This window comes from Pogona vitticeps, chromosome 2, assembly GCF_051106095.1.
Source record: "Pogona vitticeps strain Pit_001003342236 chromosome 2, PviZW2.1, whole genome shotgun sequence".
NCBI classification, from domain to species: domain Eukaryota; kingdom Metazoa; phylum Chordata; class Lepidosauria; order Squamata; family Agamidae; genus Pogona; species Pogona vitticeps.
Genome location: NC_135784.1, coordinates 105,588,925 through 105,652,144, shown reverse-complemented (window position 1 = coordinate 105,652,144; position 63,220 = coordinate 105,588,925). Strand labels below are relative to the sequence as shown.

At 41.7% G+C, this 63,220-nt stretch overlaps 2 long non-coding RNA genes across 2 annotated transcripts; one reads left to right on the top strand and one right to left on the bottom strand.

Annotated features, from left to right (window-relative positions):
* Positions 1–33,288: 33,288 nt before the first annotated feature.
* Positions 33,289–40,282, bottom strand: LOC144586842 (uncharacterized). The gene is made up of 3 exons (XR_013541897.1): positions 40,074–40,282; positions 37,258–37,421; positions 33,289–35,528 (listed from the first exon to the last, which is right to left on the bottom strand). It is a non-coding gene; the product is annotated as an uncharacterized LOC144586842 (long non-coding RNA).
* Positions 37,784–51,140, top strand: LOC140704499 (uncharacterized). Its single transcript, XR_012083720.2, has 2 exons — positions 37,784–42,489; positions 42,963–51,140. It is a non-coding gene; the product is annotated as an uncharacterized LOC140704499 (long non-coding RNA).
* Positions 51,141–63,220: the final 12,080 nt, after the last annotated feature.

Here is a 63,220-nt window from a genome sequence, read left to right as displayed (position 1 = left end):
ACTGGCCATGTGACCACGGAAGATTGTCTTCGGACAAAACGCTGGCTCTATGGCTTGGAAACAGGGATGAGCACCGCCCCCTAGAGTCGAACACGACTGGACAAAAATTGTCAAGGGGAACCTTTACCTTTACCTTACTGCCAAGCATTTCCAGAGTTGCTAGGTTTGGTTTGATATGCTTTTTTTTTCCCCCACTGAAAGGTTCTCATACAGTACTCCGGTGGGGGGGGGGCTTAGACCTTTGGAAAGGGTGCCTCCTCCCCACTGCACAAGTCAACAGCAACCCATATTCCAGGCCTTTGTGATATTATTTATTATTTATTTATTTATTTATTTATTTAACTTATATTCCGCCCACACTACCCGAAGGTCTCTGGGCGGCTTACAGCATTTAAAATACAATAAAAAGGCAAAATAGTCAGAGAGAGAGAGGGAACAGATACTGAGAGAGATAGAGCTGGTTAGGAAAATAGGTGAGAAGGTGGTAATGATATAGCAAGAGAAAAGAAGTATGTACTGAGAGGACTGCTGATGATTTGCTTATGTATAATGTATACCTGAGAAACTTCTGTTATTATTCAATCTGCTTTACTTCAATAAATAAGTTCTGTTTCTGTTCACAAGAGAAGTGTTCTGACCTACATCATTCATATTGTGATTGAAGTAATCCACTGGAGGCAGCAAGAAGAAAATGTGACGTGAGGGGGGCAGGCAGTGAGGAAGCCAGCGCTAGCATCCTTTATAGAAGTATCTTTACAGTGGGCCAGTAAGCCCTCCTGTTAGCTAGAAGTGTGTGGAGATAGCTGCCCTGGCTTTAACAACCCCTCACAGACAATTTTTTTTCCCCCTCCAATGACATTTGGCCCGTGATTAAGCTCTTCAGCTATAGACCCAGGGGGAAATGGCAATTCCCTGAAACTTCAGCCTGCGCCCTACAAATTGGCACCCCTTCCAATCTGAACATAAAGGTGGCCTTACTCTGGCTGAGGGGTTGGCCATATTCTTCATTTCAACAGCAAGAGCCTGTGAGTCCTGCCCGCACCCCACCCACCCCCAGCAAAGTGAAGGTTGTCTTCTATGGGCTGCATCAGCGGCAACCACCGGTAAGGCAGAAGACAGATTCACTACAGTACAATTGACCTTGGTGATGAATCTTTAAATATAAGTCTCCCCCTCCTCTAACTAGAAACATCTCAGTTGAGGGAATGTAAAAGTGGAAAAAAAGGAGTTCAGTTTGGAGATCCTTATTGGGCAATACGAATGGATTCAGAATGGGGAGGAGGTGGAATGGGGGGGAATTTAAGCTCTGACATCATCTGTGTTGATCTTGGCAACAGCTTTATCAACCATTGCTTCCTGTTCTGCACTTTATTTGTCGCATGTTTATCTTCCCTACACTTTATTCTGAAGGATGTCGATATGCATTTCTTTCCAAGCACATCCCAAATATATCAACAATCGTTGCATGTTTCTGGCTTTTAAAAAGGAAAATGGACTGGCTCCTTCAATATCTTCAAGAATCCACTTCTAGTGCTTTACCAGCCTTTAGATTTTGCTATTAGCCAAATTCTCCTTCTCAGATTCTCTGTTTATAATTCTTCACTGCAAAAGTAGGCCTCAGTCCATCTAGGTAGTACTTGTTATAAGCCACAGAGCAAATACTTGGAAGGCCAAACTCAATGTGGGTGAGGTTAACTGTGTGCAAGCAATTAACACACATCCTTAAAGAAATTTAAATAGCTGCCACAGGGGAATTAAAAAGTTTGGAAAATTACTTTTGGTACTAGAACCCCAGTCAGCATGCAAGTAGCAGCATGCCTGATTTGCCCTAATTCCATAGGACAAGATGCACATAGATATGCCAATAGCCCATAGTCAGTAATGTTCACAGGTTGCCCAAAGGGAACCTTTTGTGTCATAAATAAGCTTGCTCACCTACCCAAATATTCAGATACAAACAGTGCCTGACCTCAATAATGGACTGGACAAAGGCTAGAAGACTGAAACTGAATTTTGATAAGATGAAGATCATATTGTCGGAGGGAATCTGGACCAGCTAGGGGGTATTCTGCCTGGTCTGAATGGGGTTACACTCCCCTCTAAAGGACCAGGTCCACAACTTGGGGGTTGCTCCTGGACTTGGCATTCTCTATGGAGAACCAAATTTCCACCATGGCCAGGTCTGCCTTTTCCCACCTTCAGCAAATGTCGCAGTTGCAACTGATCACAATTGTCCATGCCTTGGTCATCTCCAGGAGCAATGACTGCAATGCTCTCTATGTGAGGCTGCCCTTGTGAAGGCGATATGGAAGTTGTACCAGGTGCAAAATGCAGCTGCCAGGCTGATTTTGAGAGTTTCCAGATACAGTCATTACCTGCTTTTGAGAAGCTCATGCTGAGTCTCAGAAATGACAGTATTATTTTATGGATAGATGGACACAAACCAACCGTTCACACTGGTTCATCTTTTTGAAGATAGGGATGACATTTCTTTGTGTCCAGTCTTCAGGGGCCTCACCTGTTCTTCAAGCCACAGAAAGCAAGGAAATTGTATCAGGGTTTTTCTGGTAGGCTTCTTTGATCCTATTAAATGGTTTTCTAACTGACCTGCCCTGTTTTATCCTGTTTCTTACTGCTCCAGCTCTGATCCCTATTGGCATCAACAAGACCAATGATTTAATAAATCAAATATAAGCAACCTTATGTGTGATGCTCTAGATCAGTGGTCCCCAACCTTCTTTGATGCTATTAAATGGTTTTATAACTGACCTGCCCTGTTTTATCCTGTTTCTTACTGCTCCAGCTCTGATCCCTATTGGCATCAACAAGACCAATGATTTAATAAATCAAATATAAGCAACCTTATGTGTGATGCTCTAGATCAGTGGTCCCCAACCCTTTTGACACCAGGGACCAGTTTAGTTGCAAACCAATCTCCCAAGGGGGTGGGTGGGTGGGTGTACTTGTTATGCAGTAGTTTGTTGGAGGATAACTTTGAATCAAGCTCATTTCATGCATTGCACCAGGACAGATGAGCAGTGAGCAGGAGCTGGAGGTGAGCTGCAATTGAAGTTCTGCCTCCTGTCAGATCAGCAGCGGCATTAATAGATGCACTCTGACAAGAGGCAGAGATCCGTGAGCCACTCACCTCCTGCTCGCCGCTCATCTGTCCCAGCAGCCTGGTCCTCCCAAGGCCATGGACTGGTACCAGTCCATGGCCTGGGGGTTCGGGACCCTTGCTCTAGCTATTGAACAATAATGTCCATTATCTGTCCCTTTAACTAAGTCAGCTGGAGCTGATGGGAACTGGAGTCCAACATCTTCTGGAGAATCAGAAGCATGATGTATCTGTCCTGTTGAAAATATGAAAGTAAAATATAACAAAATTAAAGGGAAATGGTAGAATGATTTAAAACAACAACACAGTGTTAAATTCTTGCACCGTCGTATAATACCGTTTTGCTCAAAAATAAGACTTACTAAACTTACTGCCAAATAAATGTGTTTAGAATTACAGCTCTGCATTTTCTAGAGTCCTAAGCACAGTTATCAGAAAGTTATTTCTCACTAGCATAGTGGGACTTGGCTTGCATGAAAACACACTCACGGGCAGATTATAAGGCATACCTTGAGACTGACATCAAGCAAGGGATTATTCAGAAATGATGTTAGAAGCTCAAATAGTAAATTCCCTTTAGAAGCCAGCTTATGCAGCACATCCATGGGCTGTATGCTAATCCCCCCTGAAGCCATTCTTCCTTTGGTTTTCCCCTTTGTTGACATTATATCAATACCTCCTCCTGCTTTGGCAGCAGTGACACAGTGTGCTTTGCAGTGCTAATGCATTCTGTGTCCCATTCAACCCAGAGCCTCCCTCCCCCGCTTAAGTTTCACCTAGCCCTACATCTGCATGCAGTCCAGTAAATGTAATACTGGATCTATGGATCCCCAGCAGCACTTCTTACAAGCTAGACGGCTGTTTACTGCTCCTACCCTCCCAAGAAAGTCAAATAGAAATGAGACCTTAGAAAAATTAACTGAACAAAAAAATTAATCTCAAGAGCTTCAAAACCACAGACATAAATGTGGGTTTGGCTACATTCTGTTTCCTTTGGGCTGTTCAGAGCATCACATGTGAAACATGTTTCAAAACCATCTGCATGGCTGGTTCAGCATACAGTATTTGCAAAGACTTGGGGTCCATTAAGCTGTTCAGTAGATACACATGCAGCAGAGCAGGGTATTCTGTCCCACCCCACTCCCACCTAGAAGTGCTTCCAGATTGTTCTTCCAGGAATGCTTTGCACAGCAGAAGTTTTTGTTTTGTTTTGTTTTGTCTCATGTGGTTGTTAAAAGGCTCACATACTGCACGTGTCAGTATTATGCTTACCAAGAGCACTTGGTTGGAAGCCATTGGCGGTAAACTTCACGATGAGGCCAGACTTGACCTTCTTGGTAGTGGCACTCTGCTCCATCTCCCTTGGCTTTTTGACACCAAGCAAAGGTATCACTATTCTAGAAAGCTATTATTGCACACATTTGATGGGAAGAATGGCTCGGTTGGTTTCTGCTGGTTAATAGAGTGTCACTGCTGGGTTTTGTTCATATTAAGTGTTGCAGGCATTAATTATTGCTTATTTTTTACAGTGTTCGAACTGGTACTATGGGTTTATGATGACTGTATTTTTCCACGTATAAGATGATACTTTTCTCCAAAATATTTTGATTAAAAATTTAGGGTCGTCTTATACACAGAAGAAAGGAGGGGGGAGGAATCAAAGCACTTTGATCCCTCCTTTCCCCTTCCACTTTTTGCAAAGAAAGTGGAGGAGGAAAGCACTTTCTTTGGAAGAAAGTGGAGGGGGAAAGCAGGAATCATCAAAGCGATTCATCAAAGCAATTCCTGCTTCCCCCATCCACTTTCTTCTGAAGAAAGAAAGTGCTTTCTTGCGGGGAAATAGACGGGTGAAAGCACTTTCTTATGAGGAAACTGGAGGAGGAAAGCAGGAATCATCAAAGCAATTCATCAAAGTGATTCCTGTTTCCCCCCTCCAGTTTCTTCCGAAGAAATAAATTCTGAGTTAGAAAAGTGGGAGGGTCATCTTATACGTGGGGACATATTATATATGGAAAAATACAGTAATTTCTTAGGAATTGTAACTGCAAGGTGGGAATTCAGTGAATTAATAAATATGTACCAGACCTACTCAGAACAAGAATTTCTTAATACTACTCTTTAATACAGTACTAGCTTCCTAGAAAGGAAATGGTTGCATCTTCCTTGGAAGTTTTCAAGGAATGGCCTGAGAGCAATGCTGGAAATGTTTTAGGGATAAAGTATCCTGCTGCAAAATGGAGAAGCAGAACAAACTGGTTACTGGTCATTTCCACTTTGGAGGAAAATGGGGTTCTCTGATGGAGTAAGAGACTTCTATCAGATAGTTCTCAGCACTCTCTTTAAGCCGGTTCTTCCTCCAAAGACCCCATACCGATAAAACTGATACAAAATTAATCTGCATGACTCTGTGGTGGTATCCAGATGCGTTTTGAGTGACAACACTGTGAGAGGCACCCTATAACTGTGCCCAGTGCTGTCAAGCTCAGACCTGTGCACCCCAGCTGACTGCCCAGAGGTATGGGCAGTAGGGCAGCCTGGTGCAGAAGGCAAGAGCCAAGTCCCCAAAAGAGAATAAGCTGCACCTGGAGGGTGGGACTAAACTGGGATGGTATGGTGGGAGCCAGGTTTAAAGTAAACAGACAAGGAGGAGCTGGATGAGGGCTTATAGCCCTTGATGGACTCAGACTCAGAGTACTCATCTGAGACCCACCTTCTGTTCCCTTGGCAAGGACTAGCCACTACAACTGCAGGATTCTTGGACAGGCGGATTGATGTTATTTGTCCAGCGATAAAGGATGCAGGGTTGGAGTTCCAGTTGTCACCCAATATGGGCCTGACAATGGCAGCACAAACACCTGGCAGAGAGTTCTGATGCACTGTGAAACAGAAGCGGTGCTGAAGGAGGAGACAACATAATGAGCAGCTGTGGCAGATCCTCTGGGAGTGGGACAAACTGCTGGGGATTGCAGACCTTCATCAGTCCAGCATTATGGGCCCTCTCTAAATGGTGTCAGCTGGCTGGAGGCAGTGCTGCGGACTAGCCAGCCTTGGACTGGAAACACTGGAGGCACAGTGAACAGAACTGAATTCAACTGAGACTGTGAGGGAGGTATTGAAGGCAATTACGCCATCCCCATGGACTGTTAGGACAATAGGTGTATGATGGCCAACTGAATATTGTACCACATTCCCTCATCCTAATAGAGAACAGTTCCAACAGTAACAAGAATATAGAGTCTATGAAAATTATGAGCAAGGTGACCCATCCATCCATTCCCACTCTGGGCAAGGATAACAGTGGTCACAAACACCTACTCCATTATAACTGAAAGGATATTGCTATATCGTTCATACTGAGTTGGATCCAGAAACTTAGTAATACATAGGGTTAGACCTGCTAACTTCAGTGGGACTTCAAACCCAGGAAAATTTTGTTTTTTAAAAAATAGCCAAATGTTGTGCCCATGAGATCTACAGTTCAGATCAAGCCAAACTGCAGATCTTAGGGCTTCATCTGGCTAAAGATTTGTTTTTTGGGGGGGAGGGTGCTTTTTCCCACATCTCTACCTTTTCGTACCTCTTATACTGATATACAATTCTGGAGGAATCTGCATACTTTTGTAGCATTTATCCTAGTGATGATATTGCCCAAGAGTACATGTTATTTCCCCCCCCCCCAGTGGATCAGCACAATTAATATCAGAGATACAGGTTCTTGTTTGCTTATGGTGGGAAACATCACTTTGTTCGGAGTGATTTCCTTTACAGCGACCTTTCTGTGCACACAGTAATCACTCCAGCCCAACTCCAGAGAAAAGCAGGCCTGTCACTGGACCACAAGAAGTCCGTATTGGGCACAGAGCAGGGTCAGGCTGCTTTGTGATCTTCTGTACATTGTCTGATGGCTGGAAAAAAAGTTTGCACCAGACAGTGCCACAAGTGGTTTGAAACATTTGGTATATTTCCACCTTACCACACTGTTGGATGGCTTGATTTCCATGTATTTCAATGTCTCTACCCTAAATAGGAATAAGTCTAGTTGCAACTCATTTTCAATCATGACAACACTTGCTTTTTCAAAGACAGTTTCAGGACACATTTTCAGTATTTCTGTAATCATTCTCCATTTGGAAGCTATATGAAAACTATATATGTTTTAAATATGTTTTCAATAGTCTACCACAAAAGAGAAAGCTTTGATATATATATATATATAAAAGAGAAAAGCTGGGTCTTCTTCCTCCCACTCAGACATGATGGCCCGCTAGCCATATGGACTGATAAAGGAGCTCAAGATGATAGCATTTAGGTGATCATCCTTTTGATGGGCTTTTTGTGCTTGCGCCTGTTTTCCTCAAGTCTCCCTCCCTCTACGTTGTTCCAGGGGGATTTCCATCCTTCCCTTGAAGAGGCAGCTGGCTATCCTTTTACAAGGCAGGAAGCAGCAGAGGAGGAAAGGAAGCAGACAAATTACCAAATGACAAGGCAAATTAGGTGCTGTGAATACATGTGGCACTTAAACGTGTCTCTTCTGGCTTCTTTGTGTCTACCTTTCTACTGAGGCAGAGCTTGGGATGACCAATGTATGTCCACTTGTATATAACCCACCACCACAAGAGAGTGGGGGGGGGGGTAGGTAATACTTTCCCAGCCTCTTTCCTAACAAACTACCAGCCTCTTCTCCAAATTCTGTACAGTTCTTCCAGATGATAGAAAAAGCAAAAATCGGTTACCAGTGTACATCTTAGCTGTGTGTGCGAATTATGTGAAACTGGAGTCAGATATTTGGCTGCAAGGCAAGTTTATTGTTGGTTATCTATCTCCTCTTCCCCCATTTAAAGAGAGTAGATGTTAATTCTTAGGGTGTACTCAGGCACTGGAAAGGTGCACTTTGCTGGGAGCTATCTCCCTTAAAGCGACCCTTCCATCCATGCAGGAATCGTTCTAGCCTGCCCCCCAAAAAGGGTAGCCTTGCTGCTGGAAGGTCCAAAAAGGTCCAGGTTGTATATGAATCAGGATCAGGCTACAATCTCCGGTGCATCATGTGATCACTGGGAAACAGCTCACACCAGACCTGCCATAAGCAGTTCAAAATGCAAGCTAATTCTCTATTTGATCATATGCTGTACCTTAAATAGCTAGATTAGTGTAATTACTGGCAAAAGGCAGCCTATATGTTTTTGAGTGGAGGGGGGACTCACTCTGAAATGATGGAGTAAGGACCCTCACACTTGGACCTCAAGCTACCAATGACTGCTCCAGTTAAGTGGCTGGCCCACAAATAAAAAGCAACAACAATTAAAACGATTGCAAATACATGTACTTTTTGTTTTTAAAATATGGCATATTACACACAGAATAAAATTTCCTTGGTTGCAATAGAGAGAGGGAGTTACCAGGATTCTCATCTAAACAGAACTTTTCTAAACATGTCAATGTCATTTAACACCACTTATCTGCATGAAATCACTAAAATATTTGGGAAACATGGTAGAAAACCATCTTCCTTGTAGAAGATTTTTAAGCATCCTTCACCACCTATACCTCTGTGCTAATTGAAGACTTCCTATATACTTGGAAAAGTGCCACAGCAAAAGAAAATAAATCATGTCAGTTGCACCAAAATGGTTTTTAAAACCACAGGAAAAATCACTGCCACTGGACTAGCCTTGGTCTGCATAGTGGAAAACATAACAAAACCATCTGTACGGCTAAGAGATGGCTACTGGCCTCATCCTGGCTAATAAATTTCATTGCCAATTTGTGGGTCATAACTGTCTATATTTTGACGAAGGTTTAGGCTGTTACCTTAACTTTTCTGACACAATACAACTTGCTGTGTTAATCACTTCCCAAATTGCTCTGCAGGACATTACTTAAGAATTAATGACAGGCTCCTATTTCTTTCTTTTTAAACATCTTAGTCAGTTAAGATAATTATAGGACCATCCATTTAACTGCTCAGAAATGTACGATTTCAGCAGAGAGGGCCCTGCTTCACCAGAGTCGTTCAGTAGTCCAACAATATCACATTACTCAGATTGTATAAAGAGTAGGACTGATTTCCGCTCGCAGATATATAATGGAGGTATCTCTTTACAAAGCCCCTACTTCAGGCCAGCTGAATGCCTTAACAGTGCCTCAGAAATCCTGCAGCCCTAATCCCTTTAGCAACAAAGATCTGTTTCTTTGCTTAGCATGAAGTAGGCCTCAGAGGCCTGTGTGTGCCTTGGCCTGTAGGCCAAAAGCCTCCTGTTTACAATTTCCCTATTCCTGTTTTTAATGTTGTTCTGAGAGGAGCCACAAAGGGCTAGTTTTGTCCGTGAGGAACAAGGGAGCTATTAGAGAGGGCCGGAGGAAGGAAGGAAGGGAGATAGATCCGAAAGGAGCAGCCCAAGCAGGATTAGCATACACAGCTGTTCCCTTAGGGAGTGGAGCTGTATGCATTTTATAATTTCCCGCTCATTTACATTTTATTATCTTACTTCCTTGTCTCTGACTCATCCACTTTTACGGTATGCATTTTTAATTCTGTCCATTTTAGAGGATATAGTCACTAGATTTTCAATTAGTAAACCGAGCGTTTTAATGATGATTAGTTAATTCCCAGGTTTTTAAAGCTGCTTTAATTATGAGAATTAAATAGGTTGTGTTTTCTTCTTCTTCTTCTTCTTCACACTTGCACAGTGTTCTCGCAACAATTTTGTGTGTGCAACCCCCTGAAAACTCCCACTCTTCATTTACCAATGTATGTTGCCAATTTACGTACATCAATAGGTATAAAATGCTGATCAGAAAGTTAATGTTCGGCTTGTGTTGTATTTTGGTTTTATCTGTTCCAGTTTTTGTTTTTGTTTTTAAACAGCACCAGTCTGGACTGGTGCATATTACTGGTTAAATAAATACCTGTTAACAACCATGTTTTATTTTGTAATGCTGAATTTTCTAGTACTGTACTCCTATTAAAAGATGTATGAGAAACAGGACTTTTATGCAAAATATTAAAAGCTGCCTTATGATAGCAGGATATTTTTTTTTTAACTTAACATTAGTGATGTTCTTTAACACTCTCTAAAATGCCTTAGAGAGTATTAGGGAATACAGTGTCCTAACATTATTTCGTATTTTAAGTAAATGGTTATTCATATCTGTTGGAATGCTAGAAGAAAATGGAAGGAAAATCTCACCAATTCTTCTATTAAGACGAAAACACATGGATAAAGCCTGTTTCAACTACAGTGCCAAACCGGACATGGTTTGCTGTTAGATGTATGAAGCATGGCGAATCTTAGAATTTTCCTCCTCTTCCGTTCTATTTCATGAGTAAGAAGAAGGCATGAAACAACTTTTTAAAAGGCTGCTTTATCTTACTGTGGCAAGCCCATGTGTTCTCGAACCAGGATATCCAGCCAGGATCAGAATATGGTACAAATCACACTTCCCATACTGCAAGAAAACAAAACAATGACTTTGTGTTGTGTCCAGGCCTGTCTCTGGGGTTCTTCAGCCTGCAAGTTCTTTTCCTTCCTGCATTTTTATTTGAGCTTGCACTATCGGCTGCAAAAAGGCTGTACCTTCATTTCTCATGAAGTATTCCAAACTTTCAGCATTTTTGTATTTTCTCATTTCTTGGTTTTTATTCATTTTCTTTAGTACTTCTTTGCTGGTCACCCTCTCAATTCAATAATTGCTGAGTACCCTATGAGAAATCCATGTTTAGAAGGCCTCTGTTTTTATTATAATTGCCAAGAGCACGTAGCACCCACCATACAGTGTACATTCTGAGGTTTTGTTCTATATGACATTCTTACCATTAAGGAATCTGCTTTCCCCCATCATTATTCTGACTTTATTATTACATGGCTATGATCCCATTTTTCAACCAACCACATTCCTGGTACTTACATTTCTCAACATGTTCCATACTTTCATTCTGAGTGTTTCAGTGCATTTCTTGGACTTTTTCTAAATGATTGCAATAAATGTGGTTTTCCTAACATGCATTTTAGACCATTTTTTTCATTGACATTGTCAGTTAGTAATACTGCTTTGTGTGTATACTGGATATTGTTGATAATGTTGCCATTGACAACAGTAGAGTTATTTGAATCCGGAAGTGATTTCCCAAAGATGTTTATGCAGTACATGCTGGTTTAGACCTTTGGTTCTCAACCAATGGGCGCCTCTGGTGGCAGAGATAGTTTTACTTTCCCTCAGTCCCCACGTCCTCTTGAAAGTGTGCAAACAGAATTATTATTCATTCTACTAATTGAGGTTTTTTACTTGTTTGTATTTATGCTTAACAATACTACTGCATTCTAGTGTCCTTAACATTTACTGCAAACGCTAAAAATAATAATAAAATGTCTATAAATACTTAAGTGCCTTCCTTAGAAAAAAGTGGGGTTTCCTTCCCATCAGGGTAGAGATCACATGTTTTAAAATAAATAAATAGTGATTGGTGGGGTGTGCAAAGTGTAACCAGTGGCTTAGAATATACTGTATGGGAAATTACTGTCCTACTACCATGGGTAACAACTTATCTCAAGGGCATTTCCCTACAAGCTATGATGCTAGTGTCACTTATCTTCAAGCTTTGAAGGGAGTTATACATCCTTTAGCTGATAACAAAACAAACCTGCAGATGGCTCAAGTCCTCAGAATTCATCAGGGAAAACCAGGATGTCTTCAAATTTCAGGACTCTAAATGAGGTAATATCCCAGGACCCAAGCTGTTGTCTGTCCTCCTCAGCAATATTCCCACAGGTCACCCTAGATGATGTAGCTCCAACAAGATTTTTGTTCAGGGAATTGAAGGCACTGGATATATGGCAATGGAGACAAGCCCACATTGTATATTGTATTTATCTGTTTAATTTCCTTTGTAAAAACTGCATAATGACTGCTCAATTACAGTTTTGCTACCACAGAATAACTTCATCATCGGAGAGTTCGCTTAATCTCCTTGTCAGCAAAAACTGTGAAACAGCCGGGAGAGAAAAATCGTCTATCTTTGGGACAGCTGTCTTTCACTACTGAGAACAGTTCAATTTTAAGGGAACTCATAACAGAACATGTTGGCTTTGAATCACTTTCCCTGCCTGTAAAAAGTTTAAATATTCAAAAGCTATTTGAGATTTATAAATGTAGTGTTCTTCTAAAGAAATATTCTTAAACATTCTCATGGAATTTGAGGGTTTCCTATAGGAACCCAGATTGTAAACTGGTTTTGAGTAACAGAGAAATGCCTGTGATTAACATTTTCCTGATTCACTCAGGGACATAGAGTCTAAACCCTTCCTTCCTGCCCAAAGTGGAATTATCATTAACTGCTAACTAGTTTTCAAGAGGAACATTTTTTGTAGTCAGTGGAATCTTTCCAGGTCTGTATTTTTTCAACTTTTATAAATTAAAATAGAGACTTGAAGCCAGATGCCAACAAAAATGCACTTTACTATATACCAGCTAGCCAAGACAGCAAACCACACGTTGAGCAACACAACCTCTAAAATATCCTTTCTAGCACTGGCTGGTAAAACCACTTTCTAAAGCCACACTTGCAGTTACTCTTATTACTCATAATATCCTTTATGGAGAGGAACTTAAATAATGCTTTAGGGAGGGAACATAAGCTTCAACAACCCCCGGCAGACTTTGGCTTTTGGTAGTGCAGTGTGCAGCTTTCTTTTTCTGAGGATTATAGATTACAAATGATCGTTACAGTTATGACAATATTGCCTGCTTTCTAAACCACTATTTGCCCATGTAAAAGAAAGAACAACAAAAGTCCAGTCATGCCTTTCCTGTGTTTGGGAGAATGGCATGGCAGATTTTTCTTCTCCAGATGTATTATTATTATTTAAAAAGCAGTATTTGAGAGGCTTTGAGTGTCAGCTTTGAAAGGGGGGGGGGACAATCAGGGAGGTTGTCATTCTCCTTCTGTCAACACTTTAAATCAGTGGTTCCCTACCTTGGTTCCCCAGATATTCTTGGACTACAACTCCCAGATATATTGGCCAGCATAGCTAGTGTTGAAGGCTTCTGGAGTTTTAGTCAAAGAACATCTGGAAACTCATGGTTAGGAACACTATGATATGGACATAGAAGGGCAATTAAGGAGATATGACAATTTTGACCTTGAGAAATTAAACTTTTTAGAACAAAACTTTAGATGGTTGTTATGGATTTTTCGGGCTCTTTGGCCGTGTTCTGAAGGTTGTTTTTCCTAACGTTTCGCCAGTCTCTGTGGCCGGCATCTTCAGAGGACAGCAACCTGTGCTCTCGTGTAGTTTGCTTGGGAGTGCAGTACTACACCAGAGCACAGGTTGCTGTCCTCTGAAGATGCCAGCCACAGAGACTGGCGAAACGTTAGGAAGAACAACCTTCAGAACACGGCCAAAGAGCCCGAAAAACCCACAACAATCATTAGATCGCGGCCGTGAAAGTCTTTGCGAAAACTGTCAGAGTTAGCCAGTTGGCTAACTACGTAGGCTGTGGGATTTCACAAGTTTTATTCCAAATTTTAACTTTCCCTGACTTGACTGTTCAATAGATTGGACAGAGATAATGGCTGGAGGAAATCACTTAGTGAACTTTATGGTTGAGGAAGAACTTGAATCCAGATCTTCCTGTTCCAACATTATTCCACCACACTGACTCCTTTATTTTCTGGCTTCGTTTAAGAAGATATGTTAATAGAAAGTGATATGAGCATTAGCAGACCTTGAGCTACTGTTAGGCCCACTTCATACATTGCTGTAGCTTTAAACTCAGCGGAGAGATTAGACTAGATAATCCTCAGAAAGTCATTTTACTCAAATATTTTGTCAAATGACCTTATGTTTTTACCTATTTTTTTCCTGAATGGCATTGCTTGGTTGTGTCACAGTAACATGAGCAGCCACCAGGCCCAGAGTTTTAGGCTCTGTCCTATGCTCTGTAACTTTAGAACAGTGGTTCCCAGTCTTGGATAACCCAGGTATTCTTTGACTACAACTCCCAGAAACCCCAGCCAGACTACTGGAAATTGCAGTCTAAGAATAACTGGGTTACCCAAGATTGGGAACCACCACTGCTTTAAAGTAAGGACCATTGAGCTCAACAAGCCTAACATCTGGCTGTAAATATAAGAGCCAGTATGATGCAGTGGATAGAGTGTCAGACTATGGCTTTGGTACCCTTGGCGTAGGAAACTCCCCGGAGGGTGGCAGTTTTAGAACCACTCCCTAAATATCTCACATACTAATCTTGCTCGGTCACTCTACTTTGGGTGCAGCAAGATGGCGCATAACAATAAAGGATTGCTTGCCTTATCGTGCTTTTGAAAACAGCTCTGACTCTGCTGTACTGGATTGATGGGAGTAGTCACACGTAAATATATTTTTAAAAATGTCTCCTGGAACAATACCTCCTTGGGGACTCCCAAAATAAAATAACAAAGAAGAAGTAACAGCAGTCATTGGCAATCTCTGCTTTATTTCTCAAGGCACATGCTTTCCTCCCATGCTGTTGGGCTGCTTGGAAAGGAAACCTATTTACCCCCACCCCCACCCGAAGTCTCCTATTTTGCTGGGTTGCTTTTCTTTTATTCCTCTTGTCACCAGGCACCTCCTGGTTCAGATTTGTCACCTTATAAAGATCTGGCTTTGCAGAGACATTCTAGTCCTTACCAATGAACGGCAGGATATTGAAGGATTTGGACTGCAATCACCAAGCAGCAGCAAACCTGCCTCTTTAATCCTGCTCATTTCCATGCTAGATATAACTCATTCAGCTCTTGATTTCCTAGAGTTAAGACTCTATTTCCGTGAGTTCATGTTGCTAGTCACTAAATCTTTGCAAGCTTTTTTTTAAGTATAATTGAATCTAGTGCTTGTGAATGCTGGCAAAGGTATATTTTAGCCATATAATTTCTAAGTGGTAAAGAGTTTCAGACAGATTGGTATCTCAACACAGGGATTACAGACACCAGAGTACCAAATAGCATGTGCCATCCGTTCTGAATGTTACCCCTGTGTTGATATTGCAGTTCAAACTACACAGAAAATGTGGTTGGGATAGGACTACATCCTGCTGTTAAATACAGCAAACTTAGCGGAGAAAAGCTGCAGTTTGCAAAGAGCAGATGCACCACCCACAAACTGACATGAGGCATGTACATTTTGAGCCATGATGCAATTACCTGTGGTCACATACAAACAGTTTAATATGCAACAGTCCAAATCTCAAGCCAGCTACCTTAACAGGGTGGACAGTTGTTTGGGCACGTTTTGCCCCTTAGCCTTTTTTGTTGTTTGTTGATAAAACAGTCAGATTCTTGGAAGATCACAACAATCAAATGACAATAAATAGATTAACAATGATAACAACATTAGCATGCCATCAAGTTGATTCTGATTTATGGTGACCGTTTCCAGGGTTTTCTAGGTAGAAAATATTCAGAAGTGGTTTACCCTTCCCTTCTTCTGGAGACACTCTGAGACTGTGCAGCTTGCCCAAGACTACACAAGCTGGGTCTTCTCTTAGGAGGCACAGTGAGGAATTGAACTCCCACCTCTGGTTCTGCAGCCAGACACCTAAACCACTGAGCTGTCCTACCAGTAAGGTTAATAAATAGCAACCCAAATACTATAATCAAGCAAACATTATTCCAATGACTGGTGAAAAAGATCAGTCCCATAGCTCTGAAAAGTGTATTCCATGTTTCCCCAAAAATAAGACAGGGTCTTATACAGTATTAATTTTTGCTCCAAAAAACGCATTTCGGCTTATTTTCAGGGGATGTTTTATTTAATTTTTTTTCATGTACAACAATATACATTTATTCAAATACAGTCATGTCATCTTCTTCTGGTTGCTGCACAATGGTGGAGGATGGGTTCCACTTAACTGGGGGTTATTTTGGGGGGTAGGGCTTATATTACAAGCATCCTAAAAATCATACTAGGGCTTATTCTCAGGTTAGGTCTTATTTTCAGAGAAACAGGGTAGTATGGGAGGCCAAATGAAGCTTGGTGGGTAGAGCATCCCATAGGGTGCTACTGCTGAAGCATTTTCGTTAGTTGTAGATATTTTAAAAAATTCTGTCAATGATGGCACATCCTCAGAAAGTCTTCTCTAGATATCAAAGCTTGGGCAGGATTATATACAGAAAGGAGTCCCATCAGCTAATCAGATCCTAAGCCATTTAGGCTTTGTTAGTACTATAAGGAAGTACTAACTTGACTTGGGAGAGGTATCTAACAGAAAGCCAATGCAGATCTTTTAAGAGCTAGTATAAAGTGGTCCTCTGCAAAGAAATCTGCTAATGTGTTGGCCCCTGTGTTCTACACCAGCTGCAATGTCTGACTTGTTTGCAATGGCAACCCTATAAAGACCATGCTATAGTAGCCTAACTGGTAGTTTTGAATACTTGGATACATGAGACCAGGCCATACTTATCCAGGAAAGAGCACAGTTGGGAAAAGGTATTCTTAGCAACAAAGCAGAATCCAGGAAAAGTCCATAGCTATGCACTTGCTTCTTCTGGAGGACTGCAACCCCTATCCAGAACTGGCAGTGATCCTACTTCTTGGGTCTGGAAACTTCCTATTCATCTTTCACAATTCACTTTTAGTTTATTGGTTCTGAGCCAACTTGTTAGTCACTCCGGATGCAAATCCAGCTCCTGCTCGCTTCATCTGATGTACTGTAGACAGTAAGGAGAAACAGGGCTGAGTGTCATCTGCATATGATGACAGTTTCCCTGATCCTCTGAGGATATCTCCCAATTGCTTCATATTGCTGTTTTAAAAAACTGCTATGGAGCCAACCAAGCATTTTCCTGAAGACTGAAGAGTTAAGAGAAGAATTACTGGAGTTTTTTTCTTGGCACAAGTCATCTGTCAGGGCACCCAAAACGATTTTGGTGCAACCAAAGCCATTTTGGCAACTAAGCCTGAAGCCACAGGGATATGAATTAATATAGCCAGATTCCTTTCAGCATGGCTGAAGCTAAATAGCCACAATTCTCTGGAACATTTTGTCCAGGAAGGCTACTGGGAGGTAGTTGTTAAAGTCCTCTGAATCCAGGAACAGCTTCTCAAGAACGGAGCGCACCACTGCCTCTTTTCATGTGGTTGGCATGATATCTCTCCAGCCAAGAAAACAAACAGGAGGCCAACATTTCCAAAGACTTTGTCTGCATTACAGACCAGACTTGATGGTACACTGAATAGATGTTGGTGAGCTGCAGTCAATGAAGTATTGAGGGAGACATAGATATAAGTAATTTTTTTCCCTCAAGGTAATTTTAAAAATGTTTGAGGAGAAGAGCCTCGTGGCGCAGTGGTCAAAACGCTGTACTGCAGCTAAAACTGTGCTCACGACCTGGGGTTCAAATCCCAGGTAGCCGGCTCAAGGTGGACTCAGCCTTCCATCCTTCCGAGGTCGGTAAAATGAGTACCCAGCTTGCTGGGGGGGGGGCAATGTGTAGCCTGTATAATTAAATTGTAAACCGCCCGGAGAGTGCTTGTAGTGCTATGGGGCGGTATATAAGTCCAAAAATAAATAAATAAAAAATAAATTCTGAGTGCACCAAGCATCCCCTTTGAGGATTTACATTGAACTAGTTCCTTCCCCACCAAGAACTGCTCTGCAGGACAGCTCCTTGACAGTGACATAAAGAATGGCAGTAAAGAAAACCTTTCTTTCCATTGCTTCTACATGATAGGGACACTTGTGCCCTGATGCCTGAGCAACAATACTTGTGCTATTTTTGCTCTAGTTGTCTTGCAACCTAGCTCGTCCCCTGATGCTTTCGTTATAACCAATTACTTCCTACCTTTAGCTGGCCCTGCCCAAATGTTATGACTTTCCTGCTGCTCTATTTGTTTCCCTCCGAGATCAAAGGGACTTTGAGATGCCTGTTGCTGTAGCTCACAACTTCTCTTCACAGGATTATCCCATTTATTTCCATTTCCAATTTCAACGGAGTCTTGACATCCAGCAGATAGTCCACTGTTTCTCCCCTTCCTTTCCTTTCTTCCAAGAGCTTTATCCTGTTGGAAAAGTTCCTCCTGGTAGCTGAACAAACCACTTGGCTGAGTCTTCTCCCTCCTGGGTTGGAGTTTAGGCAAGCAGGTCTGGAACAGGAACTTAAAGGAAATTTTCATTAGCCGCAAGAAGTGCCTCACACAAACATTTTCCCCCTCCGAATTAAGAAAAGAAAAGAAAGAAGGCGGGGGTGGGTGGTGCAGAAACCAGTAGCGCTCATGGCTTCTGCATATTTGTCTAAGCAAGTGGTTTTGGCAATGCTGACCTAATTGAAATGCGAGGCGAAATAAAGCACAAGAAGCTTGTGGGCGGTGTGGAACTCTCTCCCAAGGGAGGCCAGGTTGGCCCCTTCCCTGCTGTCCTTCCGCTGGCAGGCAAAGGCTCCTCTGTTCAGGCGGGCATTCAGCAACTGACTGGCTGCCAAGGAAGGAGCTTTAATGGGGAATGTTATACTTTCTTTACTTTTTGAAATGTGCTTTTAAGTTGTTTTGCATTTTTTCTGATTGTTTTGTTGATTTTTACTTTATTAATCAGGAGGTATGCAAATACTAACTGGTTTGATTTGCTGCCGTTTATTTGTCTTACAAGTCACAACCAATCATGCTGAGATTATCGGTAGCCCATCGGATTCAGGATGCACCTGAATATTTCAAAGTATTTGTACATATTTCTATTTGTTAAAATAATGAAGGAAAAGACACATGAACTGGGGGGGGGGGGAAGGGCTCTGATGGAGGAGTAAAACTCCATGCCATGAATTACTGTTCAAACTTCATGCAGGGAAAGCACATATAAATTTTCTTCCTTTGCTCCCTTCCTCTCCTCCCCCCCCCCCAGCAACTGCTATGCATTTAACTCAACTTTACTCAGTTTACTCAACAAAAATGTTTGCTGAAGTGGAAGAAGTACACCGGTTATTAGTTGCATATCCTAGTAGGTAGAGTATCTACTTGTTTTTTTTCATTTGCCATCCATCCCATCTGGAACACAGGCACACACGAAAAAGAAAAGTGCTGCAATGTTAACAGCAGCTATTAGGGGAAAAAAATTAAATACAAAATGAGAAGAGGGATAGCTTAGGTTCTTTTCCTAATGCTGTTGTGACCTACCTCACTCAAATTCACTTGACTGTACAAATTTCACACATGGGCACTGAACTGATTGGATTGAAACCTGTAGCTGTCTGAAAGCAAAGAAGAAAACTCATGAAAATCAAAGCAATGCAAACAGTAAACTCTTTCTGTTCTCTATCATGGCTTTCACTTGCAAGATGGCTGCTGATCACAGGAGCAGGGAATTCTCCCCCAGAGGCTCTGAGATTGGGATTGCCAGGATAAACTGGATTTTTCTTTGGTGCTTTTCAACTATCAATCTCTTTCTGGTTTTGGTTTACTTATTATTTTGTTAGAGCATTATTTTCATTGTCTCAGTGGTTTTTTTTTTTTTTAAGATCAGCTTTTATAAATTACCAATGCACCAAAGCTATATCCAGCTCCTTGGAGAGCCCTGATTCGATTCAAGTGTTCCTTTGCACTTTTTCACTTCCGATGATTTTGAAAACAGAGAAACACTCTCACTTCACTTCACTTTCAGAATCATTTCTGAACCCAAAGTACATCTTTAGTTTTAACATGAAAGTATGCTTAGTTGCTTTTTTTAAGAGCGTAAGAATGTGGACATACGAGCAAAATGGTCTCTAGCTGTCCACCAGTTATATCGTGTGTGTTTTCTGGTCACACAATGGACAGTCAAGATCAAAACATTTTCCCTGCCAGTGGTGTAACTGTGGTTTATTTTCCACTCCCCGAGAGGCTTGTGTTATTTTGTGCTTCTGTTGTACCAGTGCATTTCCTACCTGGTTTGCACGACCCACCCTGTACACTACAGCTGGGGGTGGTCACCATTATTGGCCACACAGAAAGAAAAACGTTTTACAGTCGCTCCTTGATAACTGCCTGAACTGCCTGCTTGTTCATATGTGTAGGTGGAGCCGGCCACCGTTCAGTGCCGAGAGTGTGCCTCTTTTGTATTCGTGGTCCTGTAAATTGATAATTGGGTGAACTTATGCCTAGGTTTTTAGAAAGATGATACCTGCGCAGCTTGACTTTCATGTTCCAGTGTCCAGTGGATATACAGTGACATACGGTGGTCCAGTGTCCCTTGTGCTCAATCCGCTTCTGCAGAATCAAATCAACAATCCAGTGCAACAGAGGACACTTCTCAAAACAGAAAACCTCTTAGACTTAGATCAATATAGCGATAAAGTTATATATTTTTAAATTGAGGGCATAAATGGACCTTTGAGGATAGAGAGAAAATAAAATGACAGCATTGTTTAGCTGACTGTATGTGATTGGGTTCATTTGAAAGTTGCGGCAGTTCCTCAGCTTTGGGGGGAAATAACAACTGAGACTTGTCCATACTGTTTACAACTTCGACTTTATTAACCCCCAGTGTTTCAACAACCACCACAACCGGATCGTAATAAGACAAATCAGACAAAAGACCATAACTAGATAAGTGGTGTCTCTATGGGTGAGGACGGCTCACTTTCCTCCTTCTTTCTTTTACACCGTATCAACTCAAATAGAAGGAAATAAACCACTGCCAATAAAAGAGCTTGGGATGTTGATACAGATATATACAGTATATCGCTCTGAACAGTTTGTGCCATCTTTGCATGTCTCGTTGTGGTGGCTCTCATCTTCATCTTGCAGGAAAGTAGGTTTCAGCCAGATATGTGAAGAAACTTTCCCAAGCTGGCCCTGTGCACTGGAGATTATTTTGCTTGTTTGCCTAGTTTTATCTTCGGTACCCAATTTGATTAATTCTAGATCTTTTGTAGTGATCTTCAAGCATAGCTTTGCTGAGATATAAATAGCTGTCAAGTAGTTTAAGGCAATTGTGAACTTTCTAGGAGTTTGCAATGACCTTGAAAGCTATTCCAAGTAGTGTTGTTTTTCCTTTTTTTGTTGTTACAAGTCAACAACACATTGCCTTGACGGGACTTTATATATTCTATCAGCCATCCAGCAGTGATAACATGTTATACTGCATCCCACATAATGGAAACACAAAATACACACATTTGTTCGCAGCTTTTCCTCTTCTCAGAAATCAATTGTGGATATCTATATTTCACCTGGGCACTATGGCATGAACTCTGTAGACGATGGTTGCTGTAGTCCTGAAGGAGGACACCAGTTCTGAGCCCTTAAATAAGTGCTGCTGCTCTTGAAGCAGGTGTAGTCTCGATCATTGTGGTGGTGGATAAATCCTGGCCTTTTTCATGTATTGATTCATGGTGCTAAATACAATATGCCATTATGAGACAGGAATCATCTGAAGAACTTCCTTGCAGCTTGGAAGATTTAGGACACGATCCAGCCAAGTCAAGCACTTTAAGCCTTGCCGATTTCAATGGGACAGTACTGCAGAGGGAAGCAACCTTCACTTACTTCTGGGGAACACAAGTCAGAAGGAAGTCCCTTAATGGGAGTGCTGGAGCTGCAAAATTAATTACATGTTCTCAAATTTTCCCTCCCTCCCTTCTTAGTTCCATCACTGTCTGTCAACCTTCCTTAATTTAAAAAACAGAAACCCCCCCCCCCACTACAATCCCCAATTGCACCACAAAGGCACATTTCACCTTTTTTAATGTACTAAAAATGAAGAGATAGTGCTACAGAATCCTTATCCTCCAGGTACACATAGCAGAACTTTTTACAATGTTTCCATGATAACAATCTGTGCCTAGGACATGTATGGTTGTATTAAATAATATCTCTAACTTAAAAAGCAATTTAATATGCCTCACATTTTTCTAAGCCTATGTGTCCAGCCTAGATACTTGGTTCCTGTTTCTCCCTTCCTCTGAGACTAGATCTGTTTTGTAAAAAACTGACACATTCCTCATTATTTCTTCACCTATTATATCTCCTAAAGCCTTGAAACAGTGTCTGGTGCAGATCCCTGTAAACGCTGATTCAAATAAAGACTTTGTTTGAAAATCCTCGTCATCTGTGTAAAACATTTTCATATCCACACAGGAAGAGCGGCGTACAATTTGACAGTGGCAGCTGGCAACTGTTTTTCCCATTGTCTGTTCCCCAGTTGACACACAGAGGAAAGGTGTTTGGTTAATTTCACAGGATATGCAGAGTCAGGCTTGAATCAAACTCTCCATTGATAAATAAGATTCTCTCCCCCAGCCTGCAATTCCACTGGGAGTGCTATATAGACACAGTGGCTACAGTATGTGTCGCAAACAACTATTGGCTAATGCCAGTGACATCTTTGGCCACTGCTGGAATGGATGCAAACAATTTTGACATACTGTTATCTTGTTCTGATTTTATGAATCACAATTATTTTGTATTAATGCTTTTTACTGGGGGTGGGAGTGACTTTGGATAAAAAACGGGTGTAAAAGCTATCACAGGATTGGCCTCGGTGGAGCATTTTCTCCTGTAAAAATATCAGGCACAAAACACTGTTATCAGACTCCTAGGTATGGCTCATGTTAGATAGAATTTGCCTGTGCAATACATTGGAAGGAAGAAGATAATACATGTTACAGGGTGCTTTTCCCGTTCACTCACAGTTTTTATTATCTGAAATGCTCCCAAATTATCTGAAATAGCTCCAAATAGCTCCTGCTGATTTCACTAATATTTTGCAACATTTGTTCAGGAGATCAGCAGCAGCTTCCATATTCACCAGTGTAAAAATCTAGTTCTGTTCCAGTGGCCAAGTCATACATTTCATGTACAGTATGAACTGGGTGTAGAAAGTGAACGAAGGGAAGACATTATACATCTTCCTAGTGAAAATGGAGGCTGTTGCTGATCTCTTGAACAAATGCTTCAAAATATTAGTGAAGTCAGCAGGGTACAAAAGGAAGATGTATGATGTCTTCTCTTTGGTTAACAAGGCTGATGTAAGTTAGTTTACATCAGCCTTGTTCAGAGTTTAGTCATCTGTCCTTGTTTCCCCACATTTCAGCTCTTTTTCACATAAGGTTGCCATATTCCAGTTCTTCTTCTAGGCAGCCTAATTTGCATATTATGCACTTAGTTATTTGGGGGCAGGCTTATTTGCATATCATACACATGCATATTAAACACATATTTCCATATTCTGCAAGTTAAGCACATTAAACTGTTACATTGTTTTTCTCCCAGTACGTTTCAGCTTTTGGTGCCATTCACATAGCAAACCTCTGATCTGAGAGAGCAAGTAGAGTGTAATCTGTAATGGTTAGTCTTGGACTCCAGGGAGATCCAAGTTCAAATCCCAATTTAGTCACAAATCTTACTTGGTGTCCTTGGGAGAGGAGAAGCATTTGAGCAGCCATATACATTGCTGATGCACCTATGAAAAAATTACATTTTGCTCCATATGTGGGCTTTTGGTGATAGTTTCATGTGATGATTGTTTTTTCCATCAGTTTTTATTGATAGCAAAAAATTAAAACATATTGATCCATGAGAATAACCTCACTTCTTTTTTTGCCAAGTCTTCCTTTTCTCAGAGGAGCACCCTTAAGAATGGCCAGAAGGTCATGGGGATAAAGAGAAGTCGGTACTTCTTGAAGGCCATAGAATCATAGAATTGTAGAGTCCATAGTCATTGAAACCAGTCTCTTTGCCAAACCAGGAAATGCATTAAGAAGCATAAAATCAAAGCTTTTGTGAACTACAGCTCCCATTATCCCTCAGTCAGCATTTATCGCTATGGGTTATCTGCTTTTTATATACTGTTTTCAGGTATTTATAGTTGCCCAAGTGTCTTTGATTTACAGAGATCTGTGTGGATGACTTCACTCATAGAAGGGCTTGTTTCTTCTACGAACCAGTTGCCCAAGTAGTGATGATATGTTATATTGAGATCCATAAGACTAAAGACTCACTTTAAGAGAGAGAGAGAGAGAGAAATCTTAGAATCTCAATCAGCTAGTGTCTAAAAACCAGGCAAAACCTGAAGAACCATAATTTCATAGTCTTCAGCTTCTTTTCACCCAAGAACACTGTTCAAACACCATGATGCTCTGGTTGCTCCTACAGCAATTTTTTTGCCTTCTGAAAGGCCAAGCTGTACCTGTTGAACTCGCATTTTCACAAGGCTTACCTTCCCACATAAAGAAAAATATTGCTAGCCACAAGGAACCAAGACGATGTCAATTCTCTACCAGCTGGAAAACGAATGGTGGTTAAATGGCCCTCTAAAAGCCACTTCTGTAAATAATGTTCTCTGTTACTCCCTGATATTTTAAGCAAGTTAGAGAACTGAAGGGTATGGCTTCATATATACAATCAGACAGAGTTAACACTTTAAATTTATACTGGTCTCCATAGGACCTACCCATTCAAGCATGTGGCAATGATCTCTACAGGGCAGTCTATAAAGCAGTCTACAGATCATAATCTAGGTTATTTTGATGAAAGAAATTATAAACAGGACAGAGGAAAACATTAAAACCACACCATCACTGACTTATTCAGTATTTTTAAAGGGAAGAGATTTAAAGCTCACAATAAATTATTGGCATTTTTATTATGAAGTAAACTGATAAGTTTTTGTGCCTATTGCTTGTATTTTGAAGAATACAAAATATGTGCAAAGACTTTTCAATATTGCCTTTATTTTTAGAGACATGCCTTTCACACTTGCAGAACTGACTTCAGAATAGACGTGCCCTGATTAGACTCCAGCTCTCTTTCATTAAAAAAATGATGCTCTCAGCAGTCTGCAATTTCAGACAGTTATTTGACCTATTTTTTTACTAGTAAATATCTATAATTCCAGTTTATTAGAATCTTTGTCCACCAGGACCTTTCAGCATTACTTAGTGATATGTAATAAATCCCTACTGAGAAAAATATGTTTGCAAAAATAGTTTCCAATGATTAGCATATAATTCATTCAATATGCATTAGCGGAAACAGCTGAGTCAGTAAGACTCCAGAACTTTGTATTCTTCTGTATTAACCAATAGATAGCCAGAGTGTTGTGGTGGATAAAGTGATGGACTAGGCCTCAGAAGACCTAGTCTGACTTCCCAGTTGGCAATGGAAAATTATTGGTTGGGGTGAAGCTATTAGGACCACTCCTTAAATATCTCACTTATCTTGAAAGCCCTGTTATGGTCACATAAGTTGGTTCCAGTTTGACCTCACTGCAGAACAACAAATTCATTGATAATATTGATGGCCCTGTAATGAGCTGGAGAAAATGTAACAAGTGTCTGAGTGAGCCAATTAAAAAATAATAATGATTAAGTGATGTCTCTTCTGTTCCCTGCCTTTATAGTATGTATGCAACATATTCATTTATTTATTAAAGCAGTTTAATATAATTAGATCCATCTTTCTGTAGTCTTTGTTTCTTATTTCCCAAAATCTTCATCTTGAAACAATCACAGGCATGGCAACTAATAACAGGCATCTTACATCTATGGTATATGCAGCCCTTCCAGCAGAGGGAAATCTTGTTACAAACTGGAGACAGGTCAAGAGATGTTTTAGGCAACATGAGTGGTTTGAATGTGCGGCTCAAAATTCATTGTTTTATTTTGTGCTTTTTAAAAGCTCATATTAATTAAGAGTTTTATAAGCTTCACAAAATTCCAAAGCACTATGTTCATCTAAAAATGAAATCTAGAGGACATTTGGTGCAGTCCTCTTAATATGTACGGTGCCACTTGATTACAGACTATGTAGAATACAGTTCTATGTTTAGAAGTTGTTAATCTATGTATAAATTGGTGGCTAGTTAATTTCATGCAGTTTTGAGTTTTGTAAACCAGACTGTTTGCAGGTGCAGACTACACACTATTTCAATACAAGAGTCTTGAATTTTAGCATATCTGAGACGTTCCAAAGTTAAGTATTGGCTATAACAGCTTCAAATCAAGGGCCTTGATCTAATTATATGTACATATGTCAAGGAGAAGTACCAGACATTGTAAAAGGCTATATATAGCTGTTTGTAATTTAAAAAAAAACACATCTGAAAGAGTTAAAGAGTCACACTAACCAAACTGAGTAGGAATGTCAGACTTGTGGGAAAAGCGGGGGGGGGGGGGAGAAAATTCAATTGAAAACAGTTTTTCTGCAGATCAGAAAGGTGTCTGTGCAATATAGCAGTTAGAAAAGTAATGGCAGATTAATCAATCTGTTGCAGCAAATTGGTTAAGCTACCAGTAATTAGTTCAACTGTTTGATTAAAACGTTTTATAATTCAGTCCTTTGCTCGTCTACCCAGAAGATACACTTGACCTTCCTCGACAGGAAATATGTGAAAGATTGCAATCTTACACAAAATCCTGTGCCTGTCTATTCAGAATTAAATCCCACAGTGTTCAAAGAGGGGCATTTCTTATTGAACTCAGGGTATGATCAGATGGAGAAATAGTTTGTGTTATTGACTACTGGTGACACAATCTGGTACAAGTCACTTTCCAGCAATCACACAACGCACAGGAGTTCACCAACAGCCCTACCCTGCTCAGTACCCAAGTGGGACCCTTTTTGGTCCAGCAACAGAGCCACTCTTTTGGTGGCCAGGCTGGAGCAATACCTCTATGGACAGAAGGCTTGCTTTAAGGGAGGTTGCTCCCAGCAAGATGCCCCTTTTCAGTACTATCTCACTGTCTGATTGCACTACCCGTTGAACCCATTTCTGAGTACAGTGGTGCCACGCTTAACGATTACCTTGTTAAACGAAACCGCTTGACGATGAAGGTTTTGCTATCGCTTTTGCGATCGCAAAACGATGTTTTAATGGTAAAAATTCGCTTAGCGATGATTGGTTGCCTGCTTCAGGAACCGATTTTTCGCTAAAAGACTATTTTGAAACAGCTGATTGGTGGCTCTAAAATGGCCGCCCGCTGTGCAAAATGGCTCCCCGCTGTGTTTTCAGGATGGATTACTTGCTTTACAGGCACCGAAAATGGCCGCCCTATGGAGGATCTTCGCTGGATGCTGAGGTATTTAGCCCATTGGAACGCATTGATCCGGTTTCAATGCATTTCAATGGGCTTTTTCATTTTGCTGGACGAGGATTTAACTTAACAGTGATTTCAACAGAATGAATTATCCTCATCAAGCGAGGCACCGCTGTATAGACATAGAATGAGTGCATTGTCCCCTAACTTAAAAAAGGAGACCTGACTAGTGGTATCAAATTTTTATCTAACTCTCTCCCTATTTTGATATGGCTGCTTTAAAACACTGTAGATGACAAGTGCTTTCTTGAATGAGGGGACATCCCTTTTGCCACATGGAAGAAGGAATGTGCAATATTATGCCTGCTGTAAAACATGAGAGTAGCATCGAAGAACAAACAAAATTTGTGTCTTGCTTCATAAACATGGCTATTATTCTTATACTAGGTTTATACAAATTTAATTTACTAATTAAGACGTTAAAATAATTTAATGAAAGCTCAGTATGGTTAAAAATCAATCAAAATTGATGTATTTGTATTTTGCACTGGTATCCCTTTGAATGGCCAATTTAAAAGGGCTGCTACTTCAAAATGCAAAACACTGCTAATTGTGGTACCTTGGCTCGTGCCCAAAATGTGACCTCAGGCTTGTACCAGTGCTGTATGTAGTAAACATGGAAAAATTATTTTAAAAAACATTATGGATAAATTGTTCCTCTTCTTTTATAATTACTTTTCAAATCATTATTTAATATGGAGTGGGCAACATGTGGCCTTCCAGAGGTTGTTGGACTGCAAACCTCATTAGCTAGCATTGCCAGTGGTGAAGGATGATTGGAATTGCCGTCTGATAGTCTCTGAAGGGCTGTAAGTTGTCCACCCTGATGGCAAGGGCTGCTTTAAAAGACCCAACATTCCATTTGCACAGAGCATACACACAGAATGTTATTTTATGTATATCCGCTCTATTTCTCCAAGGAAATCAATGCAATTTGCATGGTTCTCACCGTTTTACTCTCACAGGAACCATGTAAAAGAAGACCACTCGGGGGGGGGGGGGGGGATAGCAAATGGTCCAAACTCACCATGTGAGCTTAACAGCTGAATGCAGTTTTGAACTAATATCTCTCTAATCTAACATTCTAACCATTGGTACCCAAAAGGAGAAAACTCCAAACAACCGAACTCAGTGTGGAGCTGAGCCTTTTTTAAAAAAATTTAGATCAGAATAATACAGTCCCAATACCGCTCATGACCACTGCATATGAGTTTGGGGAGTTTAAATGTCTTTTTCTCTCCTCCATTCCCCCAGAATTCCAAAAGGGGAAGCAAACTAAATTGTGTTTTGTTTTGATGTTTTTATCCCTGAGTCCTGGTGGTAAATTTGGAAGAGTGATTACTATGAAACAAGGGGTTAAACTCCCCTGCCTTGAGGCAGTTGTCCAAAAATGGACTGGGGCCCCAGATGCTTACTTGCAAAAAAAAAAAACCCAAAAAGAGTCAACTGCAGGCTGCACATTTAACAAAGCATGTAGTTAGGCTAGTATTTCCTAGATAGCCCATGATCCAAGGAAGGAAAGCACCCAAAGCAGTGAGGTGAGGTACCCCGTCTTGGCCAGACCATGAGCGCTGTGTTCTTCTGTTCAGAAGTAGCAGAGTCGGTGAGTACTATCCTTATGCAGTGTTGTACTGTTCTGTAAGAAGAACTGAAGGAAACAAACCGCTGCTCCTAAAGCTGTAGTGAAAATATATATTTAACAAAACCAAAAAACAAAGCTGATTTTGGCTTCCACAGCAATGAATGCACAACAAATATACAGTAGATGCTAAGCCATTAACCCGTAAATGAGATGAGCGTTTTGATGAACAAGTAATGGGGGAAGGTTTAAATGTCCTCTTCCTCCATATGGTGGTCATAACCTAGATTGGACCCCACACAATTACTATTGAATTTAAAGATTACTTGTAAAATTAAGGGGGAAAAAATCTGGGGTGGGGGGGAAAGGAGGCGAGTAGTTTGCTAGTGCAATTGAGTATGGCTTTACAGCTGCTTTTCTAGCTGCAGATTTTCTGGGTGAAGAAAGGGAAATGTGCGGCCCTCCAGATGTTGCTGGACGGCCACTCCCATCTTTCTAAAGTATTAGCTATGTCGATCAGAGTTGATGGGAACTGAAATCCAACAACATCTGGTGGACCACATGTTCCCCACCCCTGTCCTAATTAATAATACTGTGCGGCAATGCTGAAGTTAAATTTCTGCAGCTCCTCCTATAACTGGGCCCTATTCAGTGTCTATATAAATCTAAGACCTTATGCAGAACGAAGTGCCAAATTCCATATACTTCAAGCAATCCCCCCCTGTACCCAGCTAGATCTCATTTAAACGTACTTGTATCAAACGTGTGAGCTGTCTTGAGTCCTCTTATGGGGACAAAGACGGCTTATAAATGAAACTAAATATATAAATAAATAAATAAATTTAAATCAGTGAAATTTCGTTGTATGTATCAGTATGAAATACTGCAGTCAGCTTGACAAAGCAAACCTATTGCCATATCATCTTTTACCATGTGCAAAAGTCTGCATAACTGGAATAACACGTCTCTTTAGCTTCCCTCAGGTTGTGCTTTAATGAGTACTGTAAATTTTCCCCTGGTAAGCTGAAAGCCATTCATTTTCCTTTGCTCCCTACACCCCCACCCCCAGCCGCCCCTGTTTCTGCCCAGTCTTTTTAGATGGTAAGCCTGAGGTCAGGGCCTGTCTTATTTTTATTGATCTATAAGCTGTTCAAGGAGCTTTTCTGGGTGAAGAGTGGAGTATAAATAGGGTAGCCAAATCAGCAGCATCTTGTTCCCGGAGGTTTCAGCTTCCGAACAATAGCTAGATCCTTGTGATACAGCACAGGGTAAGAGTTAAGTGAGTGGGAGATTTTTGTCTGTTTGTTGTTTCTCCTTATGTTCTTCATGCCAGGCCCTATGCAACAAAAACGCTGAGGACGAGCAGAGCTGGTGCTCCACTGCCTGCCTTGCCCCCAAGTGGCAGAAGCGAACAAATGTGGGCTCATGAAAATGCCCAGAGTGAGGTGCGAGTTTGGGGAGAGCTGCCGAATGCCTGCACTCACTGTGCCATTTGGAGCAATACACACACAGCCACCTATCTTGTGAGTTGATAAATAAAGGTAAATTTTTAGTCCAGTCGTGTCCGACTCTAGGGGGCAGTGCTCATCCCGTTTTCAGGCCGTAGAGCCAGCACTTCTCCGAAGACAGTTTCTGTTGCCACGTGGCCAGCGTGACTAGGGAACGCAGTTTTACCTTCCCACCGAAGTGGTACCTATTTATCTACTCGCATTTGCATGCTTTCAAACTGCTAAGTTGGTGAGGAGCTGGGACAAAGCGACGGGAGCTCACTCCGTCGCGTGGATTCGATCTTACGACTGCTGGTCTTCTGACCCTGCAGCACACAGGCTTCTGCGGTTTAGCCCGCAGCGCCACCAAATAGGCCTGGAGCAATAGCCGGAGCAATTAGAAGAACAGCAGCTGAAGTTCAGGCGCAGAATAAGGTGATTAGGAAGTGGTGCCAGTTAGCATAGGCTGGAACACTAGGGAGGCTGTATTCCTGTCATTCAGCATGAAACCTCTACAAGCAAAAATAAAATAAAATAAAAATTTAAAAAACCTACAGAGTGGGGAGGAACCATGTCTGTTTTCCTTGCATCGATTATGCAGGAATAGAAAGCCCTTGCTGTGAACACTTTCAATTTTGGCATTGAAAGTGTTACAGAAAGCACACCATCAAGATCCTTTGAGGCTTTAGGCTCTTTTCTCTCTCTCTCTCTCTCTCTCCTCATCTTCCTTTGATTTTTTTTATCGCCTCCTTTCTTAATGTCCTTTGAACTTCTAAAAAGGCACTTTGAAGACATGTCATAAAACAGTTTTTTTAATGCATGATCTTCCCTTTGATGATCTTGCTATTTCATATGAACCGCAACCTCAACAGGATGTGAAAACCAGAAGAACTGAAAGCTGATAGCAACAGAAGAAGTCGGAGGAAAAACAAAAACAAAATCTGCTTGGTTATCTTATTTGTCAATAAGAAGAGAAATACAATAAGCAACGTTTTTTCCCATCACAACTACCTTGGGGGGGGGGGGGGGAGTAGAAATTGCAGCCTTTTTCTGCTTACAGAAATGACTGTCCCAAAAGTGAGACCTTTGCTCTATCAGAGCCTTTCCCAGATCTGCTATATAGGTCCTTTTGAATGGGAGATGCTAGGAACTGAACACAGGTAGGACTCCCATCACACAGAAGAGGCACCCAACTCCTTGAGACAGGCTCAAAGATCAACATGTGGGACCTTTTAAAAGTCACTTTAACACAGGCACAGTTACCTGTAAGCTATGACTGGATCTCCTGTAGTCTTTTTGAAGATGTAATAGCAGCAATGGTGGAGGAAAGACTCTTTAACAGAACTGCAGTGCTGGGGAAAGGGAACTGAATGCTTTCCTCAATATGTTTTTCATAAATACCACCTCCCAGTATACTACTTGCCCTTTGCCTATCTGTATGGTATTTGTATATTTTGCTCTACAACGGACACTCAGGAAACCCCAGGGCAAGACTTGTTTCTCCCTCCCCATATTTGCTAATCCCACTACCCCCTGCAGCTTCTATTAAGGTTTTGAAAATCACCAGAAATCTGTCCATCTCTACCTGCCACATCTAGTCTCTCACAGATGCCATGCTCTTCACAAACAGAGGCATTTGTTATGCCAGTAAAAGCATTTTGTCTGGTGCTGATCCCAATGTTGCATTCTCTATATAGGATTTTAAAATTCAGGGTGACTAGATTCTGTTTTGGCAGAATTTCTTTGCCCCTAAAAGCTGCAGAACAGGCAAAGAAAAGGTGGAGCTTTCCCCAGTGTGAAAATGCAGTTTGATGAGGAAAGTTTAAAGTCAAATTTCATCATGTTTTGAAAAATGTACAAATCCTTGGAAACAAATAGCATCCCACCTCTTTTGCCCAAAACAGTGACATTCATCATTAAATGTAGGGGAGAGGCACTGTATACATCTACACATCCAGATGAGTGTACTTTCCCTTGCTGACTCTTCTGCTTTATTGTAACTGAAATCTATGACAAATGTTTAAACCTCCTTATACCTCTCCCTAAGTCATTTACCCATACAAATATCCAGTGTCAGTAATAGGGATGTTGTAACATTTTATTTTACTTTTTAATGTCCTTTCTTTTCCAGTGCAGGAAGCTTATGACATTATGTGTGCCAGGGCCATTTCAGTGTTAGTACAAATAACAGTTAAATATTGATTCTTGTCCCGTATTGTTCAGTTCTCTCTGGAAAGCAATTGTACTTCACCAAATACCTTCCCCTTGGATTCTATCTATACTTCTGCTGAAATCAAGTTTCAGTTTGACCCCAACCCACAAAACAGTCATGGGAGCAATGCTGTGAGATCAGAGATGCCCATCTGTATGGCTTTGCAAAGTGCAGTACGCACAAATGGTTTGTAGCCTCATTAAGCAAAGGCAAAATAAGTGGTACATTGGATAAAATACTTGTATATGTTCCTACAAATAAAAGTTTTCCAGAGGGAACTGAAAAATAAAATGTGAAAAGAAATATCTCTATAACCAATATACTATATTCATAGCAGATTTTTTAAAGATAGTGGTTGAAATTCTGTTTATGTTCTACAGCAGGCTTGTCCAACCTGCGGCCCGAGGGCCGCATGCGGCCCAGGTCAGCTCATAATGCGGCCCAGTGCAAATTTTTATTTTTAAAGAAATTCCAAAATTTCAAGTTACACTGCTGGTGCTTGCGGCTGGAATGTGGCCGGGGCATGTCACAACAGTAGAGGGGGAGAGAGGGAAGGAAGGAAGGAGTGGGAGGGGTGGGGAGGGGAGGGGAGAGGGGGGCTGCGTGACTGCATTGTGCCATCCCCGTCAATAGGTGGACCCCCTCCCGGCCCCATAAAGCCGCCGGAGTCGAAGCTGGCAGCCTCTGCTATTTGAGATTGCAGTTGCCGGTAAGCGTGCTTGGAGTGGGGCTGCGGAGGAGGCTAGGGCTGCTCCCCCCATGTGGCCCAAACCAAATGTATGTGCAGCCCAAACCAAATTTTCATCTTCTAATGTGGCCCAGGGAAGGTGAAAGGTTGGACACCCCTGTTCTACAGTATACGGCCGATTATGTCACTATCATGGAACTTAGACAAACAGGATTTCAGCCAGTGTGTATAATGAAAATCATAGGTAGATGCTGTAAAAAAAAGTAGGAAGTCCTTATTTGCAGTAGGGAAATCCATATTTGTTTGTGGGTCAGGATCATTTCAGTACAAATAACATTTAAATATTGATTACTCAATATTTAAATTATGGATTATTCCAATTAATTTAATATAGTTTTGTCTCTGCCATTTGGAAAGGAATGTGCAGAGAAGGGGAAATGGATGAACAGTGACTGGTTCCTAGTTCTCATCCATTTTGCCTTTGCTTGATGATGACGTCTGTCAGTGGTGGTGAAATTTCAACTACTTCCCCCTTTTCAAAAATATTAAAGGCAACCATCCATTATCTTTTAATTATTATTGGGACTGTTCCCCACATGTGCCTCAGCTCCTTTGCAGCAAATGTATGCTTTCAGCTGGGATTGTTCACCTCCAGTGCTGCTGTTTGGTGTTTACCACCTCCAGCCCTGTGGATGGACATTCTGCATGACAGTCAGGACCTCAATGGATGGGGTTTCCATTAACATATGCATCTCAGGGTGGGGGGGGACTCCATCAAGTGATCCTCTGGTAAGGGAAAAACTAAGACTAATTTTTCCTGACAAGCTGGCTAGTTGAAAATATGGCAAAAGTATACATGCAGTACTGATTTCACATAATTCTACACATTTCCCTTTTACGCACCATTGTTTCCTCTGTGCAGTGAGGTTACTAATGTTATTTTTAAGTGACAATTTCTATAATTGAAATCTAGCTTTCTCCCAAAAGCTGGGAGCTCTGTGTCTCAAAACTACATGGCAGGCAAGGTAGAATTTTCCAATGATTTCAAAGTAGAAACTAAGCATCTTGAAATGCTCACGCACTGGTTTTCTGCCACAAAACCCATTACAAAAAAGGGTATATGAGGCATGTTGAGTTCAAGAACATTAAGAACATCATTACAAAGCAGTATATGTGCATGTGTGTGTGTTTGAAGTGTTTGTGACCAAATCAGCAGTGTAAAACCTGTTGTTTACATCCACCTGCTCTGTTAGTAACCCATTCTTCAGAAAAAGCAAGCTAAGGGCCTGTCCAGACAGATATATAGCTTGCTATTTGGATTGCTTTCGGTGTGGTTTGGTTTGAATCAAACCACTGTATGGTGTCCACATGTGTTTTGACTTAGAGCAGTTCATCCTGTCCCTTTTTAGAGCTGTCCCACTCCTTCCTGGCACAGTGTTTGGGTTTTTGAGGGTTGGTTTGTTTGGTTTTTGTGGCGGGGGGGTTGGCATGATTCAGCATGCTCCTAATTATCTCATGGAGTAGCCTGTACATCTGCTAGTTCACACCGGATGGAACTTGGGGCAGTGTTAATTAAGGTGACAACCCTGTGACATATTAGGTAAGTTGTGATATTTTAATGGAGGATAGGAAATCCCCTTCCTTTATTTTCATTTTCTCCACTATATTTTCTAATATATTTCCCTATTGATGCAACACTGTTCTTGATAAACCAGGTACATTGGTGGCATTATGTATGCCGTGCTAGATAGAAGCATTGCTGTTTCACTATGTCACTTCCTTTAAGGGGAGGAGGAAGTAACTGCAGCACACTGCATTTATGACTTCAGGAAAAAGCAAGGAGAGGGGCTTTGTTATAGCATCATCCCCTCTCCTCCAATATATTTTTGCTCAGTGCTTGTAGGAGGGGGAGGCGATATATGGAAAAATAAAATACAGTAAAAGCAATTGCTGGGGAAAGCAGCTGGACTGGAGACTGGCTTTCCTCAAGCACACATATACAAATGCCCTTTTGAAGAATAAAGTATCTATCTTTGGATTGCCTACTCAGGCTCTGCCCCCACAAGGCAGTGCAACCCCAGTGGAGCCTCAGCTGAGGAGAAAGCGGGTTTAGCTCCCTTCCATCTCCCCAACGTTCACCCCAACATTTCCCCCTCATGCTGGCACTGCTGCCACAAGCTTGCCATGCCACCACTTCCTTACTCATGAGTAAGCCAGGTAAACCTTATTCATGAGTAAGCTGGCGATCCAAATCCCTATCTAGTCCCTTCTCACGAGAGAATAAATGTCTCCAGTGTGAATAGAAGGATCGCTCAAGTGCATCGCACTGAAGATAAGATTTAAGCCCGAACCAGTGCGCTCCAAATTCCTCTGTCTGGACAGGCCATGAAGCCTCTGAATTAACCTACAAAGGGAAGACAAACAAGAGCATGTTAACTTCAGTATCTAGAGTGCAAAGCACAGGGCTGGGGATGGAGAGAGTTTTCCAAAGCAAAACACAAGCACATTTCTTTGTACCCACAGTTTTCTGCTTCAGCAGCAATGCATAAACAAAAAAAGGCAATCTTGGGGCAGTAAATGGAGCATAATTCTGTGGAAGAAACCAGGGCAAATGGGGAAGGACCTACCCAGGTACACAAACAAGGAAGAGTTTGAAATGAATAGGAAAGAACAGAACTAAAATTAGCAAGAGCAATCCCTCAATTGATAGCAGATGGGGGGGGGGGGAAGAAGAGGTGGGAGACTTTAAAAAAGAGAGAAGATAGATCATTTAAATGGTAAAAGGTAGGGCAAAAAACAGCAAAGCTTGAATGTTCTGATATCAATCTCCCAGATTCTCATTGATAACTCCATGAGAATTAGGATTCCAGATTTCAAAAGTAGGAAAGGCTCAGGGGAAAGGAATTATAAATTTCTAAAGGGGAAAAGAAATATGGACAAGGGGAAAAGGGTGGCCAGGACTGCAAATTCTGCAGATCCCCAGGCAACCCTGTTTCAGAAATAAATATTGGGAGAAAAAGGGAGAAATTGCAAGAATTGAGTGTCTTCTTCCTGCTACCTAGATCATGTGGGTTACGACATGAGGCTTTAAATGCAGTGGAAGGTGAGGAGGGAAAGAATGACTTCTGAGGAGTGGAAGCTTAGCGGATGCCCTTCCCACTCCAGAATAATAACACAATAATTTATGAGGAACCTCACTTGCCTCAACATGGATCATTAGGGGAGTAGTTTACATAAGTATGAACAAGGTAGAAGATACATTATTGGTGGGCTACCTTATTGTTTCTTTGCTGAGACAGTGGTTCCCCATTGCTGTCGATAGGTTCTCTGAAACCATAGGGTCCTGCAACTTTTTCCAGATTCAGTTTCCCCGTATTTATACAATGGGATCCACAAGGCTCTGTCTTCTCCCCCATGCTTTTTAACATCTGCAGGAAACTGTTCGGAGAGGTCGTTCAGGGGTTTGGAGTGAGGTGCCATCAGTAGACTGACAACACCCAGAACTATCATTCTTCTTCATCAAGATTCAGGTGAAGCAATGGAATTTCTGAACTGGTGCCTAGAATCAGTCATGGGCTGGATGACAGCCAATAGACTGAAACTTAATCCTGACAAGACGGAGTTTCTGTGTATAAGCAGTTTGTATATTTAAAGAAATGGCATTCCGCCTGTTCTGGATGGGTTATAATCAAAGTCTAGATGGAGTTTCATCACAATAGCCCCAGGTAGTCTCTGTGTCAATGAGTGTCTTTCATTAGCTCAGGCTATTGTGCCAGCTGTGGCCTCCCTGGAGAAATATAACTTGGCAAGATGATAATAGCATCTAGGATTGACTACTGTGATGTGTTGTACATGGGGCTAGTAATACTGTAAATACAGTTCGTAGAATGTAGTGGGCTCCAATATAGTTGGCTGGCTGTTAATTGAGATGGCCAATGGGCAAAAGAACAACCACAATAGTTCAGGTTGAAGGCCCATTTAAACCAGTGTTCTGTACTCACAGGGGCCAATTAGATGCATACTGGAATTCCACACAAGTGGGCTATGAGTGCAGTATGGGGCCTTCATTATTTCCCCCAAAACCTGCTGGTCAGGGGCACATGGTCTCCGACTACGGAGGCAATATATCTCACCAGTTCTGGAAGAACTTCTCTGTCTTCTGGTGGACCATGTGAAGTGCTCTTGTCCAGTTTGAAAGCCTGATATGGTTTAAGGCATAGGTTCCTGAAGGATGTCGTCTCCTGTACCAATTGGCACGAGCATGGCGGTCATTTTGGAAGCTCTCTTCCAAGTGGAGCTGGAGACCACAAAGAAAGCAAGAAAGCACTCTGTACTCTAGCCATGCTCAATGTTCATGTTTCACTGGGCAGAGAGCTCTAATTAGGGATCACTTGCTTTTCTCTGGCAGATAAACTTTGTGTTTCTTCACTGCTACTTGCTAGGAAAACGTCTATCAATGTCTCCTTGTTCCCTCTCCTGAAATACAAACTGCTTTTCAGGGCTTAGGCCAAATTTAAGTCATACCAATATCCGTTTGCATTGTTTTCTGTCCCGGTCTTCCCAAACCCACCCACCTTCCCATCTGTCATCGGGCTCCCAATTTCAGAGCACTACTGTCACTCTAATTTAGATTGAAAGCATCTCACAGCAGGGCTTCTTCCCCTTACATTTTAACTCCTCTCCTCAGTTTGCTCAGCACAATAAAAGGTGCAATAGAAGTAAGAGATAAAATAATCATGAGGAGGAAATGGCAGCAGCAGGCTTGGTGAAAAGGATGCAGTAGCCAGGTGGGAAATTATATAATAATTACAGGAAAACGTCCCCAGCAACATCTGTAATGACCAAGCACTTCACATAGTCTTGTTTCCTGGCAACTGGAGAAAATGTAAAATGCTGGTGGGGGGTGACTAGCATCACTAATATTCTGTCCTGCTTAAAACATACCTGGGAGGCTCGGATGAGTCTGGTCCACATAGCAAGAGTATTATTAAAGAAAAACCACACAGTGATGTTGTAAAGTCGGGGAAAAGACAATCATCTCTTTGGTTAAAACTGTTCCAGATGGAGAACCATTGTCAAGAATGGCCGGGTGAAACAGCAAGTGAGGCTTTAGGAACCTTTGTGTACAGCTGTGTAGAAGAGGTAATGTCACCTGGTACGTATAGCTTGTAGGAGCCCTGCCCTCTTTCTGACTTGGCTACCCTCTGAGAAACTCAAAGCCTTTATTCCATAACCTAGCCCAACGTTTGGATGTTCAAAAGTATACCATCTGAATGCAATGAAACTGAACCCTAAGAAAGTTCACATGGCACAATACCCTGCCAATCTATGCATTAACATAACCTGAATAATCTGAAGGACAATAGCCCACAGGGAGTGGAATTTATGCAGGGGTTGGCATAACAAGTCCCATTCATACACTGGGTCTGCTTTAGTTGGGGGGTGTTAGATTTACGCCATAATGATTAAGTGAAGCAGGGGGGCTTATTGTAAACTGTGCTAGCTGCACACCTACCTTTACAGCACCAAGCACAATTTCAATTACCACTTTTATGTCCAGCAAGGCTCTTATGTCATTTAACAGTTCTGTGACAAGCTGGAATCTGGAAACCAAGGCTTTTCTCATTACTGTGAGGACAGGCTTAAACTGTTAGATTGCTGTACGGTTACACAGCTGTTAAAAGACCAAAACACTCTGCCAGCAATTTTTTTTCAATGCTTTTGAACCTAAAGATGAAGTCACTTGTGATACAGGCCCACACTCCCACCTAATCATCATGCTTCCTGTCTGATGAGCATAGCCTTCTCATAACTTTCCAGTATCTAATTAGGCAACATTATCAACTGGAGCTCCTGCTGTTCTCTTTGGCAAAGGAGCCTGTGACTTCAGCCTTTATAGGATAGACAAAAATTATTCAGGGCTTTTCCCCCCAATCATAAAATTACATCTTCATGTCGAAAGAGATTAGATTTGCGTGACCTTCATTCTGTAGCTCATACAGCATGAAAAGATGGCAATTCCACCATCATGTAAGAGATCAGTGAAAGGCAGTCTTAAGCTAAGCAAGCCCTCTTGTGCTCAGGGCACTGGGTACTGTACTTCGAGTGATAAGCAATCAGCAAGCACGAGAAAGCAACATACAAGGAGCCTGGTGGGATTCCAGACCTTGAACATCCACATCAGTTAATTCATAAAATACACAATCCAAAATTACTTTGTTTGAATCTCCCATTCTTAACAGTGGTGCAAATGAAGCTACATAATTTAAAAAAAAAACATTACAAATTCAAACTAGATTTATTCCAGATGTTCACAAATTAAAAGCCACTAGATCCAATTACTCATACTCTTTTAAACCTTTTCATTATTCCATCATGATCACAAGTCCTATTTGTTTCAATAAAATCTGCACCCCAAGGCTTCTTGATGGATGGGGGAAGGGGCAAGCCTTTGACAAAAAGAGAGTATCATATCCCCACCCCCTGTGGCTCATTTATAAATAAAGCAAGGCACATGCTTTAGCAATTGTAAAAGCTGGGTAACCAAAGCATAACAATTATTGTGTTAATGCTCTGAGCAGTGGTAGAATCTTGTACATGTGGCATAGGCAGTCTAGGGCCAAAATGCAATGCTGGTACTCTCTTGTACCATTCAAAAACAAGGCTCTGCAACACGCCCCTTTAACACAGCATAGCTCCTGACACAGAAGCTAATTCTCATTTCCAGTAAAATACTTTGTTTATTTAAATAAAATAACACAGAGTAATTGTCACTGCAGTTGAAAGACCTAAAGTTAGAAACACATTCCTCTGATTACACCACTTCCTGGCACCTGCCTCTCACAGAGATTTGTTCTGGCACAGAGGAATGAAAACAAAGCAAAACACAAAACTGACTTGATAAATGAGAGGGATATAAAAGGAGGGGGAGCTGATTTGTGGCACTCACCAAAGATGCGAAAGGAGAGGAGAAGGCCACTGTTGTTGTTTCAGGTGTCCTCCTGGGAAGCTGTTTTCTTAGAAACAGGAAAGGCCTCATACATACTCCTCAAATGCCTTCAGATGTCAACAGCAAAGACCTCTGCATACCACCTCATCCCAGTCCTATTGTGTTTCTTCAAGTCACCGTCATTCAAGGGAGAACAGACTTGTGGGGGTAGGGAGAGGCAAAGAAAGAGAATGGGGTGGGTGAGCATCCCACTTGGGGGATTACACCGATTCTCTCTACTGCTTGTGCCCCCTAATACTGGAGAACACCTACTATCCTTTTGTATTTATAGGATGAACAGCTGAGACTTTATGCGTGCAAGTTTTACTCTGCTGAATGAGGCTAAGGCCCATATTTCACCCATCCATTCTTCAGTCCAATACATCTGGCCTTTCGTATACAGTGTCTGAGCTACTATGAGTTTATAATTTCATGTCATCAAGTCAATTCAGACTTATGACAGCCCTTTCCAAGGGCTTCTAGTACTAAGTACTCAGAAGTAATCTATCATTGTCTTCTCCTGGGGGCACAGAAATTGGCATTTCTCCTACAAAGCACTGGAGGGGAATAGAACTCATGACCTCTGACCCCAGCTTACTTAACTATCCAGCCAGGCTAACACTGAGTTGCTTTCTGATTAATGTTTATTTCATGTTCATTTTCATCTGTTAAGACTGTGGTTCCCAACCTTGGCTCCCCAGATGTTCTTGGACTTGCCACTTCTGGAAGCCATCACCACTGGGTGTGCTGGCCAGGAAGTTGTGGTCCAAGAACATCTGGAGACCCAAGGTTGGGAACTGCTGGGTTAAGAAGACTGTTTCTGACTAGCCTCAGTGCCAAGTGATGGACAAATTGTAAATTGGCATTCATTTTAATATCTTAATACATAAGAAATTCCCTTCTCCTCCTGTGGAAGGCACACCACTCATGATGAGCTAGTGCCACAATTAACAATATTGCAGCCAAAACAGAAGACAGTTCAGTGGTATAATTTCGGAACATTTTCTCCATGTTCCAAGTTGGATGCTGATCTGAGAGATCTTTACATGCCTCCAGTTCTGAGGACCCTGGCCTCAGGGATGCTCACAGAAGGGACATTTTTGTTATCTCAATGCACTGCCCACAGTGCTCCAAAATGCTGTGTATGAAGAAATGAAAGGGAAGGCTTCCGGAGGAGGGGTCAATATTGGGAACAGGCACAACCAGCCTAAGGTAAAATGTCAAATGGCACTCTTTTCCTCTAAAGCTGCAGCGCACAATACCCCAAGCAAGTTACACAGAAATATGAGGCATAACATCAGTTCAACATCTTTCTCTACTTCCTTGACAGTAAAACTATTGTTTAATTAATAATTTTCTGCCCTTTTGAAATACCCAAAATCTGCTGCCTGAGACAAATACCTATTCCATACTCTGACTACTGGGGGGGGGGGAGATACAACTTGTAGGAGGTCCTCCTAAATATGTACACATCAGTATTGAGAAGTTAGTGCAATGTGTGGCCATCTGATTTTGGTTTAGCTACCCCGTGTTCCCTAGCCTAGCAGCTCTCCCAACCTATCCCACACTATACAGGATGATGCCATTATGCAACAGAGAGGATTTCCAGGGGCACAAAATGCCACACTGAGGAAGAAGAGGAGAAAAACCTCTTTATGTATGTTTTCTTCCAGTTGGCATTCTCAGGATATAGTGTTTTGTTTTCACATCTTCTGAAAAGCACTTTGGGGATATCATTTGAAAAGCCAGCTGCAAACATGTCTAAATAAATCAAATACATAGAATGTTTGTCTTTCATAAATTACTTCTGCCTCCCAGTTTTGTCTATATTTACCAGTCTCCCATTAATATATACAAGACTTTCTCTCACATTAAGTGTGTGTTGGATTACAACTTTACATCTCTGGAGAAAATTTTAAAATTCTAATCCCCCATAAAGTGTTGGCAGCTGTTCTACACCTGCAAATAAGGGGGAAATAATTGCTGGTGCTTTTTAATGCATAAATAATTGCTGGTGCTTCTTAATGCATTTGAGGAACTAAAAAGTTTTTAAAAAATACCCCAATCAATTTGCCATCATTAGAATTACAGGAGGATTATGCAGATCAGATGGAAGAAGTCAAATTCTGTCCACTAACTAGCTTTTCCTTTCACTCTGTTTCTGTATGATATCTGCAAAGGCAAACAAGGCGAAATGTTCTGCTTCTGCAAGCCAAAAGCCCAGCCTGCCCTTGCCTTCAGCATTCCTCTGGTTGTGATGCAAGAATACCAATTAGGTCTACATCCATTCATTTTGTTTAGAGACGTCTCCCTTGCATATATACGCTGGGCTTGAGTCTCTGCGGCGGATTCTGGGAGAGAAGCAACTTCAGCCCAAGTAAGACATTCCTCAACCAACACTGTGAATCTTTTGTGTACTTGTTGTTTCAGGTGTCCAGTGTCGCAGCCCCCATTGGAGACAGGAAGTGTCCCATGTCACACTGTTTTGTCCTCTTGTAGCCTGATATCAAAGAATCAGCTAGCCAGTTCCTGTGATCGCTAGATGGGAGTTTGGTTACTCTCTCATCATCCTATCCCACCTCCCCCCAACGCCAGCCGGCAGTTATGGCTGAGAATGTGCCTGGCTGCCAAACATGGAACAAGACAAGGCTTTATTTAAGAGGCTTCCTTCATTTTCTTAAAGGGAGTGGAATACAAACCTTTAAGGGCAGCTTTGAAGCCTCTCCAGAGGAGGGATGATAAGGACTTGCAGTGTAAGAAATGGAAAGGTCCTGCACAATTCATACTTTTTTAAAAAAAAGAATCTGTAGTTTTGGTTTGCACCAGTAATGTTAATTTCCTTTCTTTTAGCAACATCATACACGTACTCCAAAGGCATGGGGCTCAGCATCCTGTCCTTCCTTCCTTCTCTCTCATAGTACATTTTCATGAGGCTCAAGGAACAGGTCTCTGAATGGGTAAACTCCCTGTATCATCAGCACCTACTAAAGAAAGAAAGAAAGAAAGAAAAAGAAAAGCATGCTAAAATAGCTTCCTGACCCCCTACTACCATCCAATATGAAAAAAAGGGCTCAGAAACAGGGAGAGCCTGAGGCAGCAGGAAGGGAGGCACAGACCTCCAGGCACCGATTGTTATCTCTCCCTTAAGAGAGGACAGGATCTGGAAAGAAGCAAAGAGGATTATCTCGCCAGGTTCCTCGCAGGATAGGAGATCAATGTTTTCACCATCCGGTCTCCTCCACAGATTGGCAGAGAAGAATCAAGATGTTCAAGGAAGAATCTTGTTCTCTGGCTCTTGTCCATTCCCCACTAACCCCCATCAATAGCTAAAGCAAGGTTTGGAATGCGTAAAGGAATGCCAGAACACCCCTTGGTCTGAACCCGCCCCCTTTCTCCAAGCTAGTGCCCTCCAGCTATATTTGTTGTGTTTCTATTCCCCCTTTCCCCCCCAGAAGCGCAATACTCAGTTTATATGTTTGCTCCACATTTTAGCCTCACATCCATCCTGCAAGGTCAGTTGACGGCTGTCCCATGATTCCAGATGGCAGCCGTCCCTTACCTCATGACAACGCGGACAGTGGCTTCAGGAAGATGTGGTCAACTTGCATTTAGTGGGCATCAGATTGGGATTGGCTTGCACTTGTTACCCCAGTATTCATTTCACCCTCATACCACTGAGGCTCCAATTAGGTTTTCCAGTTTAAAAACGCATAGTGGGGGAATCCAATGGTGAGCACTCTAAAAACTCAATACCTCATAAGTGAATTGTGAAAAAGTATATCAAATTCTTGTCAAATTCAACAAACTGCTATATGCTCATGTCAACTGAAAGCCGAATCCAGAAACTAAAGATACAAAATTCAACTGCTGAATGTTGGAGGATGCTCCTCTTTACCATCCCTAACAGGCCAGTTGAACTGTTTTATCTAAGACTTTATAATGCTTCCGTTGAGTAATAAAATTAGACTTTGGCTACTTGCAATTCAGAATATTTTCACAAGCAGCAAGGCCCCTCCGTATGTCTTTGTTCTTCTGAAAACCTCACGGAAACTGCTTGGTTGTTCTGCATCTATCGGACTGCATCGGAAAGCAGCAGCGTGGCCCTTTGGTACCCAGCCCAATCTCCATATAATGGAGCATGCACAGAAAACATTTGAAGGGGAGCCTGAGTGTCCTTCATTTGCTGAGATGGGCAGGAGACTCCAACATCAATGATGCCCATGTTGCTCTTTAGGCGACACAGAAAAGACCCTTATGTATCCAGAGAGAAAGATCCTCCTTTTTGATGTGGGATCCATTGGCATGAGAGCCAAAACTGCTTAAGGAAATCAGTCTGATGAGCTGAGTGTTATTCAGCATAAGAATAGAGCCTAGAGTCGGCCTAAAAACTGGATGATTACATTCAGTCAAGTTACTTGGAAAATGTTAGGCCGTTCTCGTTGCTTAAAAAAAATAAATACAACTTGTCTTCTTGAATAATCCTTGAAAAGAACTGAGGCTGGTTTTGCGGGCTGTCATTAGTAGCAGCAGCCTTGTTCAGACTTTGACTGCCCAACAGTAGTTTCTGGTCCAGGTTTGGCCAACTTGTAGTCCTCAATATGATGTTAGACTTCAGCTTTGGTAATTTCTAGGTAACATTATTCAATAGCATAAATAATGATGAGAGGTGCAGACCAACAACATCTAGATGGCCATAAGTTCCCTACATCTGCTCTAGTCAGTCCAATTTGACCCATTGGTCATCACACAACAAGGAGTCAACTGAAGGCCACAGAATGTGTGAACCCAGAGCCTACAGCACAATAGTTTTTTTATCCTTCACCTTCATTTCCCCTGTCTGTGCTATGCAAGTAACATCAGCTGCCACCTCATTGCGCAGTTACCCAAATGGTGCAATTTTTAGAGAAAACTGCTGTTAAGTTAAGAGATCTCTGTAGGCATTACCAGTTGCACATCAAGTCACATGACTCGGTATGCAACAGATAATATCTGTGAAGATTTCTTTGTTGTTATTTAGTCGTTCAGTCGTGTTTGACTCTTCATGACCCCACGGACCAGAGCACGTCAGGCCCTCCTGTCTTCCACTGCCTCCCAGAGTTGAGTCAAATTCATGTTGGTTGCTTCGATGACACTGTCCAACCATCTTGTCCTCTGTTGTCCCCTTCTCCTCTTCACACTTTCCCAACATCAGGGTCTTTTCCAGGGAGTCTTCTCTTCTCATGAGATGGCCAAAATATTGGAGCCTCAGCTTCAGGATCTGTCCTTCCAGGGAGCTCTCTGGGTTGATTTCTTTCAAAATGGATATGTTTGATCTCCTTGCAGTCCAGGGGACTCTCTGGAATTAAGAGTATCCCATTGATATCCACAAACACCAGCAGAGCTTCAACAAAAAAGAAGAAAGTTTAAAACTCAACAAAGTCTGGCTCCCAGCACTGAAAAATACAGCCAGCAAAAGGTCAACAAACTCTACCCAGCTACAAGGACCAGAGATCACTGCACACAAAAGACCAGTTAACGACACCCATCAATCACAGAGACAGATGATCTCTCCCTCTTATCACAACAAATCACCCACACACACAAAACACGTTCCCTCAGCTATAAATACTCAACTATCCAAGCAAACTGCACCAGAGCATAGACAGAGTTCTGACTCCTGCCCTCCGAAGATGCCGTCCACAGAGGCTGGTGAAACATTAGGAAGAACAACCTTCAGAACACGGCCAAATAGCCTGAAAAACCCACAACAACCATCAGATCCTGTCCGTGAAAGCCTTTGAGAATACATTGAACGCCTCATTTAAATTCCTGATTTTTTTTCTTTTTGCACACTTTGCAGCTGTTTCATTTAACACCCTGAGAATTAGTCATTCCGCTCTGCCCTGCTCTTGCCTCGTTCTGCTCCCCCTCCCCTGTCCCTCCCCTGATTATCTGTTGCAGTGAGTTTGCCAGGTGCAAACTAACCACCCTGGAGTCCTTCAGCTGTAGAAATGCAGCCATATGGGACTAGGCTAGGCTCTCGGTTAGTGCTCAGACGGCAGTAGGTCAAGTTAAAAGAGGGACACATATCTGAGCCTCCGGAGCAAAGAACTACAAGTCGGAAAAAATACATCTTTCTGTCTGCTTGAAACAACACTCCTGTAGCTGTGTGTACAAAACCTTGAGAAAACTGTGTCGAGGAGCTGCTTCAAGGGTCAGATGCAATCAGCAGAGTTTGGAAGAAACCATGACTCTTGCCATTTCACAGGCAGGAGAAAGATCCTAGTAACTAGTCCCCTAATAATCTGCAATTAACTGACTAATTTTGGTGCATTAACACAACATTTCAAAGAGGTTTTCGTTTCATTGCATTTCATTGCAATTTAATGGCCAGGATCCTGCTGATGCCCACATATGGCTTGTATAATTTGCTGCAGCTACACAGTGAGGTGGCAGGGCATGTGGTTACACCCCCGATTATGATACCAATAGAATGTTTACCAATGTGATACATTTTTGTCCGTCTTTAATTTGTATCCAATGTTTTAAAACATTTATTTTACATGTATCTGTTTTGGTCTTGCTGTGAGCTGTCTTAAGTCCCAGCTTTTGGACACTGGAGTATTATTTGGTTCAGTCAGTCTGCAGTCTCCTGCCTAAAGCCTCAGTCCTACATATGCTAAGCCCAGTAGCAAATTATACCCATAGAATAAAACTTCATTATTTAGGAGAGGTTCACTTTGGAGTAGAGATGATAAATTCTTCAAAAACAACAACAACAAAAAAAAAACACCAAAACCTCCAGTTTATGAATCTGGGATATTGGGCTTCTGTATCCACAATTCAAAAAGCCAAGAAATGGCCCAATATTGCTGCACAATATTGTGCCCATGTTGCCAACAGGAAAAAAGGATGCCAACCTTTACTTAGCAAACGACAGCCTGAATGCTGTCAACTCCATGTAAATAACATTTTGCTAATATCTTTTGCTCACTTTTCACTAAGGAGTTTAAGATAGTGTCCTTAGTTTTCCTCCTTCCTCCTCACAACAACAATTCTGAAAGGTAGGCTATGCAGAATGGAAGAGTAATTGGACCAAGTTCACCTAGTGAGCATCAGGCTGACAGCAGTCATGGGCTAAAATCCTATTGCCTAGCCTAGTAAGTCACAATTAAATCAGGGCCATTTGAATCAATGGAGTTTAGAGAGGACTCACCTAATCCCCACCGATTCAATGGGCTTTGTTGTTCTTTAGTCGTTTAGTCGTGTCCGACTCTTTGTGACCCCATGGACCAGAGCACGCCAGGCCCTCCTGTCTTCCACTACCTCCCGGGCTTACTCCTGTGCAACTGATTACACTAAGCAACAGGATTTCATCCATTATGTCTATACATCATGTATAATTCTAATATAAATTCCATGAATGGAGAACAAAGGTTACAATTTTAAAAAAACACCTGATAAATTGTTTGCAAACTAGGCATTAGAAAAAAAGAAGCAGAAGGATCAGTTTTTGCAGCTAAACCATCTAACATGATGTAGGGGTGCTGCAGATAGAACTCTCATGTGAGTGTTCTGGGAGGTGATATGGGGATTCCGTGGGAGCCTTTATTGCCCTGTGTTAACTCTGTGTGAGGCGAAGAGCACCTCGCCCAGGATCAGGAGAGTGTACAGTCCGACTCTCAAATAAAGACAGAAGCGCAAGAGACAGGAAAAGGAATTAAGTAAACTAGAAATAAAAGAAGAGACTGAAGGGGGCACAAATCAGGCGGGAAAGGAAGAGGAGAAGGAGGGGTGGAGGCAGAAGCATGTTGGGGAAAAGAGGAGGAAGGAGAAGAAAAGGAAGAACTTGTAGAGTTGATCCAAGAAGACCCTTGGACAGGCGAATGGGTAGAATTCAAGGTGAGGAGATACCCAGTTTTAATAATGTTAAGACTTATGATTTATTGTTAAAGTTGGATGATGATAAAGAAGACTCAAAAATTGATGAAGCCATGTTAAACAATAAACCGGTTTTATTGGAAGAGTTGGGTGTGACGACTGCTTCTTTGGATAAAGTAAAGAAAAGAGGTAGATGACAGGTGGCAAGATCACACCCTGGCTTAAATTCACACACAATTATGTGTGCAAATTTGCACATGCACACATACACATTTTTTTTCGAGCTACATAGATGTCCTGCACAGAGAGAGAGAGAGAGAGAGAGAGAGCACACAGGGAGAGAATCCACTACCAAAGACAACAAGAATGTAAACATGTTTTAGGACCGATTCTGGAAAGTGCTTTGGCAGAGTGAAAACCATGGCACAAAGAAGTGCTGTCTGGATATTTAAAACTATGGCCTTCGTTCAATACGTCCTTTACAAACTGGACAGTATAGTCCATGCCTTTCCTTAAAAGTTGACTTCCTCAGTTTGGCAGGCATAGAGCAATCAAATGACCCTATGTTTGAGGACAGTGTAAGATTAAATAGGCAGTTTAAGGAGAAGAGAAATCTCTCTGTTTCTTATCCCAAATTTAAGTAATATTCTTGGGCCTCCTCCCACTTTTTTTTTTTAGGGTTGTTATGGTGTATTCTGTAGAGGCACTTTAATTTATAGCATCCTTAGTAGACGTTCCAAGGTATATGAGATCTTCAAGGAGTGGTTTACCTTTACCACCATCCATGACCAAGAGGGAGTTTGAACCCAAATCTCCTGGGTCTGAAACTATCCACTACACCACACTGGCTCTGCTCTCTTGTTTGATTGTAAAGCCAGACTTTCTGATTATGTGGCACCCTGATGGTAGAGTGGTTAGATACGGTTAGGCTAAGACTCTGGAGATCATGAGTTCAAACCGCTTCTCTCTCTCAGAAATGGAAATGAGGAAAGCCATTTATGTGCCACCAGAGAATGTAAATGTAATAAATAAACAAATAAACAATGTTCTCCTCTTGAAATAAAAATGCTTCTCAAGCAAAACCTATAGTCTGCTGGAAAAAGGCAGCAGCCTTTGAGCCACAGATTTAATCTACCTCAGGAGCTAAACTGCAAAGGAAGGAAGGAAGGAAGGAAGGAAGGAAGGAAGGAAGGAAGGAAGGAAGGAAGGAAGGAAGGAAGGAAGGAAGGAAGGAAGGAAGGAAGGAAGGAAGGAAGGAAGGAAGGAAGGAAGGAAGGAAGGAAGGAAGGAAGGAAGGAAGGAAGGAAACAGGTGAATGAAATCAAATTGGCTACCAAGATTTAGAAATAAGAAACTTAATTTTGAGAAGGGGGAAAAGGTATGCCTTGAAGTTTTTTTGGAAGGTGACTCCTCTCTGACTATTGGTATTCCCTGGCAAGATGCCCAGCCTACTTGCTGGTCAGCTGTTCCTGCTTTGCCTTGCGGTGTTTGCTGAGCTACACAGGGCTCCTTGTCCTCATCTGCTATCCATATCACTTGGTTCCAGACCATGTGACACCTTATTTCCGAAAGACTCTGGAACTGAATAAAATACTTTTTCTTTGCATTTTCATTTATATCAATTATGGAGCCAGCACTCACCCATCCACATGAGAGAGAGAGAGAGAGAGAGAGAGAGAGAGAGAGAGAGAGAGAGAGTCATTTTTATGGCTATCGGAGCCTCCTCTCCACCCCCAGTACCACTCAGGGAACACAATTCTTCTCTAAAACAAGGTGAAAGCCACCCATCTTGTTTTAGCAGAAGATGTTTTGCTTTCAACCAGAAGTGCTGTCCTGCTGAGTCACCTTAACAGTCTTCCCATGTGCAGAGGTTACTGTGCCCCTTCTCCAGTTGGCCCTGGGACTAGAAAAATGATCCATAGATCCTATCCACTACTGATTAACTGCTGGATGTTTTTTTTTTTTAACAAAAATACTTGTTTCCACAGTTAGCTCTCAGAGTAATCACTTTGGAGTATGAATCACCTACCTGGGGGATCCTTGAACTTCTTCAGGTGGAGCTTTGAGTCTTGCTGTCACAGGTGGCAGAAGGTGCTTACCAAAACTGGGTAATTCTTTGTAATAAGCGACACCCCCTCAAAAGGTATCACATTGTTCTGCACCAATTCATCATTTGCCCTCTAATTTTCAGCAATTCAGAGACTTTATCCTAGAGAACAAAGGCTTTCCTGACAATGGGCCACTCCATTTGTTAGCAGGTGGGAAAGGAGAAAACCAGTAATTATGGTATTAGAACACAGTGAGAAAACACTGGAAGGAACGGACAACCCTTCCATCGTACAAAGTGGTTAGCCGCCCTCTGCAGTCTTGTTCACCTCTGAACTGTTTCATTAAAGCCCTCTGTGTAATACTTCACAGTTTGGAACCGCTAAAACTCAGCCTTACCAGTAGATCAGATTTCATCAGATTCTGTATGAATGGCACTGGTTGGATTCAGACAACTCTGCTATTCATGCAATTATAATTATACTCTCCAGAGCTCGCATCTTGAGGTAGAGTCAGTAAGATGAAGACACAAAGTTAGGTGCCTCTTCCATGTTATGCTTTCTGTGCATGTACTAATGCATTGTTTGTTGTTACCAGCATTATTGTCTTTTCCTAAGAGTCTTCTCATGATATGTCCAAAATGCAACAGCCTCAGTTACATCATTTTTGCTTTTAGGAAATTTTGATTGAAACTGCACCCGACTTGTTTGTCTTTTTGACAGTACATTGTATTTGTAAAGTTCTTCTCTAGCACCATATTCTGAATAAACCATTTTTTCCCTGTCAGCTTTCTTCACTGTCCAGTTTTTCACATCTGCACATAGTACAGATGTGAAAAAGTACAATTGTGTTGATGATCTTCGTCTTGATCTCCAGTGACACATCCTTACACTTGAGGATCTCTTCTAGTTCCTTCATTGCTGCCCTTCCAAGTCCCAGTCTTCTTCTCATTTCTTCACTACTTTATCTGCATGGATAGATGATTGAACCAAGGTATACAAAATCTGTTTCAACTTCTTCACTGGCAACATTAAATTAGTGCAGTTTTTCTGTGGTTATGATTTTTCTGTTCTTATTTCTCAGATGCACTTCTGTTTTTTCTTTCTTTCTTTCTTTTTAAAATCATCACCAGGAGTCATTTCAAATCATTGCTGCTTTCTGCCAGTAATATGATTGTCCCCTGCATATACTGATTTATTGATGTTTGTTCCACCAATTTTCACTCCTCCTCCATCTGCATCTAATCCAGCGTTCCCTGTGATACTTTCTGCATACTGATTGTGCAGACAGAGAGATGAAATGCTCTCTTGCATGACACCTTTGTTTATGGGAAATCATTCTGTTTCTCCATAGTCTGTCTTGTGGATTGATTACTGCAATAGTCTCTATGTGGGACTGCCCCTGGACCTGATCTGGAGATTACAGTGGGTCTAGAACATGGCAGCCAAGCTGGTGACTGTTGTGGGCAAATTTGGCTACATCATCCCCATTCTGGCTAGCCTTCACTGGTTACCCATTGTGTCCCAGAACAGGTTCAAGGTGTTAACACTCACATATAAAGCCCTCTGTGATTTGGGACCACATTACCTGTAAGAGCGTCTTTCCCCCATGTCATCTGCCTGACCCACCAGATCCTCCCAAGCCAGACCCGTTTGTGTAGCTACCCCAAGAGAGATCTGGAAATTTGTCAGGGATAGGACCTTCTCAGTGGTGGAACCAAGATTATAGAACCAACCTGCAGATGAGTTGTGCTCCCCATTGCTGTAGTCATTTAGTAGGCAGCTGAAAACATTATTCTTCAGGGAGGTATTTCACACTGACCCTAGCTGAACTTCCCGGCTTCTGTATCCACTTCAGGCTGAGAACTGACTCTCCCATTGGGTTTTCCAGTTCTTAGGCTTTGTTCTATTATGGGTATGATATTTTTGTGTTTAGTGCTTTGTTGTAGTTCTATTTTAATGGTTTGTAAACTGCTCAAAATAGTGCTTCAGCACTAATGGGGCAGTACTGTATATAAATTAAAGTAATAAATAATAAATAAAGAAAGAAACTACAGTATATGTAGCTTCTTTTCCAGAGTATAGGTTATGCACCAGGTTACCAACACATAGTAAATATAAAGAATTACAACAGCTCTTCAAAATACAGAGAAAACTTTAGATTTAAGAAAATGGCTGATGAGCCACTTGCAGTATGCCATGGAGCCATGCTGGAAGGACAGCTTCACTTTAGGTATCACAGGGAAAGGGTACATTTCCACTACCCCATCCCTGTAAAAGATTAATAAGCTAAATTCAGCATGGGCAGAAAGCAGTCATGTTACAGCTTTCCTTAGCATCTTATGAATGGTTCATCTGAATCCACAAAGGTTATTTCCTTGGTGGGGGAATTTGTTACGTATTTGTTCAGTGTGCAGGTTATCCATAGCCTGTTTGTTACCACGTCATACAGGAAATGTGTCACTTCTTATCATGACAGACTGAAAATAAATTTGAGGAAATTACAAATCCAGGGACAGCTATTCACTGCAAGACTGAAGTAGAGCTTGGGAAAGACCCAGGGGAATTCTTGGAGTTGTAGACTGGAAAAGGTAACATAGCCAAACTTTTCTATAAAACAGAGCCAGAAAGCAGTTCTGAAGGGCTATGCCTTACCTGAGACGCCTGGAGTACTGCATTCTCATGAGCATCTCATTCCATGGGACAAGCTTGGGTGGATGAAGTGTGGGCTTCCATTAGTTGTGGGACTGCCTCTCTCATTAGCCCTAGCCAGCATAGCCAACCATAAGGAATGCTGGAAGTTCCACTCCAAAAATATCTGAAGTGATGGACTTTAGTCATCTGTGGTACAGTGCAGTGGTCCCCAACCTTAGGCTGCCAGATGTTCTTGGACTTCAACTCCCAGAAATCCTGGCCAGCAGAGGTGGTGGTGAAGGCTTCTGGGAGTTGTAGTTCGAGAACATCTGGAGGCCCAAGGTTGGAGACCACTGGTGTAGTGTATAACCATGGGCTAGGTATATATTCTATGTTTTATAGACTACAGTATATCAACACTTTTAACTATGTGGATCATGAGAAACTATAGGTTATTCTGAAAGGAATGGGTGTGCCTCAGCACCCGAGAGTCCTGATGCCTAACTTGTATTGTGGACAAGAAGCTACCATTGATTAGGACAGAATATGGAGAGACGGAATGGTTTCCTATAGGCAAAGGTGTCAGATGAGGGTGCATTTTATCCCCTTGTCTGTTCAGTCTGTACACAGAACATATATAAAAAGCCAAACTAGATTCAGAGGAAAGAGGAGTGAAAATCAGGGGAAGAAACATCAATAATTTAAGATGTGCAGATGACACCATCTTACTGGCAGAAAACAGCAAGGGCTTGAAATGATTTTTAGTGAAAGTGAAAGAAGAAAATGCCAAAGCAGGACTGACGTTGGACATTATGAACAGAAATATCATGACTACAGAAGAACTGCACAACTTTAATTTCAACAATGAAGAAATTGAAATAGGTAGAGATTTTACATCTTTTACATCAAATATCAATCCAAATTGATACTGCAGCCAAGAAATCTTCTGATTGAAACATGGAAAGTCATCAATGAGGGAATTAGAAAATATCATCAAGTGTAAGGATGTGTCACTGGAGACCAAGACCAAGATCATCCACTACTTTCGTATTCCTGACCACTGTGTAAAGGTATAAAAGCTGGACAGTAAAGAAAGCTAACAGGAAAACAATGTTTTGTTTTAAATATGGTGCTTTGCCAATTCCCTGGACTGCCAAAAAGATGCACAAGTGGATTCTAGAGCAAATCAAGCCTGAACTACATCTGGAGGTCAAAATGATGAAAGTGAGGTTATCATACCTGAGCGCAGACAGAGTTCTGACTCCTGTCCTCTGAAGATGCCGGCCACAGAGACTGGCAAAATGTTAGGAAGAGAACACTTCAGAAAGCTTGAAAAACCCACAACATCATCAGATCCCGGCCGTGAAAGCCTTCAAGAATACATTGAGTTTATCATACTGTGTGCATGAGAAGGCAAGATTCTTTGGAAAAGACAATATTTATTTATTTATTTGGTTGGTTGTTCGATTTATATCCCGCCCATCTGGTATATTCTACTACTTTGGGAAAGATGGAAGACAGCAGGAAAAGAGGAAGATGAAATGTGAGATGGGTTGACTCCCTGAAGGAAACTGCAGGCTTTAGTTTACAAGAGTTGAGGGAAGAATATTCTGAAGATCTCTTATTCATAGGGTCTCCAAAAGCTGGAACCAACAGGACAGCAATGACAATGAGAACAGCAGCAACAGCAGCAATAATAACAACAGGTATATCTGGATTAATGTCAGTTCACCTTCAGTCCAAAACTGTTATTTGCTTGGAGCAGGTGTCTGTAAAATATGCCTTCACATGTAGATAAAGCACTTAAAATCCTCTAACCACTGAATAATATATCTTATGTATGTATGTATGTATGTATGTATGTATGTATGTATGTATGTATGTATGTATGTATGTATGTATGTATGTATGTATGTATGTATGTATGTATGTATGTATGTATGTATGCATGCATGCATGCATTCATGCATTCATGCATTCATGCATTCATGCATTCATGCATTCATTCATTCATTCATTCATTCATTCATTCATTCATTTATTTATACCCCGCCCATCTGGCCTAAAAGGCCACTCTAGGCGGCTTCTCCATTTTTTTCTTTTCGCCCTCATCTCCTTTCCTTTTTTCTGCCTGTAAACATGAAATCTAATTAATTGTTTCCAAAAAATAAGCTTCGTAGCCAATTCTTCTCTCTCCTCCAAACACGTAAGAGTCTGAAGTCCTGTACATGTTTCCCTTGCATTGAACTCAATGCCCAAAATTTGATCAAGAAAACATGTGTATGGAAAAATCACTGTGTAAATAATTTTCTTATTTCTTGGACTGCTGGTTGCATGCTTGGACATGAAATCCTCTACCGCTCAGAGGAGACATCTGTAACTCTCCAGATGCTGAACTCTTATCAGTCCTAGCCAGCTTGTCTAATAGTGAAGGGTGTTGGAAGCCATCAGTTAAAACATCTCAAGAGAACTAAGTTGGGGGAGGCCTTGCTATGCACTAGATGTGTTGTTTCAGGGGTGGATATGTCTCCTGGAAACCGAATTATGTTGCTTGGACTGCAGGATCTTGGATGTGGCAACTCTAACCACATCCAAGTCAGATCCAGTGACAGTGGATCATGTTAGGCCAAGAGCCGCACAAGCTGAATTAAACTGTAAACTGAAGATGGAACAGGAGGTCCTGGAGTGATAAAAGCCCATAAGTAGCACAAGCTCTTTCCAAGATCAATAGAGCTAAATTTGGCTCAGCATAAATGCATATTACACCACATATGTTTGGCCAGTGATCTCACTGCCACAGGATACGCAACTGAGCCAAGGAGGTAACGAGATTCAAAATGGATTGGATAGCTATACGTATGCCAAAGATATCTACAGGTCTGAATTTAAGGAATGGTGGTAAACATGCATGACTCATGGTCTGTCAATCTATTCTCCAACTTCTAGAGACTGGGTGGCGTTAGGTGTGTGAGCAGAATATCTTGACCCTGTTTACTCTACAGGGTCTGGCATCTCCTCTCACCTCCTGAGGCCAAATCATATTTGGCATGGGCACAAATCTTGACCAGCTAGCCCAGGCCTTAATTTGTAATTTCCCAAGATTATACTACACAGAAAAAGAAAAGCTATGTTGAATCTGTAATATAAAATTTAGTTTATGTAACTTAGGGTCACATTGTCCTTCCTCCCACCCCTTTTGGAATTAAAACATGCAGTCTTATGTAAAGATCTTACATAAAGGAACAGCACATGACCAAAGAATCCCCTTTGCTCTTTGATCCTCTCAGCCTAGAGTACACCAAGGAGCATTGGTTAAAGTATTGCTCCAATTTTTATCATTTAAGAGAGGAAGTGAAGTCTTCTCATTTCCCACCCAGCAGGCTGGGGGGGGTGGGGGGGAAGCCCCTTGATCTAAGACTGCTGTTCCATTCTCATGTGGTCCATGAGCAAGTCAAAGATGGATCATTTCTAAGTTAACCTTGTTTCCAAACAGTCCAACATTTTAGGTTTGAAATAGTCTACCATTTCTTCCTCCAGGAGAAAGAATAACTGAACTACTGTAAAAGCTGAAATTAAAGGCCCCTGGAGTAGGAGAACATAAGTGAAAGCTGGAACTCCTTGTTTAAATACCTGGATTCACCTGAGTGTCTGAAGACATCCTGGTAGTAGTACATGCGTGAGGAAGAGTGCTATGCAGAGACTTTGCTGCTGACCTAATCCACTGCTTCCTTCTTAATTGAATCCAATGATGCAAGGAGAGAAGTGACTCCCAAGCCACCCGTGCCCTCTCCTTCTGCCCTCCTGCAGCAGTTTGCTTCCATGGTTTACCCTCTTTCTACAGCTTTCTTTTTAGCATCACACTAGATGACAGGGAAGTTAACTGGCATGGCACAATATGACTTCATAGTTAGAATTCTGTGTTTATTGGGGCTTTTTTCCTGAGGAAGAGTGCCTAAGATGGTAGCCTGAGTCTTGATATGTACATCTGGCAAAATCACATGGTCTAAGTGGGAGGGACTAAGACAGGAGACAGGGATCTGTGGAATGGGGTTGTGTGTGGACAGGTGGGTATGTAATATTATACAAGATGGTAAGGTAAAGGTTCCCCTTGACATTTAGTTTGGTCGTGTCCGACTCTAGGGGGCAGTGCTCATCCCCGTTTCCAAGCCATAGAGCCAGCGATTGTCCAAAGACAATCCTCGGTGGTCACATGGCCAGTGCGACTTAGACACAGAATGCTGTTACCTTCCCACCGAGGTGGTCCCTATTAATCTACCTTCATTTGCATGCTTTCGAACCGCTAGGTTGGCGGGAGCTGGGGCAAGCAATGGGCACTCACTCCGTTGCCTGGATTTGATCTTACGACTGCTTGGTCTTCTGACCCTGCAGGACAGGCTTCTGCAGTTTAGCCCATCAGGTGTTGTCATGAAATGGGTTGATGTCATGGCATCATCAGTAAATCCAGTTGAACTTCACTATCAGCTTGGACCGTCTCAAAGACAATCCATCATGAACTGTTGGTCTGTATATTGATGATGGCATAGGATCACATCAAGCAGGAGCTGAAGAGCACTCCTTTTAGCCTGTATCCTTCCTTAGTGAAGCTGACAACACAGGTGTCTCCATCCATTACCAAAACATCATCCCATTACATCAGCAAAGACGACTCACTGATGGAACACTGTTATGGGATCATAGAGCCTCAATATACTCAGACTGAAACTCTCACAATGATCTTGCTTCAGAAAATGACAGAAAAGAAGAGCAAGAAGGCCATCACAGAAAGTTACAGTGGGGTGAGTGTGACACTGCCGAACACACAGGAGTGTAGCAGTAAGTCCCGGATATGTTTCTCCAACATTCACTTTTGCCTATACACTGCAACAGGCAATGCCCTAGATCAAGACATTTTGGGTTTCCTTTCTGGATCTTTTTTGGATTTCAAGCATCTTTTGCTGGAATGCAAAACAGAATGCAGAAAGCTGGAGAAAGGAAACAGAACATGTCTCAATGTGTTGGGATTTCAATCTTCAACTTGTATGTGTGGTGTCAGAGGGGAGAAAGGAACTCATCCAGTGCTTTAAGGATATTAGAGACTGGCAATTCAGCAACATCCCAATCTACGAGGGCAAAAGATTTAATAAAAAAGAGATTTATTGTTAGAGATGATGACACTATTGCACTGAAACTTCCCCTGTTCCCTCTGATCTCAGCTGCAATCTTCTAACTACACAGAAATGGATTTTCCTAAACATGAAGCAATCACCTACAACAGAAGAATGGCTACTTCAGGTGCTGGAAGTGGTGGAAATGACAAAACTGTCTGCTCTTATAAAGGACAAAGCATTGATGAACTTTAAAATAATGTGGAAGTCTGTATTGGACTTGTTGCTAGACAGAGGGAAAAATGCATTAATGACATATGGTTTTGAAGTTTAGAGTCTTGGATAAGATATATAGATAGAAAAAAATGTTGCAGTCACCTTGAAAGTAGGATTCATATACTCCATATGTTTTCTGTATGTTTTGTCTTTTTATATTCTTGCAGGTCTGTGACTGTAATAAAAAATGATGATATATAGATAAGGAGACCTTTAAAACTTTGATTATGGACAATTATTAATGCAGTGAATATTGAGATGATTATTAGAAACAAGTGAAGAAGTAATTGTAAGGAGGATTAACAAATTACGAGACAATCCAAAACATCACAGGATGAAGAAGTTGTAAAACTGGTCCAACTCCCTGTGAACTCCTTTTTTTCTGTTCTCCCTTCCCTTTTTCTTTTTTTGTATGTCTACATTATGTAAAATTTAATAAAATGAACTATTTAAAAAAAATAAGGGATTTTCCTAGCCATGTTGTGAGCTGTCCTGAGTACAATATAAAGTATTTTGGGTTGACTTGGTCCTTAAGGGACAATTAAGGCCCCCTAGCTTTACAAAAGACAGGCTTTTGGCAGAAATGCAAGCTCGCAGAACTGATTTGTTTCTTTTGACTTAAAATCTTTCTCCTTAGTCCTGGGGAAACACTTGCAATGACTTCAAAACGCACTGCTACAGCACTGCGGCAGACATTTTACCTGTTTGCAAGAGAGAGAGAGAATGTCAGTCAGCCCAACTCTCTGGACAGAGAAGAAGGGGGATTCCTCTAAGCACCTTTTTCGGAGTCCAGGAACAGCCACTTTGCTAACAAAGCCTCAGAAGTGCAAGTGAGCCATATATGTGCTGGATAAGCTCCTTTCAGTCCACAATCTTTATGCCAAGCAGCAAAAGCCACCTACATGTGAAGGAGGTCAACCAACACAAGAACATTTGTGACAGCACCCCTGGATTTTTTCCATGTGAGAACCTTCGGACATACAACTCCACAGTAGTCTTTTAAAAAGCACAGAACCTCAAAATGTGGTTTTGTGGATGGTTCTAGATTACTGCTCTTAGGATCTCTTAGAAAAGGAACTTTTCCAAGATCCCTGTTAGATATTTGCCACTCTGTTTTAATTTAACCTCTACAGATTATTTACAAAGCTGGGCATTGAAGTGTGAAGGGCGATGGGGAGCAGCTCACCCCAACATTTAAGGGTGGCAGAACCTTTTGTCCCAGTCCTAGGCCATCACTCTCCAATGCACATCTTCTCAGAAATATTAGAATTTCCTTTAGAAATAATTCTTATTTTAAAATTCTAATCAGTTCCCATTTAATCCCATCCTCTCATTTCATATTTTAACCTTCCTTCTTCCCATCTCCTTTATTTTCTTCATAAAGTGTACCATACCTTTGACTGTAAGCCCTTGTGAAGCACACATATCAGCTGACTTCTTTTGTGTACAGAGCACACACTTAAGTGCTTCAGGCCATTAATACATTCTTTCTGATAAACATACTTTTGGTGCAGTGCATTTTGTATGAAGAAGCATGAATAGTTGCAGTCTCTGGTCACAGATGCCTTGAAGAGCCTCCTCAACACCCCTTTCAAAGTTAACATCAACCAAGCAGAAATATACTGTAAATGAACACTTGATTCACATAAAGGCAACTAAAAGCATAATGTACAAACTATCTGAAACAGAGACAATTACATGTACTGGAAAAATAAAGTGGAGTTAGGAAAATTCACCCCCCACGCCTTCCTTCTCACCCCTCCCCATCTTTCTCTTCCTTAATTCAAGACCTCAAGTGTTAACAGAAGCTGATAATACCTCAAAGTAACACTTCGTGACAAGAAGGACATAAATTACCAATTAACACCCACTGCCTACGGCACTTTCTTTGCCTAGCGACGACTGATAGAAACAGCTGTGCTCAAGTGATAAAATGCAGGTCTTCCTTTTCCAGTCGAGGCAAGAAGAGCCTTTCTCATTCATCCCTGCCAAGTGCCACACCCACATGGGCCTCTCTCATCCCCATCAGTCAAGAACCTGATTTATACTGGCACAGGGTTGAAGGAGCCCCTCTGAAAGAGTGAATGAGAAATGAGGTGGTGGGAAGAAGACAGAAGAGAGTTAGCCATAGAGCCTCACCCTCTGCATTCATGTTACTCCCACAAAGAGTGCCCTCCTCCCAGAAACAAGACCAGACAGCCTGCTCCCAAAAGCTGCCACCTCAGCTTAATATGTACTCTGTAGATCTATCAGGCATTCATTCATACTATCTAGTCCCACTCCACAGATACTGACAATTAAGCTTAAACAAGCCTTTGTAATACAGATGTATGAATGTACAGTTGCCTCTGTAGAGGCAGGAACATGGGTCAATTCAACTTGGAGAACACTGTAAAGCAGAGGCACTTCATCCAGTGGTACTCCAGATGTTTTGACATTTGGCTTCCAGAACCCCCACCCAACATAGCCAAAGGCAGGGCCCTCTAGGAGCTCCAGTCCAAAACCTCTGGAGGTCCAAAGGCTGAGAATATGGGCCAGAGCCCACTTCTCCATTTCTATACACATAAGCCCCTTTAAGATGGATGCTAATCACATGTGGGGTGGCGGCAATGCCAATAGCTAGGGAATCAAACAAACCTGTGAATTTCTTCATGTGTTTGGTGGCTAGTATTGAGCTCCTGAATTGGCCTTATATATTTTGGGAAGAGTGGTGCAGTGCAAAAATCCCTCACATCCCTGATTAAATGTTAAAGCCTATAAAGGGTAGGATTGGAAACTATGTCAGAAATCCTGTTGCTTAACACAGAGAGTTGCAATAGAATAGGCCCACTGAATCAATGGGGATTTGGTAAATCAACTAGTCCATAAGTTACATTGATGTAAACGGATCTATTCTACACTACATTAAAGTAAATCACAACTAGAGTAGACCAATAGAATCAATGGAATTCTTATGGAGAAGCTGATGCACCAAACCCCACCGATCCAGTGGGGCTACTCTGTTTCAACTTACACTACTAAGCCACAGGATTTCAGCTTCTGCGCTAGAAAGCAACCACTAGTTGTAAGGAAGGGCCACATCACAATGACAGGATAGATGCCATGTGTATCAAAGCCACATCTGAATTCCCAGGCATCATCAAGTAGGAGTGGGAAAGAATCCTGGATGACACCTCCAAGAACCGCTTCTGATTGGTATGGATGATACTGAGTTAGATGAAACAATGGCCAGACTCCTCCTTGGAAGACCACTTTCCCTTCAGTTCAGGTAGAACAAGGCTTGATGGACTGTTTCATCTGGTTTCATTGTTTCACACGACCATGTCAGCCATTGCTGTTAATCTATGGGCTAAATCCAAGACAGTACTAATGACAGGATCACCTCTCCTCCCATTCTGCTCTCCATGGTGCTGAAAGCTTGCAGGGAAAGGGTCCCAGTTGCCTACCAGTGGTTTCTCATCATAATCCAGCACCCCCTCTCCTTCAGCCCCTACACCCTCCCTGCTTATCAATCCTGATCTAAACCCCTATCCTTCTTACCAACATTGTCCAAACTCTTCCTGCCCTAGGTCTCCATTCTGATTTTATCTTCAACTTCAGATTTTGGGTACTTCTTTGGCAAGAATGGAGACCTGTCATCTCAGCTTGCTGTCTCACAGCAGGTCCCATCTATGCCATTGCTCAGAAGGAAAAGGCAAGAAAATCTGATATGCTGTTCTCATCCTGACTTGGTCTAGTCCTGCTAAAGTTTTGGTTCTGGGGACCAAATGGCCCCTCCCCTTATGTTCATTTCTTGTTCCTCCTTTGTAGAAACAGTGAGCATTTCATTCTGAAATGATTGGCACTGTCCATTTCCAGTATTTCTACATATTCTCTGCTGGAGAGTCATCTCATGTGCCCCTCGCCATCCAATAGAGGCATGCAGAACGAATCCTATGTGATCCCTAATCTCCCTCACCTCACATGCCTTCTAAGTTCTCTTAGACGGAACTTTTAGTTTGTGTTCCCCACAAACCCTGCCTGCCTGCCCAATTGAAAGACTTCCCTGGATTAAATTTGAGCTCTCCATTGACCAAATTAAATCCACTGCCCTGGAGGCCTCTTCCCCTGTACTAAGGTCTAAGAAAGAAGATGAACAGGCTGCAATTGTACAGAGAAGCAGGGGAAGAAAGCTCTGGGAGTCACCCTGCTTGTAGGTGGATTGCTACAATTGCCCAACACTTCTGACCCTAACAGAAGTCTAAGCCCTTTTCCCCTTAGTTCAGAGTCTTCTTTGACCTGCTTATCTGACCTGATCTCTGTCTTTCATTCTTTTGTGAGAGGCTTAGGAGATGTAAATTAGACCTAGAGGTTATAAGGAAAAGTCATGTCCCGCCTGGCTCAACGTGAAATGAAAAAGGAACAGACCTATACAAAATGTGCAGATGTACAGTATGCATACAGTTTTAGACCTGGTTAAAATTTAAATAGAAATATATTGCAGCATAATATGGAAACCAAGTGACAACGTCATCTATGTGCCTACTCAGCTGTCCATGTTAAGAGCCAATGAGAAACATCAAGACCACTGGTGTTCCTTCTTATAATTCTTTGGCCAGCATCCTGTTGAGCTTCCAGTGAGTGCAAACCGGGCCAGCATAGTAACAAAGGATTGTACAGTTTGCACAAGCATTGCCATTGCACAAAGAGAGAGTGACTTTTAAATTATCAGCCGGAGAACTAGTTTGTGCCATCTGGACTACAACCTGCAATTTCAAAGAATAGCTGCATCATAACTAGTGCAAAGTACTTAACACGCCTGGAAACACTCCAACTAGTCCTAAGGTAATTGAGACACAGCTGGTTTCCTAAAATCAGCTGGTTTGAAAACCATCAACAACTTCCCACTGTTTTAATCTAAATAATCACTCTAGGAACAAAACAGCATGTAGCTATAAGATTAAGTTACCGTACAATTGCACTCACTCATTTCACACGGTAGCAAGGTTATGCTCAAAATCCTACAAGGTAGGCTTCAGCAGTATGTGGACCAAGAACTCCCAGAAGTACTAGCTGGATTCCGAAGAGGCAGAGGAACTAGAGACCAAATTGCTAGCATGCGCTGGATTATGGAGAAAGCCAGAGAGTTCCAGAAAATTATCTACTTCTGCTTCATTGACTATGCAAAAGCCTTTGACTGTGTGGACCA